General features: G+C 37.0%; 1 protein-coding gene across 5 annotated transcripts; it reads left to right on the top strand.

Annotated features, from left to right (window-relative positions):
* The first annotated feature begins 43,281 nt into the window (after positions 1–43,281).
* Positions 43,282–68,551, top strand: SLC35B3 (solute carrier family 35 member B3). 5 transcript variants are annotated; one of them, XR_010432533.1, is made up of 11 exons: positions 43,551–43,572; positions 47,767–48,045; positions 49,395–49,516; positions 51,395–51,549; positions 52,987–53,094; positions 55,318–55,415; positions 58,168–58,260; positions 58,653–58,764; positions 61,652–61,721; positions 62,817–63,098; positions 68,025–68,551. XR_010432533.1 is itself a non-coding variant. In XM_064664021.1 (10 exons), the coding sequence occupies exons 2-10, from the start codon at positions 47,845–47,847 to the stop codon at positions 62,965–62,967; spliced, it is 1,110 nt and encodes a 369-aa protein (XP_064520091.1). In that variant the 5' UTR covers positions 43,282–43,452; positions 47,767–47,844; the 3' UTR covers positions 62,968–68,551. The 5 variants fall into 5 exon arrangements, 3 of the variants coding, with proteins under 3 accessions (XP_064520091.1, XP_064520089.1, XP_064520081.1); XR_010432532.1 differs by having other exon boundaries at positions 62,817–67,729; XM_064664021.1 differs by lacking the exon at positions 43,551–43,572 and adding an exon at positions 43,282–43,452 and having other exon boundaries at positions 62,817–68,551.
* The last annotated feature ends 3,538 nt before the right edge of the window (positions 68,552–72,089 follow it).

Here is a 72,089-nt window from a genome sequence, read left to right as displayed (position 1 = left end):
AAGGGCTTCCATTAAACAAGGCTGCTAAAGTATTATTTGGAACAGTAATAGTGCTCTTCCCTTTCCATTGAAAGATACCTGCTTCTTTTACACACTCCAGGTCAAGTTTCAAAACATGAAAGATATGTGAAAACATTAGCCCTGCTTATGCAAGCCCGAAGTTATACTGACTCCTTGAGATTCGATTATGTTTTCATGCGTAATTTCAAATGAATCATTTTATCCTACCACCTGGTTTCCAGACTCTTAATCCTTCCCTTCATTTGCTCAAGGAGCTCTTCTTGTTCATCTGAATGTTTTGGGTACTAATAGGCAATGAATTTCCCTTCCACTGCTTTTCATTCTGTGTTTTCCTGGTGGTCCTTCATCTGAGTCCATTCAAAGACAGTTCTGCTTGCCAAGTACTGAATGCCCTTGAGCTGTGTTACATCACTCACAACCGCAAATAGTTTGCAGTGATCTCTCTTGGCCCAACTCTGATACGAATGCTGTAGAAGGGGCTGGTGATTCTGTTTTGGATTTTAGTGTTTGGGTTACTCACATTTCTATAAAACTGCATGAGGGTCACAAAACGACTGCTGAACTGGATTTATAACCTTTATATGGGAAGTTCATCTTTCCTGAGATATGATTCCTGCTATGTCTAAATTCAGCTGCAAAGCACTCTATCAAGGCCTCGAGCCCTTCAATGCTAAAAATTTATTTCAAAAAAGGTTTTCTTCTTTAGTAAATATCAATTATGCAATACGGTGTGCAGCAACATATCTTACCTTTCCAAACTTGTCCTCCAAAAACATAGCAAAGAGCTTTTTTCCTTCAAAAGTCTAGACCTAATTGCTGCTGAGAGCAGTACCTAACATCTCAGAGCAATATATAAAAAAAAGATGTCACAACAATGAATGCAAAAAGAGTTTGAGATAACTGGGATTAAAAAAAAAAAAAGGAAAAAACCAAAACAGACCACTTTTGAGTGCTCGTGGCAGACTCTCAGCCACATTTCATATAAGGAATTAACATGCTCAAGTAAGTCATCCACACGCTGAGCCAAAAGGATAAGACCTAGCTAACTGTGACAGGGCGGCAGAAATGAAATTAAGGCAAAACTTAGACAAATACCTCAAGCTTTAAAAAATTAAATTGGCTCTAGGAAACAATTTCTGATAATAGCAATGCTATACTTACTCATTTAAGCCTTTTAGCTGCCAGATGATGCAATGAAAATTTCTAAACAGAATGTGCCCAGTATGTTCTTTGAAATAAAAAAAATCACACCAGTAATGACTCTGGAAAACTTACATCAGTTATTCGGTCCTAGGATGAAAACAGCGTACTTTTTCAGATGGTCTTAACTTCCACAATAAGTTTGACCCTGCTTAAATTTCTGAGATGACTGTACTGCAAAATGATGAGAAAAGGAGAAATGGGGACTAGATATGACTGTTTGGGCAGTGCATTTACAGAAGACACTAAAAGGTTTAAACCTGTGATCAAGTCAATATTGTTTGTTGAAAATAAGGTAGCACATCAAGAACAACTGGGGTTTTACCTGCAAGATCGCAGTGTAGACCCTTTAAGCCAGTATTTCATATATTATGTCTTATAAAAATCACATACAGTTAGCTAATGCTACATATTGAAAGAAAAACAAATACAAAAACCTGGTTCCCCTTAGATTTTTATCTGTATTAAATAATGGACAAATGCTTTGCTGGTTTAATTCCATTAAGTGCAATGGAGTCATGCCAAGAAAGAATTTGGCCCTAAGCATTTAATGAGTTTGTTACTTGAAGGATTAGGGGCCAGATCTTCCTCTGGTTTAAGCTGGTATAATTTCATTGGCTTTCATGGAAGTATGCCAACTCACAAGAGCTGAGGATCTAGACTTAAAAGTAAGTAAAGTTACTTTAGCCCTAACAAGTATATGTGGCTCATATTCTCATGTATATTCAACTTGTCAAATAGTCTTGCAAAAATCAAGTCTGGCCTACAAAGTTTCCCTCCTCCCCTTCCTCTCCCAGGGAAAGTATTCTCTCCCAGCAAAAATGCCGAAGTCATAATTTCTCCAATTCTTAAGTATCAGTTTAACAACATGGGATTCTATTTCTCCTCTTCTAAGTTTTCAAGTAAGGATTCTGCTAAATGCATATCTCTTAAGTCATATGTACTTTGGCTCTGATTATCATGAAGTCACAGTAATGTGAAAATTATTTCATGTTAGATTCTCAATTATGTAAAAGTCGTAAGCCATTTTTACAATTTAAATCTATAAATCTTAGTCTTCTTTCTTTAAGGGAATATCATCCTGCCTCAAAACAATGCTGGAAAGCAAAATTAGTAATTCACAAAGCTCAATCACTCCTGTTCTCTGAAGGAAGGGTTATTATTCTTCGTGTAATGACATTCAAAACCAATCTACTGCTTCTTTTTCTTGTTCCTAAGTACAGAACAACTTAGGTATGTTTATAAATTTTTGCTCATGGCTATGAACATTCTAAATCATTAGGGCAAAAGCTCACTCCAGTCAAAGGCTTTAAATTAACAATTGTAAAACACAATAAGCGTCCTCTATACTTTATTCTATCTGAGTTGTCTGTTTTAATACAAGCATGATATTTCTAATCCTTTTGAATATGCTGGAAAGCAAAGAGCTGGACTGTCAGCTGATGTAAAATGGCTTAACTCCATTAAAGTTTATTTATAACACTAAAAATCTACCTCCTTAAAAAGGACTAAAATAATTCTTTGACTAAACAGTGTCAAAGGTTTTGGACAACATCATTTCAGAACATCCTTGAGGATTTTAATGGAACTGAAGTTACAAGTAGTTTGGAGTGGATTCTAGCCAAACAAGTGGGGTAGTTTCAACATAAGAACACAAATAGAACACCGCTACATTCAAATTCTTTAGAAAGACCTTAAGAAATTCTCAGTAATTGAAAGGAAGCACATTGACTTAACATATAACCACACTTAAAGGATTCACCACTTGGACAGTCCATAAAGCTCTAGGCACAATATACTGCCTTGATTGAGAATATCTCATATAATCATTTTAATCACTACAAAATATGCTGATGGATACTCTGGATAAGGATTGTCATATGGCCTTCACTTAGTTGAAGATTTTTCTGAACTCTATGAAGAAAGTATGCAAACAGTGCATTTATGTGATAGGAATGGTTAGCAATACAGCATTAGGGCACTCTAGGGCATGTTTTATTGGTTCATTAAATCTTGCCTCAGGTGTGTTCTACCACTCGAGGCAAGTATTAATGGACCAATAAAAAAGACCCTGGGGTGTTTTAATGCCATAATACTATGTCTGTCTACATTTAAATTAATTTTTAAAATAGCTTTTAAAAATAATTTTCCTTGGTATTTAATATACCCTTCCACTGTTTAAAAAATTGTATTAGAAAGGTGAAATGGCTAGAAAACAAAGACAGAAAAGTCTACTGTCTAATAAAAATATAAGTACTTTCTGAACAGTAAAAATATTAACCTCTTCTACTTCAAATGCCTTGCCCATTTTACAGAACCACTTTTCCTTGTTTTTTGATTCATTCTCATATCATAAACCCACTATGAAAGACAGTTAGAATCATAGAATCATAGAATCATAGAATCGATTGGGTTGGAAAAGACCTCCGAGATCATCGAGTCCAACCCTTGGTCCAAATCCAGTCCATTTATTAGATCATGGCACTCAGTGCCACATCCAATCTGCGTTTAAAAATCTCCAGGGATGGTGAATCCACCACCTCTCTGGGCAGCCCATTCCAATGCCTGATCACTCTCTCTGTAAAGAATTTTCTCCTGATATCCAACTTAAATTTCCCCTGGCGGAGCTTAAGCCCGTGCCCCCTTGTCCTATTGCTGGGTGCCTGAGAGAAGAGACCAACCCCCACCTGGCTAGAACTTCCCTTCAGGTAGTTATAGACGGTGATGAGGTCACCTCTGAGCCTCCTCTTCTCCAGGCTAAACAACCCCAGCTCCCTCAGCCTCTCCCCATAGGACTTATGCTCCAGTCCCTTCACCAGCCTTGTTGCTCTTCTCTGGACCCGCTCCAGCACCTCAATATCCTTTCTGAACTGAGGGGCCCAGAACTGAACACAATACTCAAGGTGTGGCCTCACCAACGCAGAGTACAGGGGAAGGATCACTTCCCTGCTCCTGCTGGCCACGCTATTTTTGATACAGGACAAGATCCCATTGGCCTTCTTGGCCACCTGGGCACACTGTTGGCTCATGTTGAGCTTCCTGTCAATTAGTACCCCCAGGTCCCTTTCTGCCTGGCTGCTCTTCAGCCACTCTTTGCCCAGCCTGTAGCACTGCATGGGGTTGTTGTGGCCAAAGTGCAGGAAAATTCAATTATTTCGTGGTCACTATGCCCCAGGCGGCCTCCAACCACTACATCATCCACCAGCCCCTCTCTGTTTGTAAACAGTAGGTCTAGTGGGGCCTTACCCCTGTAGACCTGTTTTTTTCCTTCTTTGAATCCACCAGAATCAAGCCATTCTTCAAAACAGCTGGATTTCAACAAACTTAAAATTTAGGCTGAATTCCCTAGACAGCTGCTAAGTGATGCAAGACTCTTGTCAGATGGACCAGCTGATAGTCTGTAATAAAAACTGCAAGACCAGTTTCAGCCAGCAGCAGACACAGAACAAGAAAGCATACATCTTTGAGATAGACTGCTTTGGGGAGGAAGAAAGTGAGGATCAGTAGCCTGCTTAATTTATGAAATATCCTTTTTCACAACTTCTGCAAGAAAGAGCATCTCCCCTCAGCTTTCATAACAGCAAAATAATTGAAATCTCCATAAATCTCCTTCAGATGCACTGGGGCTTTTACCAACACCCTAGTATCAGTCAGTATACACAGCCTTGTTACAAAATACCATCTAAGAAAGAATGGTTAACCTAAGGATAATAAACTAAAAATATAAGGCATGAAGATGGGTATAATTTTGAAATCTACATGCCTGTTTGATTAGAGCAAAGTGATATCATACACAAGTGTCTTTTGACACATCCTTCTACTGGGAAGTGTTTTTTATAAACCAGTGAGATTTCAGTTCAACTTTTTTTTTTTCCCCAAGCAATTACTATCATTTCTAGTGCTGCAAGTGAGATTTCAGAGTCGACAGTAGAGACTGGTTCCAGAAACTAGTGGTGACGGCCTTGTTTGGAATAAGAAATATCTGAATGGATTCAGCTGCAGTGTGAGTAAAACTTCCTGGGAAGTCAGTCTGACAAATTCTGCTCACACGGCAAGTTAGTATTTCTTTCACTAGATGGACTATCAAGGACTGAAAGTTGTTGAAAGGACATGTATATGTCCCACTCAGAGTATTGCCTTGTATCCTGAGATGTCACTTAGAAATGATTGCTGACAGGGTAAACTGTGCCTCAAATCAGCTTAACAGCATTTAAGAAACACTTAAATGGGTAAGTCCAGCAATAAAAAATGCTAGTTACTGATTCAGTGATCTCCTTTGAGATACGCAACACCAACTGCATATTCTTTCATTTACTAGACAATAATTTCACCATCATTTTGGGAACAGAATATGGCATTGTCTCACATATTGAGTGTTACCTTCCTAGAACTTTGTTTGAAATTTGTGGCATCATGCAAGCTAGTTCAATATGAAAAAACATACAAGGAGTTCCCTTTAACTGCAATGAGACTGGTCCTACAGGAAACCGTTATTTGTCTCCCCAAATTAGGTACAAATCCTGCTGTGTAAGTTATTTAAGTGAATTAGCTGAGAGAAGAGCTGATGATGCACTGTGCCCTTTCATTCTAATGAAACAGATAGTGCATATTTTTAATGATCTTTTCATGTATGCAAGATGTGTTCTAACAATGTACAGAAGCATAAACAACAAAATCCAAAATCTCCCAGAATTCTCCTGTGTCAACCACTGCCCACTCTGGCTCCAAAGTGGATATGCCGGTTTTCTTGCAAGAAGAGAAAAGTCCTTCTAAATTATTAGTAAGTAGCAAGACCTGCCTGCCAAGTCCCCTCAGTCTACAAAGAAATTGATTGTGTCACTATTCTAGTGCATGAAAATTAATGATTCTGGGACTGGATGAAACTCTGAGTTTATTTCCACATCCAGAGGCATAAATATTTTTCAAGTAGCGACCCAGGCACTTTGTGCAATCCATATGTAAATATCCAGCCATTATAGCTACATAGATATTAGAAAGCTCTGTAAGATATCAACATTGCTATTTGTACATGAAGTGTTCTCTAATTCTGCTAGCCAAATCCACCAAGAGATCATACCTAGAGCTGTATTTCTAGTGCAACCAATTGAATTCACATTAGATTTATCTCACCCTATAAAAGCACAATTCATTAAACAGACTGATAAAACTGGTCTGTTTAAACTAAGGCAATTTTATCACAGTCATTTTAATTATTTAACACTGCTTTCTTAAATCAGTACTTAAAGCTTTCCTTTGACAAGTATTCTTTTAAATAAATGAGCTGCAATTTAAACAATGAGAAAATAATGACCCAGAACAATATATACAATTAGGGAGATATTTTCCAAATATAAATGCTTGGTATTTTTTAAAAGTGATACACAATGTGTCAGGCAATGCACATATACACACTGAAGTGACTTTTACAGTTGATAGTGGGATCATCCAAAGAACTTCTAACCCAAAGGCTGACTCCTAATCCTTAATTCTACAAGGTTTTACTACAAGGACATTGCTTGACAATTTAAGACTGTCCAACTTAATCTGTCGAATTCTCATCATAGGACAAAAATTATGGAAACATTACACTGCTGTCATGAAGTAAATGACATATTTTAACAGAGCTCTTCATTCAGATATAGTGGACTATAGGAATTTGAACTAGGGTAGCACAGTTAAAGTTTATAAACCAACTGTGACAGAAGACAAGCAAAACTGATATGAGCTCTACAAACATTTTTGTGTGTTCTGGTAAACTTTTTTCTTTTTATCCTAGATAGAAGAGATTTCTTAAACAGAAGACCTGGCCAAGCAATGCATCATTCCATTTTTTATATCATGCAACTACTGAAATCACTGAAATCATGTAAGTTTGACTTTTTAAAGCCCTACTAATCAAAAGGACCACTACGGCAGCTTTGGAATGATCTGGATATACCTTCCCAATATTACCTTTATTCCAGCTACTATCTCCACCCTGATGACTTTTTAAAAAATCTAGATCACAGGATATAAACTGCATACCTAATTTGCCTAACTCTGCATCAATGACAACAAAGTGAATAATGCATTTCAGTTTTAAGACTACCTGCAATAAAGGTAGATAAGACCCCCAAGTCAATTCCTTATTGAAGCGATTTCCTATACTGACTTCACTGTCACACATACCAACAATGAAATCTTGAATCAAATTTTAGCCACAAGAGGAATACATTGCATAAACTCCATAATAAATAAGTTTACAGACTTTTAAAATGAAATAAAGTTTCATATCAGGTACCTCCTTTGACTTAGTCATGTATTGCTAAACATTCAGCATGCTGTAACAATTCAAATTTAAGCTTTCCTTGCTCAAAAACAGAGCAATTAGCCTCCAGGGTATTTCAAAGGCAGCAACAGCCCTCATCCAGTCCTGAGGAAAGGAAACGGTCCAGAGGGAAAGTGTTGTAGAACCAAGTATTGAAATTTTCCTACTTTGTCATTCTTATCAGCAGTACTCCTGCTCTTGAGAAACACTGATAAATAATACACAATGATACATGGGCCCCTCACTACAAGAAAGACATTGAGATGCAGGAGTCTGTCCAAAGAAGGGCAACAGAGCTGGTGAAAGGATAAGTCTATTGAGGAGAGGCTGAGGAAGCTGGGGTTGTTTAGCCTGGAGAAAAGGAGGCTCAGGGGAGACCTTATCTCTTGGTACAACTACCTTGAAGGAGGCTATAGTGAGGTGGAGGTCAGTCTCTTCTCCCATGTAACAAGTGATAGGATGAGAGGAAATGGCTCAAGTTGTGCCAGGGGAGGTTTAGATTGAATATTAGGAAAAATTTTTCCATTGAAAGGGTTGTCAGGCATTGGAACAGCTGCACAGGGAAGTGGTGGAGTCATCACCCCTAGAAGCATTCAAAACATGTGTGAATGTGGCGCTGGAGGACATGGTTTAGGAGTGAACATGAAAGTGCTAGGGTAATGTGTGAACTCAATGATCTTAGAGGTCTTTTCCAACCTTAACAATTCTATGATTATATATTCACACTACCACACTTATTACTTTCACCTGACCATACTCATTCACATATTCCCATACGTGGCTTGAAGTTGAACATCATGATACAACTTCATGTAGTCTAAAATTATGCCTAAATCTGAGAGACAGTAATCACTACTCAGCCATCAGGACATTATGTAGGTAAAACTCAAAATTCATAATACATTAACATCTCGTTTTAAAGCTGAGTCAAAATGGTGCCTTAATGCAAGTAGAGAAGCCTTCTTTCATGGAAGCAAATTATCAAAATAACCTCTACATTTGGTCATGTCACAGTATTATATAGACTCCAACTGCAACCATACTAGCATTTTACTACCCCAAGAGCTTGGTTGAAGTCAGTGGAGCTATTCCCCCAGTAATATACCGCTCAGTCTGGATGGGATTGGCAGAATCTGTCCTCACGAACATGCAGATCACCACTATCATTGCCATCGTCGCACAGGAAATTGGGCTGCTTCTATCATTGCATGACTTTTTTAAGCTTATGAGAACTAATGACCATTTGGCATAAATCAATTCCAAAATTGGCAGACTTTTCAGGTCTGACTATTCTGAACACAAATTTGTAATTCCTTTTCAAACCACAAAGTTTATAATATTGACAAGAGATGCATAAATAGTGCTGAGATTAAAAAGAAAGAATATTAGTGCATTTTAGCTTATACAGACCATTCCTATACTATCAGTTGCTGACATGTAGCCTTCGAAAAATAAACTGATTTATGCAATTGCTACATGATCTCCTGTGTGGTATAAATAGATATTGTGCTAAATATAAAAACAGCAGGCCTGCACAAAAATATACATGCAGTAAGGATCAGTTATATGGGAGCTAACAGAAAGACAATGCCTCCTGGGTTTACTGAGCAAATGTAATTTCTATAATGAACCTTTTTTTTAATCCCTGGTAATTTTAGACCCAGGCAATAAGGTAGAAGTTTTTGTAAGGAAATTAGTACAGTGGTGATACCATGGAAGAGAGAATTGATCCCAAACAAATGATTATTAAATAGCCAGGCTTCAAAAGAACAATTGTTTCTTTAGGAAGGAGGGGGGAAAAGCCACATCATTTTCAGTAGTCATCAGTAGCCAAAAAACAACACTTATCCACCATTAGTGTTTACTAATGATAACTAGATACGCTCCTGTTAGTATTCCAGAGCCAGCCCTGCCATACTGATGTTTATTATTACTGTTTGTAGCTGTAGGCAGCTAGAGGCTCACTGTGTCTATCCCTTTCTCATCATTTTAAAAAGATTAATCTTTAGACAATGATCTGCTGATATCATTAATCTTAGTCTTGAACTTCTTTGTTGTTCTTGCCCGGTAATGAACAGTAACACAAAAAATGCCTTGCCTTCAAAAACAACAGGGATCTGATTTGTTGGGACTCTGCACTTCAGGTAATTTTTCACTGCAGCACAATATAGATGTAAAATGGCAATCTAGGTGAGACAGCCTTATTCTCTACATCACTGCCCCATTTTCATACCAAGTCAACTCCATTTATGTTAACACAATTATAGCTGCTGCCCAAGAAAACTAGAAACTGTAGAAAACTAGAAACTGTAGAAAACTACAGTGCCAGGGTTTCACATGCACTCCATGACACAGATTACTGTGCAGTACAATACTGTACCAAAAATGTATTCATCTTTGTATTACAGAAAGAGAGAGAATCTTTCTCTGGCAAGGAGTAATAGGTTTTTCTAGAATCACTACCCTAATGTTCAGCTGCTCACATATTTCCCCCTCAAAAAAAACTCCAGAACTCACCTCTATGGAACTTGTCACTCATACACTTTCATTTCACTTGTTTTTAAATAATTTTTGCTAGAAATAAGAAAAAAAATATTCCCTGCTCCAGAAATATTGACAAGTAATTTTCATCTGCAACTTCCAAGAAAAACAATTAAACCCCCTAAAAATTGAAAATTTTCATTTTCAAGCACTTTTTTTGTTTGTTTGTTTCATAAAGAACATTTTTCATTAACACCAAAATTCACTGGAAAATCCAGTTCTCCAGACAGCAACATTGTTCCATTCCAGTTAACCCAGGTCTAGTAGGGGTCTATTCACTCATATCAAAGCCAACTGTATTTCTTCCAAATCCAAGCTTTTTCCATAAGTTAGTGTAATACTCCTCCTCGGAACTGTTGCTGAGACAGTGTTAATTCATTTAAGCTGGTGCATGGCTAAACTCTTACCTGTGCTTTTCTTTTATTCAGTATGTCTAGGCTCCTTAGAGTTCCAAGCAATGGAGAACTGAATTTAATAATATGCATGTCAGACAGGCACATATCATCTTCAGTACATTCAAAACAATACAATTTTTTTTTTTTTTAAAGATACTAAGACAATGAAACTTTAATGGAAGAAAACAAAACTTTCAAAACCTGTGGCTGGGGGAAGTATTTCCATTTTCACCCTTAAATTTCAGAGCACCCTTCACAAGCCCTCTCCCCAAACAGTGTCAATTTCTCTTTATAACCTCCTGGTTGGATCCACTCTTTTGCATACAGGTAAGTTCTCATACTGTGCCACCCATACAGATATTACACGTTTTTTTCTTGTGAGTAGAGTCAATTCCATTCAAATGCATGTATGCAGATGACTTTTTTTCCTTCTCTCCTCATCAGCAACCACACGGCTCCTGGGGAAAAGTGAAAAGGAAAGAGCAATGTGCTTAAGACAAAGTATTTATAGGAGTCACACTTGACTTTTTCTGTCAGCATTACAAATGAAATGTCCTGTCTCCCAGATTAGGTAGACTGGATAGAATCTTGTAGAAAGGTCTTCTCTTTGCCTCTCTTGTTGCACGTTTGATCACTAGAACATAGAAGAGTTGCCCAGAGTTATACAAGAGCAGAATCTGTACCAAATTTGCCCCACAATCTCCATCATGTAGAAAGCTAATTCAGTACTGTATAAGTAGCTCCGAGACAAGTCAATATTCTACCAGATATTAAGTTATGTCTGCCCTAATGAACACCAAAAAACAGTTCCCCATGCTAATCATCTATCTTTTAAGGTAAAAGTTTCCATCTTAAGTCTTCACCCAATACTGAAATACTTTAACATTTGATTAAATTCCCTTCAGATACTTATTATTTGTGGGAAGGTAAGATAAAAAGCATTCCAAATTGGTAAGAGAAAATCTACTCAGATTTTTGACCACAGCTAAAATGTTTAGAAGCTTAGAATGTTTAAACAAACTTCATGAAAGTACAATTTAAATATGCATAGATATTTCCACCTCATTTACAACAATTTCCAAGGAACACAAAGAATTCCAAGCCATAAGAAAGAGTGCAAAAGAAAAACAAACAAAACAAAGCAACAAAAATCAAAACTTGTCTAGTTCTCTAGTTAAATAATTAGAGAAAAATTTTGCATAGACACAAACGATAATAATGGGATCTTATTCTACTACCACTAAATTTTATGGCAAAATTCCTATTCACTTAACACGAGATAGCGTTAAGGAAGAAAAAGGAAGAGAAAACAGAATTTAGTCCTTCTAAATGCAGGTTCACTGCTGTCTCTGCAACAAATTATCTATGCAACTTGTAAGTAAAATACTCAGAGCCTGATTCAGCTCGGTGGTGCCTTATCTGGTCTATATTGAGGTCTACAAGGAATAGGTCTATTGAGGTCTATAAGGAATTCCCTTTTTATGCACATACACGTGAGGAGGAAGAGACTGGATGGCAGAAGGAACAGAGATACATATTTCTCTGGAAAGTGCAAAAGATCTGTGATTTCCCATGTTCCTCCCATCTCCATTCATTTGGAGATCCAACACAGCTGGACTTCATTTCCTACAAAGTACTTCCTGGTGCTTTTTGGGTTGTCCAAAAGAAGTAAAGGTAATTCCTGTGGCAGAATGAGCTTCTAACCTTCCTGCCTCTCTTTCCCATTTGTAAAGGGATAGTGAATTACCTTGCAATTGTACTGCAATGGATAATTCACAAAATTTAACTACAGATAAATAAAGCAATGGCCAAATTTTGAAAATCTGACATAGGAAACATAATAGACTCCAGAAGCAACAATAACTCAGCTGTTTAGTGGACATCTCGCCTCAATATGCTTGCTTTTTCTCTGTAAAACCTAATGCTACCTTACCATGTGATACAATGGCGTAATACCTGATCCGTAGTTCTTACCTTATTTTTTCCTTTCCTGACATTATAATTTTTAGAAGCAGAATATTTACATATTGTCTGAAGATAAAATCTCTTGAGAAGGTTATTTTCAAGGCTTTTAATCAAAATAATACAAATCCTAAAAACCTCACATATATATTTAGAGTTTCCATCAGTGGAGTTTCTTTGAAACATCAGGTTTGCACATGATTCTTTACAGTCTAGGAGTCTAGAAGAATTGAGATGGAAGATAAGAAGCAGCAAAAAGTTGGAGCATTAGACAAAGTACAAATAAAGCAGAAAAAACAACACAAATCAGAAAAAAAATCATCCACTCCATTGCAGCAAAGGAGCTATCCAGCAAAATCTGACTGAAGACCTTGTTTTCAGGTTTTGATTTTTATTTTTAGACCCTGTTAAAACATTTCTAAAGTATGCAAGCAATGACTTTGAAAAGCAATAATTGTGATATTAAATTTTACTTAAATTTCTTGGGCACTGATTTGTGTACAGGCTCTTATACCAAGTTCCCACGAAGCCATAAAACGTTTAAAATACTGTCTGTGCAAATGCAAAATTTATGAATTCACACATCTCTGGTTGATTTATGTGAAATAATAATGCACTATTTAATGCTTAAACATGGCTAGGAGCAATGCTAGGCTATCAAGATGTACAATGAAATAATAGATTTATAAGACGGATAACCTTCCTGCCTAGAGAAGCTTGTTTAAAGGTGTACAGATATATTAAACTATATGTAATTTTATACTAACTTAATGCTGTAGGCCTATACTGCAAGCAGTAAAAGATTACTGCCACAGTATTTTCAATAATAAAATGATCTGGCTATTCAACATAAGGTATCAGAGGAGTGCAAAAAAAATTCTTTATGATTTTAAACTTTTTTACTCCTCTCTTTTGATTTAATTTAAACATTGAACTGCTATCTTTGCTTTTCACTGGTCATTGTCATCAACTCTCATCTGATTTATCAAAAATACTTTCGTTTCACCCTTCAAGGTAGGAGATTCGGTCTTTCTCTGTGACACTAAAAAACAACATATTCAAAGATTTCTGCATTAAAATAAAAGGGACATATGTGGAATGTAGGTCCTCTTACAGGAACAGACTTTTGCTGAGGTAGAAAGTACCACTATGACGTGATTGTGAGCGGTATATTCCATCATTCCTGGCAAGGCATACGAAGGTAACAGGATCTGGCCCTTAAGTAGAACAGCAGGATGCAATATTGCATAGGGACTCACAATATTGACTGATGTTAGGTGGAATACTTGTAAAAGACAATGTGAAAAACAAAAACTTAATATCAAATATTTAAGAACTTGTACTATTAATTCAATGGCAGATATCCACTCAAATACATGCCGGAGCAGCACCCACAGACCCTACATAGAATAACGTCCCATGTTCACCTTTCTTTTGCTCAGAAGAGTTCATAGTTTATTTGATTGTTTGTATTTTAATTCAGTACTAAAGAAGAAGCTTTTAAATAAAAGACCCTCTCAGGCAACTTTTACAATACAAGGGTATTTCCACAGAAATTTTGAATAGGAGTCTATCCTTGGAAAGAAATTCACATTAGAATCCAACAATGGTTCTTCCAACGGTTTTCCTTTTCTTTTTTTTCCTTCTGCTGAGTTTTTAGTTATTCAAGTGAGTGGGTTTTCTTAAGTCAACCAATGAAAGAAAGATTAAATGGAGTTCAAATACACTTAATGGGCAATTTTTTGTTTTAGTAGACAAAAGGTTATCTCATTTTTCTTAGTGTACCTCTTATCAAGATACCATGGACCGAATCCTGTTCCTGTTTGCTACTCTCAAGCCATGAGAGAGCTCAGAACCCATGCTGAAAGGTTTGAAGCGACTCCAGGTTTTGATATGCAACTACTGGCTTATAAATATGAAGGAAAGGCAAAGTGGTCTAAAGCCAGTACAAGAGGTAGGCAGCTAGCACAAAATCCAGACAGACCAAAGATGCTCCTGTAAAAAAACTTAAGATGAAATAACTTCCCACTCAACCAGTGAATTAGCTAAACCCAGTAAAGTCATCCTGTTTGGCTTTGAAGTTCCTCAGACAACTGTAGTTCTCCTTCTGCAGATGGACAAGTTAATTTTAGCCAGGCAACATTCATGTGGTACCTGAGCATAGCTGAGATGTGTGAATCTAGCAGCTCTCCAGCTCCAGCCTCAGGGGATTTCCAGAAAGCAATGATAGGATGCATCTTTTTTAACTTTAAACATTCATAAGGTAGATGTCTGCTCATTAGCCAGGCAATGGTAGTTCTAGGTTCAGCCTATCTCTTACTTAAGATGTTTAGGATGAATCATATCCTAGAGGTGCCCCCATTTCTTAACATTGACTAATAGTAGAAACTACAGGATCAGGTTTAGAGTTCTACACCGTAGTCTAAAGAGAAGATGAATTCCACCTCAAGTTCTTAAACAGTTTAAACTGTGGTCAATACATTCTTTAATTCAATCCTAATGTAAATGCATACAGAATATAGAAGGTATATATATATATATATATATGTATGTATGTATGTATGTATGTATGTATGTATGTATGTATGTATGTATGTATACAGAATAACTGGAGATCACGGTGTCTCCTAGGAAGGGGAGAAGGAAACCAGAACTCATTGCAGAGGTTTCCGTTCATTCAGGGGCTATATTAAGTCGCCCTATTACACACTCCCATTCTCCTTGGAACTTGCAAAACTGCTACCTCTTACATGAAAAGAAAGAAGACCCTCGATTCTCTGTCACCAGCAAGCAGGACACAATTGATTCTGCCTTATATTAAATTGTTCGTTGATGATGCTTTGCGTTTTCCAAGTATCCTAGAGACTTTCAACTAAACCTTTTAACACCCTAATGAGACAGGGGAATTGCTGTTCTGCCTCCTTGCAAATGAAGGAAATAAAAGACAGATATCACAGTCTATGCCTTTAAAACCATTTGCTAAATTTCAGTAATTCAGTATCTGGATTCTCATTTTGGGACTCCCAAAGCATAATTTTGAAAGGTAATCAGTACCCAGTGCTCTGAGCTCTACAGGAACTAAGATCATTCTTTTCCTGTGAAAAATCACACTGAAGACTTTTCAATGCAGGTACACAAGCAGCAGAGCACAAAAAATAGTGGGCCCTTTTGAACATGTATTCCTGAATTACTGGCTTAAAATAATAATAAAAAAAATGTTATACACTCTAATTTACAGCAATGAAAGGGAAGCAAATACTACGCCTGAACATGTAAATCATACCCCTGCATATTACATAATAACTTATGTACGTTAGTTTTCAATTCCATTATTAATCACAGTTCCTCATTTTAAACAGAAAAGCAAAATTCACACAACCATAAACACTCTAGTTTACTAGCTGCATTTTTTTTCTCTGTGCATATAACAAACGTTCTATGACGGAAGTTGCTTTTGTGCTAATGACACTTTTAATAGCCATTTAAACCCAGATGAAGTAAGGTGTAGACAGCTTTATATACATCTAGGTGGTGAGTCTTCTTTTTAATCAGCAAAACCACTTTTGCAAAGTTCAGAAAAAAATAATCCCAACTATATAATATTTTACTTCCACAAATGCTAGCCACAGTTGAAGAATGTTTCCTGCATTTTCAGAACCTGAGCAAATATTATTTTAAGCCAGTGTGGTACTGAGTATTTATAGCTATATGTGCTACAAAGGCACAAACAGGATGGTCAAGGGAGGTGATGGTTACATAGGCTTCATGAATCACAGCATCTCATCAGATCAAAATTTATTCTACAGCCCCCCACTTGGGAAGAGTGTAACTCGAAAGACAGAGGCAAAATAACCCCCACTGGGAACATAGCTATTCTCTCCATGCTTTAAGTCTGTGCAAATCCAGCCACTTTTAACTTCTTCAATAAATACTGAGAACTCTGACTCTAAATCCTCCATTACCTAAACTCGCAAAAATGTCCAATTAAAGAGTTGCAACTACAGCTCTATAACCATGGAGGAGAAATACAAAACTAACTATATGTTATCATATGTGTATTTAACAACTACAGTTACAGGCATTTAGAGCAAAATTTTCTCTTCCATTAACTAGAGATTTACCACCAAGATTTGATGCAGGATACACAATGAAACTTGCCTTGGGTAACCACAGGAGGACCAAAAAAATCCACTAGCTTCATCCAAGGTCACTTTTAACTAAAATGTAGCAAAATTGCTGTGAAAACTTCCAAAGTAGGTAATAAAAATTATTCCATATGGGCACATTCTCTGGGGAAGAATTATATAATACCAAATAATATACTCTGATATAATACACCACAAATAGAGGGACTTTTACATACTATCATGCTCTCTAGTTTCATAATATCCAGCTAAGAAAAGATTAGTTCACCATTAAAAGTACACAGCTTTTCTAAAACTCTACTTCAGTGCACAACCAAAACCATTGTAAAGTGTTATAAATGTAATAGAAGACTAAAAATACTAATAAATATACCATTAGAAGATGAGAAACATTCCAATTTAGATGCTGAAAATGTCCTGAAAAATCCAAATATAAGATGCTTACACATACACCACAAATTGATCAGTTTTCTTACAATCACTCACACAATCTTAATGCTTTTTAGAAGATTGCATGGTTCTGTGAGAAAGAAATGCTAGAAATGAATATTTGTTAAGTGTGCAAATCTCCAGCAAAGGAAAATAACTACAAAATAAGATTAATCATGAAATAACCACAACACTAATTCCAAAGTGATATGAATTGAAAATGGAATCCAGGTCAGTGAAGGGACAGGCGGAGACCATACCTCAGCGCAAAGTCACCATCGGGGTATTCTCATAAACAAATACCATCATTTGAACAGTCCAGTGAGATACCTACTGTACACAAGGTGTGCTGGTCTAGCCAGTACTTTTATTAGAGCAAAGCTTCACAAGATTTTCTTAAATTAAGAAACATTTTGTGAATGCTACATGCTGATACTGCTTAGATATTCTAAATATTTTAAGTTGTTCTATGAGACATCAGTACATATTTCAGCATACAGATGAGCATATGTCATATTAATGCTGTAAGTACCTGTAGCTATAAACTGTTTTAGTACATACTATGTATTATAAATTTATTTAGACTAATAAATTTATTTTGTCTTTTTCCTCAAAAATGCATTAAAAGACATCAATTTATTAAAAACAAAATTAAAAAAAAAAACACAAAAAAGGCTTAATTTTATCTCTACTAGTCTCATGTAAATCTAAAGTTTTTATTGTCAGTTTGAGCCATTTTTAGCTTAGTCCCCCAAAATTGTTTTTATTCCCCTATGTATAACTAAAAACAATTAGCCGAACTTTCTAAGAAAATGCTCTGTTAGGCTATGACTGAGCACGTAAAAGTTTCAGAGCCCAGGAGGGAATTTTCTGCAAAATTACAAGCAATTGAACATTTCCACTACAATTAATCGTGTGCCCTAGGAAATGTACATCTCGGACAATTTAATTTTCTCCCATTTATGCTCAGTGACGCATTTTCAATTGGTCATAACCTTTCCTTGACTCCATTTTCTTAAAATGGATGGTCCTCCTAAGAGTGTTTCAGCGTCACTTTATAACGTTATGTCTATCAGTACGTTTAACATTTTTACAACTAGGTGCTTAAAGCTATACTTTTACAGTCATGTTTAAGAACCTAAGAGTAATTTTATTCCCCGGAATCTGAGGCATTACAGCTCCAGTTTACTTTAGTAAATCTACATGGGAAATCTAGTCACTACAACTAAAAAATTAAATTTCTCCTAAAATAAGTTCGATAATTCTGGCGTACAGTGAACAATATCTGACATCGAATGACAAAACCTCAGTACGAAGACTACAAAATTTTATCAGAAAACAGCCTGCTCTATCTGCATTCAGTTCAGAGCCATTGACCCTGAGAAACAGTAGATCAGTCAAATTATACATTTGAGTGTTGATCACCTCTCATCATTACCAGACGTTTTAAATTAACTGAGGCAAACTAGTAAACAGAAGACAAAAAAACAAAACTAAAACCAAAAGACACCTTGACATAACACACTAATGCATTCCAGTGTCATCCAATACATAAAGCCTTGCTGTCCTGAGGGCACAATGTACAAGGGCTTCTGCAACTCATCCCAGACCAAAGTGGCATCCTGACAAGTGAATAGTCTCAGGAACACAATGAAACTTAACAAGTAAAGACCAGTTCAAAGCTGATTGACTTTTTTTTTTTTAAGCAGTTACCTTGGTATTTGGGCACTAGCATTACTTATGTTGGGGATTAAAGCTAGAAAGCTTGAAAAATATTCTACCATGGCATGTTTTGCTTCCCAGGTGCCAGAAACACTTTGCAGAGAGTCTTTGCTCTATTGGGAAAAAGAGTAAGGAAACAATATTGTTCTCCTCTGCCTATCTGCAAGGGGGATCATCCTCCCTCAACATGGGGAAAACTGACTTGTGAATTCATTTTCCTTCCAATCATTTACTTGCATACCAATCTCGGGCAGCTGAAGGATGCCTGAGAATTATACTTGGTGTTGTTCTGCCTACCAATCTCATAACAACTTCAGGAACTGGACATAGGTCCCCTGTGCCAAAATCCAAGCAAAGTAAATGAGATTCCAATATATTTTTAAAATAACGTTTGTGTGCTGAGGGAAAACATAATTCTTGTCCCTTTCCAATCAATGAAATCCAGTATCTGCAATTATCTACAGGGAGATTTCTATGCAGTGAAGAGGAATTACTTGTTTCTGGCAGCAACATTCCCATGCTTAAAACCCCTAACTCCATCAGTCAGTCCTGAGTACTTTACATTCTCTGCAATCTGGAAATCTTCCAGATGTGTACACTAGTCATGTAACAAAAGCTGCACTAATATACACCATGAATGCCTCAAACTCTCATATTCACCTTTTTTTCTATTCACTGTACTTCTCAAACACCCTACTATTGAAAATTATATTGTTTAAGTGGTGCATAAACAACGTAGATGTAAGCTCTTAGCATGCAAAACAATCAAATTAACATGCTAAGCAATCAAATTGAGTGACTTTTTTTCCTTTTTTCCTCCCCCAGTAGGAAATGCAGAACATTATACACTCACTGTGATTATAAACTGATAATAAATCCCAAACTACATAAATATCTTCACTATTCTGAAGGAGGCCCAAGGTGGGACAGCTTTGGCAGCCTTGCATTTGTATGTAATTGCAATGCAGGAATAAAACCAAAAGCAAAAAAGTTTTTAAGTGCAGTCTGAGAAGTGGCTGATACAGTGAGATGGTTCCCTCTTCTGGCCAAAGTTGGAGGAAGCTAAACTCTGATTTTACTCTTTTAATTGAAATCAGATAATCTGCAGGATATAAAATTATAGTACCAGTCTAATTTTAGTTTACATCAAATTCATCCAAACATTTTTATAATATATTTTCATAAATTATTCCACAGATGAGATAATTTTCAGAAAACTCTTTAGTGAAGGTCATATATCCGCTCTCTTGAACTTTATGCATAGATTACCTTATTCATAACCAAATATTAGCACAGGTCTCAGAAACAGATGTCTAACTCACTGTTCTTGTAATGAATGTGTATTCTTCAAAAGAAAGAAACTGTAAAAAAACCCAAACAGGTAAAGCTAAACTGAAAGATTATTTAATAGCATATTAAAAAAAAAAAAAAAAAAGTCATTCCCCAGTTGCCCCTGGCTAACCTGGTAATTTCCAACAATGTTGCAATGTAATGCAAATACCTGCTGGTACCTATGGCAATGTAAGCTCAATAATGTTTTGGGGGGTTGTTTTTCTTTAAGAAAGGCCCCCAAACCACAATATCTCCTTTCTACGTATTACACCCAAGAACCAAACTACACCACTAACAGTGCCAGTGCTCAGTTAAGAGCATATATTATGTTTTTATCAAAAGCTAAATAAAAAATAATATATGGATTTGTACCAAGAAGTCAGGAAATACTAAGCTGAACTGAAAAAATGACTCCTTGGGCAATCAGTAAAACCTATTGTAATTGATAACATAATTTTAGAGTTGGATACATAACTGTCTGGTCTTATATGTTCAGAAGTTACTTTGGACCTCATCCAAGAAAATTAGATTGGCCAAATAAACAATAGAAAAAGAAGAGAAGATGCAAAAACTATTGATGGTCATTTTTTACAAAATTCCAAAGAAAGAAACTCATCCAAAGAATCACCATAATATTTTAACACAATGTTAAAAGATGCTTGAGAAATAACTGGTAACAGTTATCCACAGGAACATGATGTACAAGTATATCTACAAATATGTACAAGTATATCTACAAATATATAGCTAGACAAAGTAACAAAGAAACAATAAAGAAATGTCTGAAAAGCAGCCACAAAAACTTCCTTGTTAACTCCCATGAAAAGAAAGGAAAATAGAAATGATGGGACATCCACAGGGCCTGAAGTTTTATTCTATTTCTAAAGCTCTAAAAAATAATGAAGAATTTGGGGATGATACCAACAGTCAAGTTCTTCTATTGAAATACACACAGAATAAGGATTGACATAGAACTGTGTGTTTGCTGTTCCAAGTTAGTTTGTTAAAGCAGACCAAGTTCAGCCATTTGCCTAGTTTGATCACTTTCTGTTTTTCTCTGGGCACCATTTCTCCTACATTCATCTCTCTTTTTGAATTGTACCCTAGAGAAATTTAATGAAATCCACTTTTTTTTCACAATCCCAATTACTGTAATACATTCCTGACAAAAGCCAACATTAAGTTTTGTAGTTGAAACAACGTGCTTTCCAAAACGATACTTTTCTGGGACATTATACTGCCTCTCCTAGGAGACTTGTAGCTGCTCCTTTGCTGAAAATCCTGTCAACCCTAACTGCTACAATAAAAAACAACAGAGAGGTTTCACTGTGCAGCCCTAGTCACTCAAGCTGAAGAGTTCCCTGGTTAATGATGACAAACCAAGGAAGGACATGAAAAAATATTTTTCTGTTCTCTTGTGCTTTAAGATTTATGCTCTGTTAGATTTCGGTATGAACTCACAGCAACAAATTTCTTCACAAAAGAATCCTTTCCCCCGTCCACCAACTGGATATAGCCACATAGAATCCCTTTAATACCTCTCCTTTTTCTTTAACTTGCCTTCCTTCATTTATTATCCAGACACTGAGACTAACTCTGATTTGTATCCTAGTTGGGCTTTTTCAGGGGTTTTTTGGTGTTTCGGGTTTTTGAGTTTTTTTTGGCTAACAAACTAAAGAGCTAGTACAGTTAAGTTACTACACCAAGCATTAATACCATCATCATTCTTAGTAAAACACCTTAGTAATAATAAGTATTTTCCAGCTAGACAGGCATCAGCCTGGTGGGTCCCTCTTTCTCCTTGATGTTGTTGAGCTCTCACCTAACAACTACATTTTTTTTTATAACGAAAAGAAATAAAAATTATTCCTTCCAGAGAGGGATGTTGCCAGTATTCAAGTATCTTGTTTTTCAAAATAAGTTTTTATGAAAGATATGATTTCATGAAGCAGATTTATCTTAAAAGAGATTAATTTTCTAACATAAAAGTGTTCAGTTGCAATTTTTCTAACAGGTTCTGCCACAGCACTCACAGGGGTTCTATGAAATGATAATTTTTAAATCTTTGTATCAGCAAATTGTTTAAAAGATCCTTAGTTGAAATGGGTTCTGGAATATTAAACTACTGTGTCTCTTAATATGAACCGTAGCTTATACATCACTATTTTTTTCCTTAGGAAAAAAATCAAGTCAGGAGGAAAAAGTGAAAATCACTTGGCTTCCTCTAACAATATTGTCCTGGAAGTTCAAGGCAATCAGTAATTTGATAAAAACAAAACTATTTTTCATTGAAAAAGTTATGAAGTATTCAGAAACATCAGAAAGAAAAAAATATTTTGCACGTGGAATTTATGTTAAAGGTCAAAATGGGGCTTAAATGATTCTTTCATGTTTCTCTTGCTTTGAATTACAATGAATTTTATGAGTAGAATGATCTAATATTAAAAGGTTTTTCTTAAACGTATGTTTTGATATAGCACCAAAATTTCTTATAATGGCAGGCTCTTCAAAATATGACTTTTTAGAAAAAAAATCTATAAACAAAATGCTACTATAACTTTTGTGCAATCACACCTTCATCACTTGTTATTGTTATATGAAAGAATGACAGAGGATGTTCTTATAAAGCACAGGGAATCAGAATGTTTTGAATATTAAAACAAGCATTTGTAAACTTCCTTTGTCTCAGATAATTTTGTTATGGAATCTTCCCATTCCCAACAATGCTCACATTAGCAATGCTAACATCAGCAGGTAATAATCTTTCCCCACACACAAAGTCCAGCTCAACAAAGAGGAATTAAAGAAAATTTTTGCCAGCTTCAATGATTAGGCATTAATGACAGGCATTAAATAAAGTATTTACTTGACAGAAAATAAAGGCAAGAAGGTGATAATCAACAAGAGTAAGTATGGGCAAACTGAATCCCCAATTTCTAAATCTCTAAATGTATAAGGAACACAATATAAAGTATCAGGTGTTTTATACTGTTCTGTACCTAGTTTCTAGGATTTTCTTGGTGCAGGAAAAATAGTCATCCAGAATGTATTAAATTTGATACTGCCATTTGCCCAAATAAACACAGAATTTTATGACCATAACTGAAAGAAGATATAACATCCAAAAGATAAAATTTACACTTGTACAATCTGAAATTTTCACATGCTACCCTCCAGCACTATTTCCATTTTTTTGCTTTTATTTTTTTTAAACAAGTAGGAAGTTTTATTATGTGAGGATTTTAGCATTGTTTGAAGCAGATTTCATGAGCAGAAGGCTTAAGACAAATGTTCCATATGTCAATTTCTCATGGTTTTCAGAAAAAAAAATGAAATTATTAATTTAAAAAATAAACAAACCCCCAAAACAAACAAACAAATAAAAACAACACACAAAAAAAATAAAAAAGGACCTACAGATAGCATTAAGAGGTTTTTCCTGATTTTTAAATGACAGAAGTTCTCCTTTCTGTCAAATTCATGGATGTTTTAGTTTGGTATAATTCAACTTTTAATTCTCGATGATACGAATGTAGACTATAATTTAATTCCAGTAGTTTAATTTAGTTTTACTCAGATGTAAATTAAATATTACACATATTCTCATATTGCCTTTCAGTTTTGCTTTCTAAACTTAATGTTCTATAAAGTATTCTTAATTAGTAGCAACCATGGAGAAACATAAAAGAAAACAACTCAGAGTTGGGTAAGATGCAGACATGAACTCCCACACGTCTTAGGTGTTTTCCTTTTTCCAAAGCGGGTCTAATATAACCTTACATAACAGCAAATTAAGGTTGTATCTTAAACAAAGACCAGAAAAAAACAGTTCAGGTACATGTATCAAAACTCTAAAAAACTACAAAGAGGCAAACCTGAGCAAGGTGAAGATCTGTGTAGATAAGTATCTATAGGTTCAAAGATGATCCATTACAATTTGCCCAGCTTTAATTCCACACTTTTAGAAGGTGGTTTCTTAAAAGCCAACAGCAAATGACAGGCTGACCTTGAGTGTCATTCAGTTCTGTGGTCAGCTGGCATTCATGCACCACTACATGGAAGGCAGGTGCAGTGATCAAGCTGCAACAGAGTTGCTTTGAGTTCCCTCACAAACAAGACTCCACAATGATTGATGGATGTATTTCTACAGACAGCTTCTTAGACAGGCCTGCATTTACAAGGGATGATGCCAAGCACTTTCCTTTTGTATTTCGGAGGGTCTTTATGCTGAGAGGTGACTCTCAACATTTGGGCATATTGATGTGAAGAACACGGATATATTTTCCTGCAGTTTTGCATAAGACATATGGGAACCAGAATGCACCTGTCACAAGTTGCCAACCGTAATATGTAGCTTGTAAAAAAGCATAACCTTTGGGAATATCCAAATGATATTAATTCAGTATGGCTAAACAGACAGAGGCCATAGGCAGGCCTGGCATGTAAGGGCACAACTGCCATTGACTTTGGATGGTGTAACACTTCCTTACACCATGGTCCCAAATGACTTTCAATTTAAAGAAATGTCATGTTTGTGTTAATCACAGGCATAACAGTAAAGACATATACATACACATATATATATATAACCTTCATTACTTTCAGGGTTATTATGAAAGCATTAGAAGCAGAGTGAAGCAGAAATCACCTTTAAGCCATTAAATGTTTTTTTCCTGAATACACTCACTTAGAACATATATGCTGTTTCAATGCTTAAGTGATGAGTTCACTCACCTGCAACAGTTCTTACTACACTGTAATTTCTCTAAAGGTAAATAAAAATAAAAATGTCACATATAGAGACATATCTGGAAATAGAAACAGTAAATTTTCTGCAAAAATAGTTGGTTAGAAAATGATTCTTCAGTCCCAAGTTGAATAATGGATAGCAACTGCTGAAAATAATAGAAGAAATATAAACTCCTGAACTTATAAAGGATAATATTTTTAATCTGAGTAGGGAAAACAATAAAAAAAGTTCTGCATAAAACTGGAGAAGTATTTCCAGAAATATAAGCATCTATAAAACTGAAATAAATGGTCTCCTCCTAGAAACCACCATGAAACAGTAGTACATAAATCAGTACTTTCTAAGGAAGACAATATGTAGCTGCACAATTCTCACATCTACCCATGCAACAATCCTCTGTTCTGACTCCTCTCCTCTAGTCAAATCCTAGCACATTCCCAACAGCCAACTCATGTAACTTCTTCCACAAGCAATACTTTGCTATAGTTTGTTTCCAGTCATTTTGTTCATCATTTACACTGACAGTCAGTGTGTTTTAATTCATATATGAACTTACAGTAAAAATTAAATTCAGACATCCCTGAAAAGCTTGCAAACCCCAGTCCCATATTATTTAACATAATTAAAAATATGTGATACTAGACCTGATCTTGCATTCCAAAAAGGGTTTCAATGAACCAAAATTCCCACTATGATGAACGGAAAGCAGCAATGTATCTCATGACACCCAAAGTCTATCATATCCAATCAGTATGGTCAATCTCAATACAACTTAATTTGTGGCTAAAGAAGCACAGTTATTAAGTCATGTGCATCTTGCAATGCTGTGTCCTGAAATAATTTCTATATCAAGCCCATGTAATCTCTAGACTGCCCTGGGGAATGCTATTGACTAAGGAAACAACTGATAACTTAATATTCAAAATGCACATTCTCACTAGATACCCTAGGACCATGCTGGTATTTTTGTTATCACTAGAATTTCTGTCACTGAAGTCCTTGTTCCTGAGAACAGGGATTAAAAAATTAGGAAAAAAAATTTAAAAATTGTTTATTTATAACATTATACGATTGTGGGTTAACAGCCTGATCACGGTGCAAAGCAGCTTAATTCTGTGATCTTCCTACAATAGCTGACTTCAGATTGTTTAAAGCAACATGGCATAAAAAACCCATATTGTTTATTTTTAACACCTTGTGTTTGATACTAAGATATTAACGTCATGAATTATGAAACAGAATATGCATTCCCAAAAGTTGACATAAAATACACAATAAGTGAAATCTCATTAAAGAAAAAAGTGTGACCAAAAGGTTTAGACTTCCTAAGAATATTGTGCTATAGACAAAAATATAGAATGGCATTGGTCTTCTTTAGTTTCAAAAGGTTAGTTTTCTGCAGGTTTCAAGGGTTTTTTTTATTCATAAAACTAACAGAAAATTTATCAACCTCCATTTTTACCTATTTGTGTGTGTGTGTGTGTGTGATGATCTATGGTACTGCCCAGATGATTATACTTCACCATCTGGTTAACCTTATCAACAAGACACTAGAAAACAAATCCTGTGCAGTGTTGTTCTGATCAGAAGCAGTTACCCAAAACCATGAAAAATTGTTATGGAGACTTGAAATGTGCTGCATAAACCACTTGTGACTGAATTCAAGTAAGGGCTTCTACACTTTTCAAGGAAAAAGATTATCCTCCAAAACCCCACTCAAGATCATGGCTTTCATGAGTGAGAATATGTTATGTTCGATACTAGAGAAGTAGATAATATTGATTGGTACCAAAGCATTGGGATAATAGAGCATCCAGAAGCAGATTAAAGTTCTTCATAAACAAAAAACATAAACATTCCTGTCTTGGTAACTTATTTGGAATTTAGAAAAGATAAGCAGCAATTAAATTTTGCATTTGAATCTTCAGGGAAAAATACACATGTTTATCCTACAGAACAACAGTTGCATTGAAAGTCTCACACAGTGGTTATCCACATGTATTTGAAAGAGAAAACTCTTGAATTCACTGCATAAGAAATAAGCAGAACTAAACATCTCATACGCCACACAGCAGAGTCATGCTGATAATCATAAGTAATCTCTTAATTAGAAAACTACTTTATTAGAGGGATGTATTTCTGTGTTAATTCTTGAAAATTGATCTTTCTCAGTATTTGAGCCAGTAGGGTCTCCTAAACAGACCACTGAAAACTTCAAAACAAATTTAGGCCATGCTAGAAAGTGAAGTGCAAGTCATCAGGCATACTGACTGGTTCTTCTAATTCTAATTCTTCTAATTAGGGAAAAAAGATTTGCCAGAGCAGACTGTTTCTTGTAGGTATTCTCAAACAAAAGACAATGATCTGGTTTTCCTAAATGGCAGCCAGGAAAATGTTATGTAATAATTGCTCTGCTTTCTGAAACAAATGCAAAACTTCCAATTGGAGTCGGTAAAAGAATATATCTCCAAGAACAATCCAAAAGCCTTGCTCAGTTTTTCTCTTGCAAGTTTCTCTGGTAAAAATACTGCAGTCTCACTATCTACTGTAAGGCTACTTCTAGCTCTTATAATCAGAAAGAAATGAAGAAGAGAAGAGAAAGCATAAAGACAACTACCTCACAAAAGTAATTCAATATTTATCAGATTACATTCCAAGTAGAATGTCCATCCTTAACTTTTTGATGTAGTAGTTTTTCTAAAAGAGAATTAAAATTTATCACAGTTTTAGTCCTGTTTAGTACTATGTATCACACAAGGTCATAAACAAAGAAATTTGCTCTGCAAATGAATGCAAACTGTCCTACTTGTACACGACATTTCACTAGTTATGTAGAGCTGTTTGGATTAACTATTAATAACATGATAAACAAGACAAATGAGTAAACCACAAGGAGGTAGGGAGAAATTACCACAGGAATACAGTACAGAATAAACAAAACTGCCTTACAGTCCATGCCAGGCCCTAGTACAGAGCGTGGTTAGGTGTGTGGAAACCTTGGATCTCAGTGTACAGCAAATACATGGTATACTGCATCCCACTGCTAAAGAAAGTCTGCTATGAATTATGGCACTCCACATAAATTCTCTCATTTTTGCCAGAAGCTGTCATAATCCCTCCCTTGACAGAGTCTTCCCTATTTTACCTCTCAGGAGAGTTGCATCAAATAATCTGCCCCACTGAGTCATGCATATTATAGGAATGCACATCCTTTATGTCAGGATTTCAATACAGTGGGCAGCCCACACTGTTATTTCTAGAAAGAACAAAGCCAGTATCTTCTGATAAACACCTCACTTGAAAAGAATGGAAACAGTTTTGTTTACAAAATAAAATAGTCAAATACCCCTGTGTTTATTGTCACCCAAATGAAAGGCCAGTAACACAACTTAGGTTTACCCTAAGTATACAGATTTTAGAGAATGACTATAACCCTGTTACAGTTTATACTTCACCAATCTCAAAAATTACCTTAGAGGACCACCATATCCTGCTAACACGGAACTTGGTTTTCTGTATTCCAAAGGAATTCCATCACTCTTAACCCCTTTTACAATCGTTCTCTTCCTCATACCTACAGAATGCCAAGAGCTTTGAAATGCATTACTATGCAAATATCTTGGGTGCCTTTACTACACATTTATATTGCAGAGTAATCAATAAATTATTATTTCAATATTTATTGGAATCTCAGAATAAGAAAGAAGACAGATTACACAAATCCATCTTAGTTGATTAATGGGTACTAAAGCAAAAGGCATACACTGATGGAGTGGGTCAGTATGCAGACTATATTACTGAATATTTCAGCTCGGTTGTAAATATAGTATCTGTTTCTCTTAGGGACTGTCACACTGAGTGCAGTATAAAAGGCAATAAATTTCAACAGATTAATTAACTCTTTGGTTACTGGGGCTGTGTGTCACCTATCCTGGCACCTAATAAAAAATCCTTTAATGCCAAGACATAAAGAAGGGCCTCTTTGAAAATGAGTTATTAACAGCATTTCGTGAATAGATGGAGAAATTGTAGCCCAGCCATTTAAGTGTCATAAAGTGCAGCAAAGGCTGCTGGAGGCCTCTGAGGGACGCCAGGCAATACCATAACAATCAAATCTGAGATGGAAGAGGGATTGAGCTGTCCACTCAGAATTTTTATATTGTCAAAGAGCAGCGAGGAAATAATGTGATCAAGAAGTGAATTAACCTTGTGTGTGAAAGAAAGGGGATGATCTGATGGAAAAGTCAGTAAAGTAAAAATCACTCCATAATGCCTACATTGCAGGCTGGTCATGAGGGGCCCCTAATGTCTGCAGGCTGTCAGGGAACAGATTCAGCCCTCTAAGTACCATAAACCCATTACCTGCATTAGTCAGTAATTGCAACACGTTTATTCATACTTTCAAAGTTCTTAGGGTCCTGGTGCTGGCTAACCACACAACATTAATTTCTATAAATGTTCTCTGTTTCCATCCTTGTAATAGAACATGGACAGTCTTCTGGGGCAATTAATACCCAAAAAGGCATGGAAAACTTATATACCATGTTATATTTATATGTATGTCTATATCACACCATACTCTTTAATCTGGTTTCCTTGGTGTCAATTCCCTATGAAACTAGGCTGGCATTTCTAGTAAATTACAGGTTGCAGAAATTGGCACTGTTGGAATTGAAGCAACCATATGGGAGGACTATACCAAGGAGGAAATAATCCATACCGTCTAAACAAGGTTGCTTTGATTTAGATGTCTTTAGTAATCCACTAATCAAGAAAAAAGCAGTGAAAGTCATACAGCATACTTCTGTCATGTAGGAGGATGCAAAATTTTTTCTTCTTCTTACATAAGACAAAAATTTTCCTTGAACCACTCATTATAGAAATGATGGGCATAGTCTAGGAGTAGATGATGTCTACTTGGCCCAAACCTCTTGCATATACAAAATTCACAATCAGATGTGACACCAGTAAAGTCTAGTAAAAGAAAAATCTTGTATGAACACCCACAACCCTAGATAAATTACAAGCAGAGTGGGCTCACACCTGATGTTTTGCATGTTTAAAAGCATTTTCTATTATTAAGGTTGCCTTCCCCATAAAAAAACTGTTCACCATTATCTCAAAGGAGAACACATAAGAGCAATGAGGGCTAAAAACCATGTAGTTGCAGCATCACTATATAAACTGAGTACTAAAAAAGCATCCTTTAAAGAAGGTCTCACAAATCCTTACTCTGACTATTAGAAATAACCAGAATTAGAAAACCAATATGCAAGTTTAACAAAGATTTTTAAATGTACTGTGGTTTTCCAAGAATTCTTACTTTGTGATAAAAATTTAGTTATCATCCATTCCTGCATACTGTAGTCCATCTAGCAATCAAAATTAGTTTCAGAAATGCGAGAATGCAAAGTCTCCTTGCTGCTGCCAACAGAATTTGCCAAAAGGAGTTTGTTTCCTAGCCAGCCATTGCGCTGTGAAGAAAGACACAGGACTTCTGGTATAAGTCATCTCTCCTAATAGCTCATGTTCAACCACCATCCTGGGGTGGTGCTGCTTGTGATTGCTTTTGGCTTGCAGATCTCCCCAGTCCGGCCCATAGCACTTCTGACTCTGCAACTCTCAGACACAGTTTCAGTTTAACCAAGGTGGTTTATCGAGAAATACTGTGGTATCTAATTTTTATTGTATCCTAGAGTAAGTACTACTGCACTCTAACCTTTCCTCTTAAACATTGGCACAAAGAAAAAAAAATTGCAACTCACTTTTCTGGAAATATCACTTCTTAGACAAGCTTTTGTGAAACAGTGTATATATTTATGCGGAAGATTTACTAACATTAGAAAGGTATATAAAATATAAAATATTAATAAACAGAAAGTATTTTCTGCTCATGGTGAATGTGTTATCTTACTCAAATTCTATTCAGCAGGTCAAAGATAGCAGGAGTTGAATACGTTTGGAAAGCTTTGGACATGTTTATATAATAGATTACATTATGAATATCACCACTAGTTACTCTTCTCTGCTCCTTCAAGATTGTCCACACTCTTACATGTTCATGACAAACATATAGCAAAATACCTTGTTGTCTGCCTGTATTATATCCACTTCTAGTTATCACCAGAAACTATACAAAGGTTACCTCTAGGAGCATCCCTCCAGGGCATGGAAAAGTGCATCCTTAATATTTCTGTTCCTTTTATTCAAGCAGCCAAATATCCAAAGCAATTGTGGAGAATACATTCAAAGCTGAAATTAGGTTAGTCACTTCCGACTCTGAAGAACAACATCGAATGCACCTGAATCCATTACCCAGGAAAACACGGAATCAAACTGCAGCACTGAGCAGATTGAAAAGCACTTTCACTAAAAAAAAAAAAACAAAAAAACAACCAAACACAACTAACAGTATTTATAACAAAACAGCTGAATGAAATAGTCTTTCTCCAGGTCTACAGAGCAGCAGTGAGCACCAAGCAAGGCTCAAGAACAGCAAAATTAAATCTAGCAGAAGTCCAGGCATAGGCTGCCAAGTATTGTGTGCAGCAGGAAAACTATTCGTCCTTCTACCAGACTTCCAGTTCAGTATTAGGTGAAAACACCTCATCATTTTCAGTAACCTCACGCTGATAGTCCAATTGCTTAAAATGAAAAATAGTTTTGCCAAAGAATATTAAATTCAGGCAACATTTGCTGAGTCTAATAGCATGTGAGCACATGGCCACAAAAGTGGCAAGAACAAAGATCAATATTTCAGACTCTCAGTTTGGTGAGAAACAAACCCTTTACTCTCAAAAAAAAAAAATCACAGAAATTAAAATCTATATGAAAAGCTTGTTTAGTAATTCGATTGCATTTTTGTTCCTTCAGACTTATGACTTAATCCACAGGTTTCATCCTCCGGCAATGAAACGGGCACAAACTATTACAAGGAAAATTTACTTATCCCGTAATACTATTCATATACATGATGAGAGAAGCTTTCTTGATCCTGACTAACTCTTGAATTTCATCCAACTAAAATCAGTTCCAATGAAACTTTTTCTATGACTATCATACATGGAAAAATATTGCTAAAAAAAAATAAATCACTTAACGGAAACATATACATATGAGTAAATTTAAAAAAAAAAGTGACAAAAGCACTGAGCCAGCAAAATTTTGAGAACAAAGACAAATTTGCCTGTCTTCAACAACAAATTCAAAAAATTATAAGACTCAGACTATATTTTAGATGGCAAAGTAAAGTCAAACTCTCCTTAAAGCTGAAGCATTCTGGGACAATGATCACTGGGCTGTGAAAGGAATTAATGAGCTCTAACACTACAAGTACTACTGCCCACTGTGTTATAAATGCGTCTCTCACTTTTCTCACCTGCAAACAGGAGCTAGAATAAAAACAGCATGGTATTGGAAGACTACTTCTGAGAGCTTACATCAACTTCAGAAATTATCAGACACTGCACTAGATCAAAATATTACAGATAAATGATTAGATTAAAAGGCCACATTTCTATGCAGATGACTTTTCACTTCAGGAAACAAGCAAACAGAATGGTTTTCATTCTTTCATAATGGAAAATGTTATAAATGGACAGTGTATGTCATGAAACATCAGTGCTCCCTGCTTAAGGTCATGCCTGTCACTACACTCACTTTAAACTGAGCTGAGTAGATGTTTAGTTTTATAGTCATGCAATTTAAATACCTGCATGGACACTCCAGCATGTAAAAGACTGAACTTTATAGACTGAAGAAGCCCACGAAAAATTACACAAAGGAACTTGTGTATATACTAAAAAAGTATATATCTGTTGGGTTTGGAAGAGTCACTGAAAGATGTCCAGACACTTCAGAAAAAAGCAATGATCCTTGTTAGTGAACCCTGGAAGAACTGGCCTGGGGAGTGAACTATCAAAGAGCTCCTAATAGAGAGGTTCCAAACTAGCAGAGTTCTAGTTACTTCCCATAAGGAATGGCCTTTAAAATAGATGAAGTGCAATATCTTAGAAGCAAAGGAATATGCAATGAATATTTTCATAAAGCAGGTGTTCTTCTAATACAACTGTAGTATAGCACATTTTCAGAATGGCTGATTGCCATTATTGCTCACACAAACAAATAGAATAATTCTAACCATGCTTACCAGTCAAGGCATTTGCCACAGTCAGGACCATAAAAGAACAGTTCTTTATTTTAGTAAATCTACAAAATTTATTTTTCTCTTTCTTTAAAAGAATGGATTAATCTTCAAAATTTAAATGTAGTGGGTTCACTGGAACTAAAGGCCACTAGTTTCTATCTAAAAATTGCTTAACACTACCTTTAATCCTTTACAGCGAACCCTGCTGATTCTCGCTCATAGAAGGATTTTCTGCCACCAGCTTTTGTGCCCCAAGTAATTTTCATCTTTCTCACACACCATTAATAACGCTACTGCTCCAGGTATCACTAAACAACATAATTAATGGAGCCTAAGTACACTGCAACCTAGCCATGCTGCAATGTGATTTGGGTCTATAAAGAACATGCTGAAGGCCTTGGCAGAATTGGCAAGATCATCCCAAATAATAATGCTGTGTGGGTTCAAAATAAGGAAAGAGAAAAAAAAAAAGACAGAAACACCCTACCTTCAACATAACCAAGCAATCAGGATACAACTGTAATAAACTGAAAATAATAAGCATGTTATAGTGTTACTTAACTTATTTGTAAATATCAGTTTAAATTGCTTAGCAAAGGAAAAAAGCTTGCAATATGGACCACGGGGGAAAAAAAAGACTTTAGATTATTGGCCTAAGTTCAGCACCAGAGTTAGCAATTTATGGACTTGATTATACCTTCAAAATGAACAATAACCCAGTAACTACTGCAGTAGAAAGGTACTAAATTTTTATGATATGGGGTAATCAGGTTGGCTACCAACGACATAGTAGACATGCTGCAAAGAAGAAACAATTCACATTAAAACAGTCAAGTAACAAATTCCCTTCTTGAAAAGGATATTTTTCTTTATATGATGTCTTTAGCAGACTGTAGACTGTTTCTTTAAATGAATGCATATGACACACTTAATTTTAAGGCACCCTTGGTTACAGAAACAGGCACCGCACTGTACATCATGTTTAGAAATAAATAGAGCTGTCATACCAGGATTTATATTGACATTTACATCAGACTCTTAATCTGTGTAGATTTGACAGATAGGAAAAAGTCAGTCACCCCATATATAAATGACGCTTACATATTCATAATCAAAATATTCTCGGTTGTTTACTCAGTAAAGCAAAACTAGTTTCTTTATGCATCTATACTGTGGCAGTAAATAGTCTGACATTTCAGTGGAGATGGTGTGCTATTTTAGTGCAATTACTATTTCCAGCAAAAATTAAGGGGCAAAATTGTGGTCCTTTTTCTTTTTTTTAAAAAAAAAAGGTATTCTTTTTTGTAGCAGGTTGAAAAGAATTGTATTCTTTGCTTCATGGTGTAATGGGTACTCACAGTGTGTGGAATTAGCAATTTCATGCAAAATCAGTAAACTTTTCCTGCATTGAGTGCATGAATTGTTAATAAAAATGAAATAAAAAATGAAGTACTTATGATAACTCAATAAGCACTCAAAGAAATGTAGTGCTTTTTAAATAACTTAATGGCTACGTGAGTGACTCAGTTGCTATAAAAATTATGCAAATATAATCGTAAAATAGAACATTCAAAAAATAATAGAAATAATATCCAAACTATTTTGGACTCCACTTTTTTTTCCAATTTCTTGCTATCTTCTAGAACTTAAAACACTTTTTACACTGTCCTCTCCTAAATGTTTGTGTAATGAGTTGAGCACAAATTTGGGCATGATACCTGTAAATTCTCTTTTCACCCATGAAAGATATAATTTTATGTTGATTTAGGGCAGAGAGAAATAGACTTAGTTTTAAACAGTTTCAGTAGGTACTCTTAGCTGTCATATGGATCCATTCTCAGATAACTGCAGGGTAGAGATTAGGATAGTTAACAGAATTTACACTAAAAACGGTTCAGCACACAGAGAACAAGTCCTCAACCCTTCTAAAACATAAGGAAAAATTAATACAGGAGGGAGATCTGCATTCCCTTCTTACCTTAGACACTGCCCATTTGAAGTCCATATAAACATAAGCGTATCAGTTTTGATGCCCATAAAGCAGTGACAAAACTGCTTCACAGGAGTACTGCTTTAGTTTGAAAGATACTCACAAGACACTATAAAATATCATAAAAACACCCATGAGTACAAAACAAGTGATGTGAAAATTCATTTCAATACTTTCTTATGCATAACATGTTAGTTTCTTCAGATTACATTATGTTATGGAGGTTTTCACAGTCTTGCCTTCAGAAAAGTTGAAATTCGTATAAAATCCATTATTTATTATACCAGATCCTTAGTAATAAATACAGTATACTGCTTTTAACTGCAATTGTGGCTAATTCCCAGCTGGCTTTATTTTTCTAGCACATCAGCAAAGTACACAGAATTCTTTGACTCAAATTATTAACTAATATTATAAATTAATTGAGAAGAAGAAAATAATATAGTGTAAAAATTACTTCAACCTCCTTTTAGGAGGAATTAAATGTAATGATGAATGAAGTTCAGAAACTCAGAAATTTTGCTTCAAATTTATTTCAACACAATATAAAATATTTTGATGCTTACCTAAAAGTATCATTCTTCAGCCTGGCCTATCCAAACTTATTCTCTCCCCAAAGCTACCAAAAAGAAATATAAAACAGACCTTGTATTCTCCTTTCCTTCTTCCAAAAAACTATCAATTTTGCCTTTCCAATACCCACTTGACACCAAAAAACCTGTTTGTCTTCCAGAAACATGCCTTGCCTGTAAAACGCAACCTTCCAAGTTTATGTACTTCAAAGCATTATATCATGCATATGTATATCTATAATGGTGGAGGAAGTGGCTAAGCCACTATCCAACATATTTGAGGATTCATAGCAGTATGGTGAAGCTCCCACTTACTGGAAAAGGGGAAATATAATACCCATTTCTAAAAAGGGAAAAAAGGAAGACTTGGGGAAGTACAAGCTTGTCAGTATCACCTCTATGCCTGGCAAGATCATGGAGCAGATGCTCCTGGAAACTCTGCTAAGCCACATGGAAAACAAGGAGGCAACTTGTGACAGCCTGACAAATCTGGTGGCCTTCTATGATGGGGTTACAGTGGTGGTAAATGAGGGAAAAGCAATTGAAGAAATTTACCTGGATTTCTGCAAAGCATTTGACACTGTCCCACAATTATGTCATCATCTTTAAACTGGAGAGACAGGGATTTGATGGGTAGACTGCCTGGGGGATAAGGAATTGGCTGGATGGTTGCAGTCAAAGAGTTGTGGTCAATGGCCACTGTGGAGATCAGCAACGAGTGGCGTTCCTCAGGAGTCAGTATTGGGACTATCACTGTTTAATATTTTTGTTTGTGACATGAACAGTGGGACTGAGCACACCCTCAGCAAGCTGGCCAGAAAGCCAGTCATATCCTGGGCTATATCAAAAGTGTGACTAGCAGGTCAAGGGAGGTGATTCTCGCCCTCCACTCCACTCTTATGTGACCATACATGGAGTGTTGCATCCAGCTTTGGGGCCCTCAACATAAGAACATGGACCTGCTGGAGCAAGTCCAGAGGAGGGCCATGAAGATCGTCAGAGGGCTGGAGCACCTCTCCTGTGAAGACAGGCTGAGAGAGTTGGGGTTGTTCAGCCTGGAGAAGAGAAGACTCTGGAGAAACCTTAGAGCACCCTTGCAGTGCCTAAAGGCAGCCTGCAATGAAGTCAGAGAGGGACAGCACAAGGGGCAATGGCTTTACATGGAAGGAGGTTAGGTTTAGATTAGACACTAGGAAGAAATTATTTACTATGAGTATGATGGGGCATTAGAATCTGTTGCCCAGAAAAGCTGTGTATACCCCATCCTTGGAAGTGTTCAAGGCCGAACTGGATGGGGCTTTCAGCAGCCTGGTTTAATGGAAGGTGTGTGCCCCTGCCCATGGCAGGGGGGTTGCAACTAGGTGATCTTTAAGGTCTCTACCAACCCAAAGCATTCTATGGCATCTTCACTTACCAATTCCATGAGCTTTGCAGTACTCTTCAGTCCCAGATACATCCAGGTTGGTAATCTGTTAAAGGTCCCTAACTGAACATTATAAAGGCCAAAAACTTGAATGGCTTTCAAAGTAAGATAAACAGTGTTGGAGATGTCTACTAGAGGCCATTAAACAATCTATACACAACATCCACACAAGTTACTAGCACAAGCCAGGGGGCTACGCTAAGAGAAGAACTACTTAGCTATCCTCAGGTCCTTGGACTCTATCACAGAGAATGACTAAACAGACCTTTGATATGACCTAATACTTGTTCTTAGGTTAACTTTCAAGAGCAGAAATCTGTCAACATTTAGGGAGGGACCTGACTTCCATCCCTCAACAGTCAGGACCTGACTTCAAACTTTGCACAGCCACAACACACTCCATTATTTACAATCTAGGAGGCCCTAAACTATAACAAAAATCACGTAATAGGACAGTGAGAAATTTTTTTACATTCTATCAAGAAACCTTCCTCACTAGTACTTACTCTGCCATTGTCTCCAGCGGAGCAAATGACCTGCAGGCCCAAGTGAGACAGCTTTTACTCCCATGCTCTAGAGTGTCATCAGTGTAATGCCGTCAATTTCAAGTCATAAGCCTGTTCAGAACTGCGTATGAATAAAAGGACGTTATTCCAAAAAAGGCTGCTTGTGACCTAAACTGACTGGTAAAGTTACTTTAACCACCTCTGAACACAAAGTACAAAATAATTTGCATGCATCCCGGCTTAAGCACAATTTTTCTGATATCAACCAGTTATGACCGCAAAATTCCATACGTTGTTATTCAAAACAAGTTGTAGAATATACAACTGCACGTCCACTCTTTCTGAAAAACATTACTTACTGTTTGCATTTCTAAGTACTAGCATTTATATGCACCAGTGACGAGACAGAAATAATGAAGTTATATCTAGACTGTTATCAACACTTGATAGATTATATGCCTGGCCCTATGTTCCATGTTTTAAGTGTAATTTAAAAATTTAAAAATCAGTATTACAGTACTTTGTAATGTCAGAAGGCAGAACCTTAATTTAACTTTATAATTCTAGATACAATAGCTTTCCTTTGAATATGAAGTGATGTATCACACATTTCAAACACAGTATTCTATAATCATACAGCTCTTTGTTAATGTTAAAACCACAATTTAGTTTCTGAGGACATAAAATGCAGTAGTACAAGGAATACATTAGAAATGGTTTTTAAAATCAGGTTAAGAAAAATAATTGTAGCTGGAATTTAAGTACAGAAAATTAAAGGAAAGTATTCAGAAAACCTTTATTAGAGAAGCCTATAACATATACTTTTTAATAACATACACATTAAAATATATAGATTTTTAATTGCATTGATATTGTGATACTTAATTAGCCATCCCCATCTTGGATGGGCACTTATTCCTAATTTTAAAAATAATCCTAGCAAAAAGCCCATCAAGTCATTCTTCTGCATGTGTCTTATTTATTGTGTTCTCATTCCATCATGTCTCAGAGTAATAGCAATAAAAACCTGTACAAAACTGGCAGAAAAATCTTACTGTGGAACACACAGTATTAAATTATCAGTCACACAGTATTAAATTATCAGTTACACTATTATATTTTTCAACAGAGAACTATTGCTTTTCCTCTTCTTCCTTATGCTACAGAGGTAAACAGATGCTCTTCTTTTCTCAACCAAGTTTATAGGTTCACTTAACTCCCACTAACTCAGCGGATGACTGGATATGACAGCCAAAATGCACTTTCATCTAACCAAAATATTTACTTTTGTGTGATGCTTATTTGTCTCAAGTATAAATCCTAAAAAAAATTTCACAGAAAAAATTGGCCGCTTTGCATGTAATTCCCATTTTTGGTAAAGATATTAAACCAGTAAATGACATCGGGTTTAGCTGTTTCAAGACTCACAAAGTGCATCCTTATTTGCATATGTCATGATTTAATCAACACAGCAGATTCTAAAATTATTTGTGCCAATAACACACAGATCTGAGAGGGTGGCTTCAAGCATTTGAAAATGGTATTAATTTGCATTTCATGCTGAAATATAACAAAACCCCTCATTGTTCTGCTTCATTAACTTTATTTACTTATCACTCAGGTTGAATATTTGTGGATACTTGTGTCACTAATGGTATACCTATGCACGTGTTTCATGGGGAAACATACCTGTATTGGGTAATATTCTTAATAGGAATACACACTATGGCATAAAGATATTACTGTCCATAACTCATCAGCAAAATGTAAAATGTGCACCTGTTATAAATATTCCATATTTGTGAACCCTTCCACTAACAAGAAATGCCTAACCCCTTTGTTCTGGTTAATTCACAACCCGCTATACAGGGCATGGGAACACGGGTACCATTTCACTGCTGAAAATTAGAAATGCTCATAGTCAAAGAAGCAGGAAAACAATCTAAGTTAGACAAAAAAGGCAACAAAGCCTATTATGAAGTTGGCATTTCTAAATTGGACTGTAGTGAACAAAAGCTCTTGTCAATAAAACTTCAGCCAACAGTATTATTGTGTATCTTCACTTATGTATTCCAGAAGAAAAACATAGGATTAAGTCTGTGCACAGACTAAGCTTCCCCATTGATACCTTGACTTGGTCAAGAAGAAGTACAGACAAGCAGTGTGAGAACTTTAGATCTTTAATACTTCAACTGCCTCTGCTTGTGATGTACAATATCTATTTCCTGGATAAACAGAGAAGTTAAGTCCCCAGAGCCTGAATCCAGTACCTTTCATAAGCCCTAACTTCATTTTTACAAACGATAAAAGAAAATGTAATTTGCTTTCCAGCTTTACCAGTAATCCATATGTGTTCATATTGCAGACTGCAAAAGCATCTGTGAGATCAATAATAAACATCCTACTCGTCGTTTACTCTTCTGTTTTATTTAAAGAGAACATTCTCCAGCATACACCCCACTCTACACTTTCTCCAGTTTGAATGATGGAATATGGATAATAGAAATAGAAGAATACATAGCAAATAGCAAAATACATGTTCTATATTAATAAGCAGGAGAACTCCCGAGTCAAAATAAAGCGGTCTAATTTGTACATTTCTGAATTTAAAGAAAAATAACAATAAGATATCCACAAGTCTCAGATATCAGGGAATATCAGATCACATCTGCCAGTGTGTCTCTCCTCAATGCTCTTATTAGTCAAGAGCCTCACATACCTAGGTTCCTTCCATCCACTTAAAGGTTACTTAGTCAATACAATTTATTGGTGCAGTTTGCTTTTTCCTGCTTTCTGCCTGCTTCTGAGTCATTAAGGCACAATCACAGAGTCACAAAGTGGGTAAGATTGGAGGGAACCACTGGAGGTCATCTGGTCCAACCTCTCTGCTCAAGCAGAGTCCCCTAGAACACATTACTCAGGATTGTGCCCAAACAGCTTTTGAATATCTCTGGTGAGGGAGACTCCACAACCTCTCTGGGCAATCTGTTCCAGTGCTTGGTCACCTGCGCAGTAAAGTTCTTCTTCATGTCCAGGGGCAACTTCCTGTGTAATCACTCCACTTACATCCATAACAGCAAGGTTTATTACAGATGACGTATCTAGAGAACTTATAGGAAGCTAGAAAATGCCAGCTGGTCACGTGCAAGCTTGAATATATTTTCTTGAATCATTGGGGTCATTACTTCTATCACGGAGACAGAGAAAAGCACTATCTGTACTGTTGCAAAAAATCACAATATTTGCTTACTGTGAAGACCCTCAACCCAGGTAAAGGAAATCCAAACCAAGAACCTCTCAAGAAGATGGCTCCAAGTATTTTTCTCAACAATCACTAATCCTCTTTTTCAGAAACAGCTATTTTGCTGAAAAGTTAGAGGGGGTTCAAATTTTTATTTGGGTTTTTTTTGTTTTTTTTTCTTAAGTCAACCCAAACTACGCATTTTCTTTTTGATGTTTGTCACTTAACAATACCCTTAAAAATATGATTTTAAATGCTGGTGAACTTGTTGCTAATATCTATAATACATACTGATTTACTATGCTGGCACTGGAAAAGGTAAAGGAAAACTTTTAAAACAGTGTAAACATAAAAGCTTGAATTTCCTAAATACATATCTATTGTCCTGTAGTGTTTATGTACAACGTTAAATAGTTCTGCATATTGTTACAGAAAACACAGCACTGCCATTTTATAGCCTGATATGATTAATAATAACTAGACTTTATGTATCTTCAAGTTACATCTAATTTGCACATTTTCCAAAAAATGCCTTTAGCTACCTTTCTTCCCAGTTCTTTTCCTGATTCCTTTGGCCCTTATGCTCTCTATGCATTCTGCTGTTATTGCTCTCATTTACCTTTTTGCTTGTCATTATTAAATACCTTTATTATTTCCTACCTGCAGCCTCACACAGATAGGCACAAGAAGGCCTCCCTGGCAATACATTTTTGCCATTTTTTATGAAGGCAGCAGCTTTGCATGGGTGCTTCACTGCACACATCAGAATGGCAGAGCATCAACCAAACCCCAGAACAAAACTTGTCAAGGATTCTAAACAGTCTCAGTTTCACTGCAGCATGAAACAGTCACCTTCTCCTGGGGCTTCTAACAGAATCACAGCATCAGTCAGGTTGGAAGAGATCACAGTGGGTCATCTGGTCCAACCTCCCTGCTTAGGAAGGGTCATCCTAGAGCACATGGCACAGGATTGCATCCAGACGGTTCCTGAGTATTTCCAGTGAGGGAGACTCCACAACCCCTCTGGGTAATTGTTCCATTGTGTGGTCACCTGCACAGCAAAGAATTTCTTCTTTGTATTCCCGTGATTCAGTTTCTGCCCATTGCCTCTTGTCCTAGCGGTTAGCACCACCAAGAAGAGCCTGGTTCCATATTCTTGGCACCCACCCTTTAGATATTTACACATATTAATGAGGTCCCCTCTCAGTCGCCTCTTCTTAAGGCTGAACAGGCCCAACTCCTTCAGCCTTTCATCATGAGAGATGCTCCAGTCCCCCAATTACCCTCGTTGCTCTCCGCTGAACCTGCTCCATGTCTCTTTTACTAAGCAGCCCAGAACTGGACACAGCGCTCCAGATGGGGCCTCACCAGGGCTGAATAGAGGGGCAGTATCACCTCCCTTGTCCTGTTAGCAATGCTCTTCCTAACACATCCCAGGATTCCATTGGCCTTCTTGGCCACAAGGACACACTTGCTCATGGACAGTTTGTTGCCCACCAGGCAACAAGTTCTCCCAAGTCCTTTTCCGCAGAGCTACTTTCCACCAGGTGAGCCCCCATTTTCCAGAGCATCAAGGTGATCCTGCTCACTGAGGACCTAAAGCAGCGTTGAACAAACCATGCCTGGGCAGGGAGGTGACACCTTCGCACCTGCCCCTGTCACTGCGGTGCCCCCTCCAGGTGGCCACAGGGGGTGCAGTCAGGTGAGGAGTCCCTCAGGCCCTCCCAGGTTCCTGCTGCCCCAGGCTCCTTCTTCACGTCCTGTTGTGCTGTGGTGGGACAGGGCACATGGCAGAGTTATTGGCCAGGAGGGCCAGTGGTATCCTGGGAAGCATGACCAGCAGGTTGAGGGAGAAGATCCTCCCCCTCTGCTCAGCCCTGGTGAGGCCACATCTGGAGTGCTGCATCCAGTTCTGGGCTCCTCCGAACAAGAAGGACAAGGAGCTACTGGAGAGGATCCAGCGGAGAACACAAAGACAATGAGGGGTCTGGAGCATCTCTTTTGTGAGGAGAGACTGTGGGAGCTGGGCCTGGAGAAGACTGAGAGGATCTCATCAATGCATATAAATATCTCACAGGCAGGTGTCAAGAGGATGGTGCTAGACTCTTTTCAGTGATGCCCAGCAGTAGGATGAGGAGCAATGGCCATTCAGCAAACTGAACCACAAGAAGTTCCTCCTCAACACGAGGAAGAACTTCTTTATGCTGAGGGTGGCACAGCACTGGAACAGGCTGCCCAGGGAGGTCGTGAGTCTCCCTCTCCGGAGACATTCCAAACCCACCAGGACACGTTTCTGTGTCACTTGCTTTAGATGACCCTGCCTTGGTGGGGGGATTGAACAGGATGATTTCCAGAGGTCCCTTCCAACCCTAACCAGTCTGTGAGTCTATGATCCCCGCCGGCCCTGAGGGACACGCCAAGAATCCCGCCTTGAGCAGCCGCCGACAGTCGGGATCGGGAACCCCGCCGGCCCCGCCCCTCCCTTGCAGTGGGCGGTCTCTGCCTGGGCCCTCCCCCCGCGCGGGCGGGAGCGGAGGGGGCGCCACCGCCTCCCGCCCCAGGCCGGGTAGCAGAACGCCGAGCGAGCGAGCGGCGTTGTCTCGATGCGCTCGCCTCTCGCGCCGGCCCCTGGCGCATTCCCGTGGCCACTTCCGGCGGCGCGCGGGGCTGGAGCAGGGAGCGATCCCGGCGGGAGGGAGGGCGGCACGGGCTGGCAGCGGCGGGGGGCGGCTGGCCGGGGCCGCCCTGCCCCTCCTCGCCTGTCGGACAGGTACGGGGGCGGGACCGCTCCTCCCTCCCTGCCTCCCTCAGGGACGAGGGGCTAGCGGGAAGGAGGTGGGGTCGCTTCCTGGGAAGCGTCACCTGGCATCAGGGGGCCATGGGCGCGACGGTGAGGGGCGCCGGGAGTGGGGGCAGGAGCTGAAGGCTGTGGCCGACGGGAGGGATTTGGCCGGTCCGAGGCGGCGGCGTCCGCGGGCAGCGGGACGGTTCCTTTCCTGGGGGGAGGGCGGCCTGTGGCGGCTGGAGAGCCTCCGTGGCAGCCCTGTCCGGGACAGCTAGCAGATGCTCGGGCAGGGCTGCACCCGGCGTGGGACAGCCCCCGGCAGCTCGGTGGGCGGAGGGAGGAAGGTTCAGGGATCGTCGTGGACCTTGTCTCCCTTCCCTCTTCTGCCTCCGGGGCAGGAGGCGGATACCGTGGAGCAAAGTATCCCTTCAGGTTTCCTCACAGATGTGCGTTTCCGTCCCTGTTACCCGGAGCATCTCTCTTGCGGTGCCAGCTGCTGTCCTGCCACCAAGCATTTCTGGTAGTGTTTCCAGAGGAAATGGATCGTGGCCAGGGCCAACGTGGAACTTGCCTTGCGTGGCCCGGGCGGGCAGTTTTTCTGAGTGTGCTGAGATGCTAGGTTCTGCCAAAATTATGTTTTCAATTGATGTTCTTCAAGGTGGAAAAAAAAAAAGCTCCAGGCCCTCCATAATGTCTTTTCCATGTTTGGTAAAAGTTAACTTTTTGGAGGCCAGAGAAACCTTTCCTGTCTAGTCACTTGTTTATTTGTTTCTTTTTTGCTTAATAATTACTATTCTGTGTGCAAAGTTGCAAATATTGCTCTGTAGGGGAGTTTTTTTAGTGGACAAGAAACAAAGTCATTGATTTAAAGAATGTGTTGTTTACATTTTTAGACACAGGAGGAAGAAACAAAAGAGGGAATTTGGTATTTTACACACATCAGGACAGCTCTTAAGCCACTTGGCTCTTCATACAACAGATTTTTGCTGCAGCTTCATTCAAGAGGTGAATTAGTTGCTTGAGGGATTTTAGCGAGAGGAGGATGAATAACATTTTTCATACTTAGAATAGTAACAGTTTGAGAAGTCACAGTGAACTTCAGAAGAGTTCTGTCACTGTTGATAATGAAATTACTTGGTGGAGGGTGTTGCAAATGGATACATACATTTAGAGTTTTTTCAGCTGTTAAATAATGTTCCTTGAAATGTTTTTTGAAGGATGTAGAGAAAAACAATTACTATGTATCACTGTTTTATGGATGGCCATGGGCGTGACTAGAGCAATCAGTATTGTTTCTTACTACTTTGATAATAGACTCAGTCATCTGCAAGAAATTAAATGAACAGATTGTAAAATCTGATGGCATTCCTGAGGAAGTATGTTGAATATAAATAGTTGAAAATTGAAAAGATTGTGTTAATTGTGTGGTTTAATTCCAGTAGGCAGCTAAGCACTACACAGCCACTTGCTCACTTTCCCCACTGACCTCAGAGGGATGGGGGAAGAAGAAAGGAAGAGTAAAAAAGAAAATTTATGGGTTGAGAGAAAAATTGTTTAAGAAGTGGAGGAAAAATGGAAAAAGAGATGCAAAACAAAACAGGTGATGTAAAGGCAATCACTTCTTCCACAGGTAGATCAATACCCATTCAGTTCCTGAGCAAGAGCTGGCTAACCTCCCTGAACCCTCTCCTCTCGCTTTTCATTGCCAGGCATGAGGATTTATAGCCTGCAATATCTCTGGTTAGTTCAGGTCATATGTCTGGTTGCCAAAACATTACTGTGTTATCAGCATCATTTTGGTGACAAGTCTGAAACACAGCACCATGCAAGCTGTTCTGAAAAAAATTGTCTCCATCTCAGCCAGACACAATACATAAATACACTTGTTGTTTCTTCTTCCTTCTACTTCTACTTCTGATGGTAACTCAGGTAACACAAATAATATTTAGATGAGTAGCCAGAGTGAAAAATGTAGATATAAAAATATGCATTACACAATTCACTCAGTTTTTGGATTCATGAAGCACCCATGACAGTACATGGCTGTGTCTCGTCCTGGGCGTATGTCATACGCAGTTTTAATTTAGGTGAAAAATGAGGCTCATATTACTTCTGCAGCCCTTTTTGCTGCTGAGAAAGTGTGATTAGCAAGAGGAAGTGTACACTGGACAGAAAAGATCTGAACAGGCATCAAAAAAAATAAAAGTTGAGCTGAGATGCCAACAGTGGATAGGTTTTTAACTGTGTTAGTTTCCTTCATGGAAAACTGCTCTTTGGGCTTGAACTTGGAAGTTCTAACTTTGCCTGCAATTGTTTGGGGAGAGTACTATTTCATGTCCTGGGTTTAGTGATCAAGTAGGATCACCAAGTATCTTCTACAGGCACCTTTACTCTACTTTCCATAGTGGTGGGATGCCATAAACATGAGATTAAAGAGGGCTGCTCAGTCATCATGCCCAGTCTCAACAGCTATATATAATTGCTTTCTTAAGCTTCACCTTAACAAACAGTTCAGTTGTTCCTTCTTTCATTTTTAGGCTGCTCTAGAATGCAGATAGTCTAGAGATGGAAAGGTGGTTTTGGGTTTGTTCATGATCTGTATGCCCATTTGCTCTCATTCTTCTGTCCTTAAAATTAGAATTATTTTTTTCTTCTTCATGATAATCCCTTGATAATTTTATTGAAAGAAAGTCTGTTAAGTCTGTTTTCTTTTCATCAGGGTTTTGCTAGGCTAGACAAGTAACACTTTCATCTTATTTCAGTTCCTAAGACAGGCAATCTGCTCCTCCATCCTGATAACTTTTTTTTCAGTTGTTCTTTCAATCTATCTTTGAGGGTGATCAGAACTCTGTGATATTATACATGAAGGCTCATTCATGCCATATTGCCTGACATTGGTACTTTTCTGTTTTTACTAAAAATAACCTACTTAAACTTTTTCCTTTTTTTTTTTTAATGGCCACCTCATTTTAGTATAAGCTAACAATCCACAAGGGTAAACTTTCTACCTCTCACTTTTGGTCTTCCACTGAAGAGCTATGAATTTAAGCACAAATAATTATTGTGGTTCCTAAACACCTGTTATACTCCCCAAGCTATTCTTTCAGAACTCTAGTAGGAATCTTGTTCCAGCCTGATAGGAGGTTGTACGAAAAAAAAGGAAACATAAGCACATTGCAGGTTTTATACTAATCCTTAATTTTTCAGCTAAGATTGTAATTTCTTGTATAATATATTGTATAATAAATTGCCAACATTCCTTCAGACTACATTTATTGCATGATCTTGTGATAATATGCTAGCACAATTTCTGTTTAAAAACAATGGGAAAAGCATTGTTTATACATGTGTGATGAGAATTATTCTTGAGCTGAGACAAACAGAGTTTAATTACTGACTGCTCACTGAGCTAGATGCTGACCAACACTTAAAAGTCTTGGGACAATTGGCTGATTGCTGTGTTTTTCTTGAGGGTCAGAAGGAAAAAAAGCCTCAAACATCATACTGTCTGCTCATTTGGAGAACAGAATTATTTGCATCTCAGTCGAAATTCCTTGTATGGGATTCAGTCATCCAGTTTTGTTTTCTGTTACATATGGCAAGAGCTGTATGTGATAAATATTAAAGGGATTGCCATACCACAGACCTCATCAAATAAAAAGTTGCATTTCTGAGACTGGCTTTTCCGTCTGCTTGTTTTCATCTCCACGTTCTTTTCTGCAGAAGTTGCAAGAAACAGTGAATAAATGTGAGAATGGGGGGGTAACTTCTTCCACTTCAACACTTTTAAGTAGTCATAGGCTCAAATCTGTCATTTTTAGCAAGGCTTGCCATGTAATGGTCTAGTCTGGTATGTTTTGCTGTGAAAATGAATCATAGTAGACAGAACCACACTGCTTCAAACCAGTTCTTTCATTGTGAGTTCATCATGGGGATCACTTCTCTGCCAAGCAGTCACTCCTGTGAGTACTGGCATAAAAGGACTACTTAAAGCTACTGTGAAACTGAAGTTGGTTTTCTGTTGCTGATGTTTTGGAGTTGAGTCATTGGTTTGTTTGCTTTGTAGAGTGCAGGAATACTACTTACCCTTAAAGTGTTGTTGGCCTCTGGTGTTAACTTTGGTGTTAACAAAGTAACTGATGTTAACTTTGGACATCAGAAAAGATAAATAAAATTTATGAATAGAAACAATCCAGCAAAACTCTGAAACCTTTATATTTACTCTATAAATGTCACATTAATTTATTGTTGTTGAAGGGCTGTATGTTATGTCTTATCTGACTTTAGCATTTCTTTCAGCTTTCAGGCAGAAGACACACAGAAAGAGAAAAGCAGAAAGAGGATAACAATAGCACCGAATGCAGAGAGCCAGGAACCATGGATCTGAAATTCACTTCATCAAGAAAATACATTTCCATCAGTGTACCTTCCAAATCTCAAACTATGTCTCCTCATATCAAATCAGTAGATGATGTTGTCGTTCTTGGCATGAATCTCAGCAAATTTAGCAAACCTACTCAATTTTTCATCTGTGTTTCTGGAGTTTTTATGTTTTATCTGATCTATGGCTATTTACAGGTAAATGCTATGTACTCATGTCTTAGGTCAATTCCTCCTACCCCTATTTTTTTCAATACCATAATAATATAGTATGTATTTTAGTATCTATAGATGTTTAAACTAGATATTATTGCAAAGTCAAGCTTTCAGTATTCAAGAGCATGAAGTAACTATATAATGTGAGTTTCCATTATAATTCATGTGCCTAAAAGGTTTAGATCACTTGGACTTTCTTAACTTGATATTTTACTCCCATGTGCAAGATAGACCTAAGTCTTCATTGGTGTTGAAACCTTTAGAGCTCTCAAAGTTCCATGAGTGCTGTAGAGTTATAGTTCTCTTATTTTTCTCTCTGCTCTCAGGACAGAGCTGAAATATACTGTGGTAGTTTCTTTAGCGGAAGCATAATGTTTATGCAATTTTAGTTAAACATTTATCTTTCTGTTAACCTTTTCTCCTTTATCTTGAACAGCTACATTTCTGTTCCTTTTTTTTAATTATTATTGAGTTCATCGAGCATTCTCCATAAAGCAGTGATTTTAGAAGTTGATAATTAAAAATCGCCCTCTCTCCAATGCATTTTTCAAAAGCAGCTAAATATAAATATTTAAATATATAATACATAAAAATATAATATATATAAAATATATATATAAATATATACAAAGTTTATTTTTTTAATGTAAAGTTTCTTTAAGAGAGTTAGACAACGTTATCAGTAATTGAAAGCAGAATCTCAAAAAGGAAAATATTAGGTAGCCTTTTGTTTCTATAGCTGACACATCTACAAAAATCTTTATGCAGTGTGTGTATTTTTCCATAACAGATTGCTCTGGTTTAAAATGTTCCTACAGCCTGCAAATTTATAAACTCACAAGTGCTATTTGATATAGGCACTCAAAATATTAGGTGTGCGTTCCTAGGAGCTGAAAATTACATCAGTAAGTATGTTTGTTAGAGAAAGTTCGTGTTTAACTTATCACAAGATATTTATAAATTCTGAATAAAAACAGATAAAACCAAAGTCTTCTACTGATGTAAATGAACTGGAAAAAAAAAAAAAAAACAAGAGCAAAGCAGACAGGAAGCCATCTATAATTTTATATAAATATTAATGGATCAGATGTAATCCCCTGATGAATTGATCCATTAATTTCAGTGTATTTACACCAGCAGTAAATTATCTTCATGAATTTTGGAAACTTAAATTGTCTCTTCCACTACTTGCAAGTTACATGCGGCAGGTGAATTTGAGCAGCTGCAAAGGCTAGATTTGCATGTATGTGAAGGAAAAAGATCTGTTGATTATTTGTCAAGTCAATATTTTGGTGTATGTACATGACCTTGGTGGGTTTTTGTTTTTATAGGAATTGATATTTTCAGTGGAAGGTTTTAAACCTTTTGGTTGGTACCTCACTTTAGTGCAATTTGGATTTTATTCCATTTTTGGACTAATAGAATTGCAGTTGATTCAGGACAAAAGGAGAAGGTATGTGTTTTTCCAAGCATTTTACCCATTGTCCATCAAGTTAGAATCATTTTACATTTATACTAAATTTAGCTTCTGTTGTTTGAATGTGAGTAGTGTGAGGCATTGGTAGCAGTTCCATAAAAGTGAATTTGCTGGATAATGTTAGAAAATGTTTTATAAGCACCCACTTAGATTTCAGACCTGTAAGCAGTTTTGTTGACTCTACTGTCATTTTGTCCCACTTAAAGAACATGTTGTATCCTTAAGGTAGCTGATAGAGACTGACTCATGTATGTGTTGCTTCGGATCATCACACGTAGAATAGAGTCAATGCACTTGAAGCCATCTGTCATTGAATGTGTTTTCCTCAAATATTGGCACCTCCTCACCAAAAGGTTCCTCCAGCATGCTGTGCATCTTGGAGAGTGTCAGAGCTCCACTGTCTGTTTACCATGTGGCTGGGTAGGTTTGCTTCAAAGGATATGCTGAAGTTTTGTGGTTTTCATTTCAGACAGCACTCGTAACACCCTGCCACAAAACTCTTCTGTGTTTTCACTGCAGTTGACCAAGGAAGTTTCTGTTGATTTGAATCCTATGGGAATGGGATAGTTTGTTCTGCATCAATATGGCCATTCTGTGGCTCCCTATCCAGCTACAGCCTCTGCAAACTGTATATTGAGGCCCTCTGGAGAGTTGAACAGAGGCTGTCATGGTGTACATGAATTTTAAAATTGCCTTGTATCCTAGTTGAGCATAACTAGTTTTCCTTACCCATAGTCAACCTTGGATTATTTTGCAAAAACTGATTTTAGGTTATAGAATTCCATTGTATCCAAACAACATAACTTCGATAAACTATTCCTTTTATTTTAAACACTGACAGCTTATATTTCAGGTTATCTGACTTCTTGAGATACATCAGATAATACTGCACAGTTCCCTTTTGGGTGTTCTGTTACTAGTATTTAGGGTTTTTATTATCAAATAATTGATAATGCTTCAGAGTATGAGCCTTTACGTAAGTTGTGTTGGAAATATAGATCTTAAATATATTGTACATTTTATTTGCTAGCACCTAGCCATCTTCTTGTAGACATGCAGAAATCTGTTAAATTTTAAATTTTTCTTGCATGCCTCAGAGTATGTCTGCATCACATAATGAGTTATGGATAAGACAGGATTACAGCAATACAGCTCCTTATGCTGCTTAATGTGGCTCTGAGTATGCATAAGAAAAAGCTGAACATATGTACATCAATAACTGTAAAATATCACGAAGTGAGCACAGCGATTGCTAAAAATTCCTATTGGATCATCTGTTGTCAGGTGATAATTTCATAAAATTGTGAACAAAATATCTGAAAATGTTCAACGAGCCCCTCTGTTCACGGTAGCTGAATCACTGCTCTCTTAGTTTTGCTGAGTTTCGTAAAACAGTGGTACTTTTTTCAACTTTCGTCCTTTTAAAAGTGTCAAGGTTCATGTGAAAATGTCACCAAAGAAACTGGCACAGTGACCTGAAAGGACTAAGATTCAGGATATCTTGGTTTACCAATCTTGTGTGTTTCCCTTGACAAATAACCTGAAGCCTTTGTCTTGATTCATGTGTAAACAATATACCTTCTCCAAAGGAGGTTAAAGAATTACTGCTTGAATACTTCATGAGCCGTGAAGTTTTTATTGTTTTGTATTTGAGTGCTGTTTATTCACAGTAACTGTAAGAAATGAAATATGAAATCAGACATTTATGTACATTTTAAAATTTCTGTTATGGACTGAAATTCAGTGAGAAAGATGTTGAAGCTGTATTACAAACATATTTCTTTATCTAAATTTTCCAAGCTAAATCTCTAGATGAGTCTGCAATACCAAGATTCGTATGTTTATATTTTGTAGAATTCCTGGCAAAACCTACATGATAATAGCGTTTTTGACAGTGGGAACTATGGGTTTGTCAAATACCTCTTTAGGATATCTGAATTACCCTACTCAAGTCATCTTCAAGTGCTGTAAGCTCATTCCAGTTATGATAGGCGGGGTTTTTATACAAGGTAAGTGTTAGTCTTGCTTTTAGGTGAAATTTTTATTGTTTCTTTGGGAGGCAATTATATATGGAAACCTGTACTTTGTTAAATTCCACTGGTGCTATTTTTTCTATGGGAGAAAAATGAGAATTTCCGAAGCGTCTTCTCAGAAAATATAATTGGATGAACAGAAAATGTGGGGGGAAACTGTTCTACAGGTCACTTGCAAAACTTCATTTTTACACAAGCTTTCTTAATTTTTAAGAAATTTAAGTTTGTTTTATAAACCAAATCACATCATGTATGAAATAGCTTCAATACTGAAATGGAGAACCTGAAATGGAAAAAAAATCCAACCATGATTTGTGAAGAAATCCCTTACTCTTCTTGTTTGTAAATCTTAATCCCTAAATTCCTAATAAAAATTCCTAAATTTTGATTGAATGTTTATCAGAAATACACCTGCTTTTGTATGTCTTTTACTAGTCCTAAAGTCATAGTTCATATTCCAAGAAGAGAAAAAGTGATCTGGAGAAAAACAGATGAAGGTTATAGTTATGTGAATAAATATACTTCAGTATTTCTGGATTTAGAAGACAAATAAATTATAAAAGTTTGTTTGTTCAGTGCACAAAGATTCAGTGAGTAAAGCTCCACATGGGCAAGTATGATGGAACAATATCTAGAATGGTGTATTTCTGTTTCTGTAGTTAATTTTGGCCTTCTGGTTGCAAAGCTGAATTTTCAGAGAAGGTTGCAACTTTACATATGCATATGCACACACAGTATTTACATTTTATTAGGAAGAATTTTGTATCATTTTAATGCAAAATGACTGGTATTCCCTTAAAGCTTTTTGAAACTTTATATTGTGTTGTAGTAGTATTGTATTCTCAGAAGCTTTGATTTTATTTTTTTAATTTTATTGTGAAAAAAGAAATCAGTTCAAAAAGGTTCCCTTGGAAGCTCATACTGAAACTACAGCTTCTGGGAAAAGAATATAATATTTCAAACAAGATATACTAACTCCTGCCTTTTATTTGCTTACTCTCTTTTGCCATCTCCCTCCACATCTTGTCTTTCCCAAACTAAAAGACAGTGTAGGGTTCTAGAAGTACCAGAAAAGACAGCTGAAATGTCTTGCATGAGGGGAAAGTATGATGAAAACATCTAAGCTGTCCTGAAGTTGCTAAGAGAATGCTTTGTTGGGGAGGACATGCTTTAGGAGTCAAACCAAAACTGACCAAAGCATTGGATACTACCTGTTAGGATCCTCCTCCATATTAGGAACTGCTGTTGTAGAAGAAACTAATTCCATTCAAGAAAGACCAGAGCATTAAGTCCTCTATTTAAGTAAAAGAGTTGGAACAGTGTTTCCTTTGCCTTCTTGTCTGTTAAACAGGGTAAACGTGAAATTCCGAGAGTGCTAACAGTCCATTCATGCTGTTTGTATTGCTTTTGTAGGAAAACGTTATAACATTGTAGATGTGTCTGCTGCCCTATGTATGAGTCTTGGATTAATATGGTTTACTTTAGCTGACAGCACAGTTGCACCAAACTTCAACTTGACAGGTAAAGATATATTATATTTTACATTTTAGGAAAGTGCTTGTTTTTTTCCTACAATAAGCATTCCATGGAAGTTTGAGTTCTTGTTGGAGTGCCTTTGGGTATTGTACAGAAATTGCTAGTTTCATTGTAACTTTGCACTAGCAGAACTCCTGTCTGTTACAGAAGAGACCTTTATTCCAAGCGTTAAGTTTTTAGGTTCCTGAAATTTCTGGAAATCCCACCCTTTTGTTTGAAATGTCTCATGCATGTTCTCAAGAAATAATTACCCCAGTAAATATGTTAAAATGAATATGATAAAATTCAGTTGGACTATTTTAAAACTTCAAATGATTAGTTGTCTTTTCAAGTTAAACTTTTAAGTCTTTTTCCATTTCAGAACCATTTACTTTATATTAATTGATGATCTCACTCAATTTTGCTGTAGTTTTTAGGTGGAGTGCCCACATTCTGAGTTTTTTATGCTGTCTAAAAGAAGCAAAGGGAAGATTTTAACCTACTTGGATTTAAAAGCTTAGTTGAATTTCTTTCTCAAATGGCAATTCCTGAGTTCATTCCAGTGATTTATTTAGAACTGTTTCCATGTGGGTTTCTTTCAGAACTGATTTGGGACCAGGTTTTCCAATTACTTTTACTCATGCTTTACATACAGTATAACATTGCTGATCTCGTTTGTGGTTTTGCTGCTGCTGCTGCTCAGCAGGTGCAGCGCTACCACAATGAATAGAACAGTTCTCCTTACATTCCAAACTGTGTAAGGACATAAGATTAACATTTGTCTTGTCCCCACATTTCTCCTCCCTGTGCACACTTGCACTTCAGATTCCAGGTAACCTATTCATCTCAGTCCAGTCCTGAACCCATGCATTTGTCCACTGGTGTGCCTGGGCCCTTAAGCACTGCTGGAACAAGCATGATGGAGAACAGAGATGAGACATGCTCTATCACTTTACAGAAGTGACCTGCAGCAAGGCTGTTGCTGAGCTGGAGTCTTACCGTATCTTTGAACCAGAGCTGAATCCGTGGAGATGAGATATCTATATCTTTAGCATAAACAATGTTGTTCATGTTATCATGGGTTTTCCATTGAGTCACACCTTTTCCAAGGTCTGATAACTTTCAATGATGAGGAGACATAGAGAGTGTAGCATGGAAAGGAAATGGTTCCCAAAACAGAAATGCTGGTTTTAGAAGTACTCATATATTCAGATGTTTGCCAAGGAAATGCCACCTTAAACTTCATGTGTCTTAAAAATGTTAAATCTTACAATTCTGAAAATCCTAGGAACTAGGATTTTTATTTTTTTTTCTTTATTGGGAGCTTATACTTCATCTGATTGCCTATTTTGAGACCTCTGATTGTAAGAACATCATATTAAGAAAATATAACACTGCTTGTTTCTAGTCTTCCACTCCTGATTCATGCCTAAAAGACATGATCTTTTAAGGAACCAAGACTAGAGCAGACAGTAAATATGATTTTGATGATTAATATCTGCTGTAATGTATACTTAGAAAAAGTGGTATTTCAACGTGTGTGGATCATTAAATACAACAGTCATGAAAGAATCAGAGTTTGGAGGTTGGGCAATGAATTATGACTGACATGGATAAAGGGTTATTTTTGTTATTGGAAAGCTGATTACATTATTGACTGTGTAGTGACTTTGTTGTGAGCATATATGGTAACCTAAAACCATGGGGTTTGTAGCCAAAGACTGTTTTTTTTAAATGAATGTTTCAGTAATTAGAGATTTCCACTATGAATCCCCTTATATTTGTTTTAACATTACATATAAAGTTTCTATTTGCCTTTGTCAGGAAAAAAAATAATATGGGATTAACTACTGAAAAAGAGTATGTTTTCTGGTTATATATCTTCATTAAAGATACCTAACTAAATGCAATTGACACTCTTTCACTATTGTTACTATAAAAACTACAGCTCGCTTCTTTATAGCAGTGGCCAGATGTTCCCATGAAGCTTGGAGACACACTCTGCTCAGGAGTTAACTAGTGGAGGGAGTGGAGGTGGGCACTGCTTTATACTGGTGTAATGAAATATTTTTGCTGACATTTAGAATATGTTATAGACGGGAGTTATTATTATTTTTCTATTCCTGAGATATTTTTTTTTCAGGATAAGTACAGAGTGGTTTTTGCTGCTACTCTGCTGATAAATATTCTGAACAGGTTTTTGTTTGTTTGTTTGTTTTCTTATATTAGGTGTGGTCCTAATATCCCTTGCCCTCTGCGCAGATGCAGTTATAGGAAATGTACAGGAAAAAGCTATGAAGTTGCACAATGGTTCTAATTCAGAAATGGTAAATACCAGATTTGCAATTTTAAAAGAATATGATCTATCATAGACAAGGCCTACAATGACAAAATATGAAACTTAATATGCTTTTCTCTTGCTTATGAAAGAAAAAGCTCTTGGTGTACTATTCTTGGGGTTTTCTGCTTGTTTCTTTGGGGACTTTTGCTGGTTTTTTTGTTTTGTTTTTCAACCTTTCAAGGCTGCTGCTTTCCGTGCGCAGAAATGTATCTTGCAGCTACAGAAACACTCATTTCTGGCAACAATTCCTTTGTCTACCCTGCAGGCCTGAAATCAACGGAGTGTTTTCTCTATGATCATGTGCTTAATCATTGAAAAATATATACTGTCCTTCTGGTATAGTTGTGTTATATGGAACACATTGCTTTTCTCACTTACTAGACTTCCAATTCTAGAGTGTGCTAGCACTTGAGAGGCAGCCTTTTTTGAATCTTTTGAAATCTGTAAAACTCTGACTTTCAGAATGGATGAATATATGTGTTCCTGGTTCAGTGAAGTAAATAATTTTGCAAAAGTCTTGCTCAGCATTTTTTATATACTTACTTGGAATATGGATTATCTGTTCATGTGATCTAAGGTTATTTTTCTTTTTAGACAAAACTTATGTTTGAATTTGGCATATTTTTCTGTGAAGTTGAGTAAATACAAGTAAGTCTTTTATTATAACAGGCATGATTTGAATATGCCACAAGTAAAAAGTTACTGGAATTTATTTTCCATATTTGGCACATTATTTGACATTTAACTAGAAGATCTAGTTTGTCATTATGAATGTAGCTTGAAAAATGGAGAAAAAGATAAAAGGAATCTTAGTTTAGGGCTGAAAGTGATTTAGGATGGCTCAAGACATTTGAGCTACAAGTGTCTGAAAAGTGGAAGAATATACACCTAAAAGTGTCACTGTATTCTTGTTTTTATTTTTATACTTTTTCTTAGTATTCACTGTTGACTGCTTCTGAAGGCAGAGATTTTAGCTACATGAACCTTACATGACCCAGTGCAGCTTTCTATAGCTGTCATCTCCAAAATCCAAACTAAAGTACAATCTGTAACTTTTCTTGCCTACTTTGCATCTTCCCAGCAGTCATCTGACAGTTGTTGCTGCCTTACCTATGAAACTCCAGTTATCTCCAGGACTTTGCTTTTATTCTGCATCAGTCTGACAGATGTTGATCCTTGTATTGTATACTCATACTACTAATAGAGGATGAGTGTAATGATTAAGGATATAAAAGTTTTATTTGTTTGAGGCTTAGAGTTACACTCCAGGATTTTGTTTAGAGAATTCAATGCAGAAGTACAAGCAGAATTTTAGAAGTCATTTACTTGAGACTGAGGGTAAAAATTGCATCTGAATCACAGATTATATTTAATGGACAGTGATCTGTAAATAAAATCGAATAGTAAAGGAACCTGTCATCTACAGCATCTCTGTTTCATTGTCAGATTTGGAAATTGCCCTGGATTTAAGCAATTATGAAAAGAGAAAAGATGTCTTGTGGCTGGAATAGTAACTGCTGCTCTTGAAGATTATACCTGACTTTTGTCTTGTTTGTCTTACATGACACTGTCTAACAAGGAAATAGCAATGTGGTGCTCACTCCTGGTTGTGAAAAGGGAGGTCTTATGGCAGTTTGGGAGAAAAGCTGGATGCAGAGGCAAGTGAAGAACTAGGGACTGACTTCTGTGTATATGAACAGTGTCAAATAAAAGCAGATCTGCTCTTTTAGACGTGTATTCATCCTCCTTTATTGTAAAGCAATGATAAGCATTCTGTTATCTCATGGCAATGCTAACAATTGTTAATAGATTTATTTTTCCAAATAGTTGAGATTACTCTAACAAGAAAACAATTGATGAAACCTATGTCAAAAGAAGTAGGCCTGTTGTTGACAATGAGTTTTGAAAGCATAATCAGCATGCTCTAGGCAGTACTGTGTAGAACAGTTCTGTTTACTGTCTCCCTTTTTCATAAGAAAAGGCTATTAAATGTCACACAAACAGCTGACTGCCTCCTGCTTCATGGCAGGATGTGTGGATGGGTTCCAGCTTCTAATTCTGTTGACTCAATGTGGGAAAGGATAGGGTGAAGATTCTTCTGTTGGTCTATGAAACTATGAATTAAATAAGGATGCAGACAAAGTAAAGAGCCTACCTGTTTGCTAAGTATTCTGAGTGCTGAACTGGGCCAGAGCTGGTCATATTTGAAAATCTTATGCCCTGTAGCCATGATACATATGTGCTATGTATGCGAACGGAAGTGACACAGCTGAAACTAATATGACACTTCTGGCAGTTCATGGTGATTCTGTGCTACCCTTTGCACTTTTAAGGTAATACAGATCTTTACTGTGCTGAAAAAGTAGTGGAAAATGAAATAAGTTTAACGTGTTATTCAGACTATTAAACTAAATAGTTGTGTGAATTTTTATTTAGGCTGTGAAATCCTGAACTTGAAGGATTTACCGCTGTTGACACTGACCTCAGGATATTATTAACTGACTAGCTTTCCAAACTTCTTTTATGTTGTTGTGGGTAGGAAGAATGTGTCTAACACTTATTATTGACTTTTCACTGTACATCAACTATTATAGAAATCCTAGTTAAAATATCTTCAAAGGCTGCAAATTCAGCTCTGAGAAGCTGAGCATATTAGCAGGGCCAAGCATTTGAAAACATTTAATTTTATCCTTTTGTATAGTATCACCTGGTAATTATTTTCTCTTACACTATTCTAGGTTTTGTATTCCTATTCAATAGGTTTTGTGTATATTTTATTTGGATTAACATGCACTAGTGGATTAAGCCCTGCAGTAACATTTTGCTCAAAGGTAGGTGTAAAGATTTCTTTTTCTCTATGAAAACCTTCTTCTGTATGGTTTAGAAAATCCCACCACTTCTCTCTCTAATGTCCTATTTTCATCGTGTAAACTGGTTAACTTGTATAATTCATATATTAAGGAAGTTTTTCCAGTCTTTGATGTATAAGATAGGGGAAATTTTTAAAAAGCAACAAAATCACAGGACTAGACTTATGAGCTTATAATTTCATTATTATTTTTCCATTATTTAACTAAAATTAAATAAGGATTTTTGCATGAATGCATTGTTAAACAGCTTATTATTGCTCAAGCAGTTGATTAAAGTCTGTACTTTTATGTCATTTTGCAATACCTCAGGGTTTGTTTTACATTTTCCTAACCAGCTTTTTTTATTGTTGCAGCATCTAGTTCAGACTTACGGTTATGCATTCCTTTTCTCCCTGACTGGGTATTTTGGCATATCCTTTGTTCTAGCTTTGATTAAAATCTTTGGTGCCCTTCTTGCTGTAACAGGTACGAACAAATGATATCTTTTCTGCTTTTGTATAAAAACAAAGTAATCCTATTCTATTATTTAGGACAGAGCTTTTGAGAATTGTTCTTGCTCTGGCTTTTTTTCTGTTCTTTGTGCTGGCTGATTTCTGTAGCACTAGTAGAATGTGTTTGAGAGCTCCCTGGTTCTTTTTGTGCCACAGTCTCAACCTTGAAGAGCCTGTTAAGTAGACTTGTGCATATAGCCCACACTATGTTTTAGTGCAGAAACAAAAAACACTGTTCTAAACCAAAACATTGAAATAGAATCACGGAATGGCTTATGCTGGAAGGAACTTCAAAGGACATGTAGGTCCAAAACCCCTGCCAAATCTTCCACTAGACCAGTTTGCTCAAAAGGCCCATCCAGCCTGGCCTTTAACACTTTCAGGGATGAGGCAGACACAGTTTCTGTGGGCAATCTGTGTCTTGCTACCATGGCAGTAAAGAATTTCTTCCTAATATTTAGTCTAAACCTCTTTCTGTTTAAAGCCATTCCTCCTTGTCCTGTCACTACATGGCCTTGTAAAAAGTCCTTCTCCAGCTCTCCTGCAGGCCCCCCTTAGGTATTGGAAGGCTGCTATAAGGTCTTCCCAGAGCCTTCTCCAGGCTGAACAACCCCAACTCTTTCAGCCTGCCTTCATGGGAAAATGTAGCAAAGTGTAAGGAACGTGTATCATTTGAAACCTGGAAGGAAAAGTAAGGGTGTTCCAGAACAGCGTAGTAGGCAGTGACATTGTTTCTAAGTGCATGAAACTACAAACATTAATCACAAGAGCCTGGTGGGTGGAAGGTGTAGCAAGATGCCATGTAGCTACTTTCCTTTCTTACTTCTACCACTAAAGGAAACCCCTGGTTTTGGTCGGGTGATGCTCTAATTCGCTCACAGTAGTGGAGTTAAAAACATTGTTTTCTGACCTGAGGATTGCATGCTCTGATTTCCTGTCACTTATTTCCTCTGCAGCATGTCTGTTTTGCATTTGTTTTTAACAATGTTCAGTAGGTCTCCTGACTGGAAATTGACCCAGATGAGAGGGTTGGTCCATGTATTAAAATAGCTCTTAAAAAAAAAAATGGTCTCACTGTACTAAAAAATGTTAAAAATGCCGTGGAATAGCAAACCTCTCCCAGGTTTTCCTATGCCTGACCTTGACAATTCTAACATTTGAGCCCTTTCTGTCTTGCCTGTAGCAATGTGAAAATGTTTATTGTGCCACAATGAACACCACATTCATTACTGTCCCTCCCACCTCCCCCCATCCGCTCTCCCCCTTCATGGGGGGAGTGGGGTGAAAGAGTTTAATGAAAATTGTATTTCTATTAGCAGAATGAGAAATTATCAGACTTAATTGGGAAAAAGAAGAAAAGGCACTTAAATTAGAAGGAAATGGTTACATAAATATTTTAATTAATAACTGATTTGAAAGAACAGAAATAATTGTAATTAGTAAAACTGAAGTAATTTAACCATTTTTTAAATTATTCATCTGTAAACTGTTTTCTAATTAAAACTCAATTTTCTTTTTCGTTCTCCTTTAATTTTTCATGTAATAGGAAATCATTTTATTTGATGTGCATAAATTTCTTAAAATGTAAAGAAAATCAGTAAATATTACTAAAATTATTAAAAAGTTGAGGTTGGGGCAGATGAAGCAGTGGTGAAGTCTGTTTCTTCCCCTACAAAACATACTTTTAAGTAAATATTTGTCTGTGGGGGAGAGTTGGTTAAAATAAAACTTGCTGGACTAACCATAGCAGCATGAAATATACCTCAGTAGTCATTGGTAACTTTTGCCAGTATGTTGCAGTACAACTAATTTGGATGTTATACAAATCTTGCTTAAGCAAGTAAGACTTTCCAGTATGTTATGGTAAAAAGTATCTCATGGTAAGCACAATATTTTCTGTTAATAAAAATCATATTCTTTAGGTGCAGACCTACTGCACCCTGTACTGGGGGTCTTTCTCAAGTAAGAATCCTGTGCTTTCATATAGAATAACACCTTCTCAGGCCCTTTGGCTCCACAGCTAAACTTGTGTGCCTGGCTGCATTGCTACTTTGTTTTAAAACATTTTCTACAACTTCTTTGATAAACTATATAAGCTACCCAGCACTCAATTTGGTGTATCCTTGTTCATAGCAGTTTGCATTGAAATTGTTCAAATAATTGTTGGAGCTGTAGTTAATTTGAGAGTAACCAAAGAGGTTACTGCTATTTTGGAAACAGGATTATGTTCTTCACTCTTCTTACTACTTTAATTTTTTTTTTTTAGTGATCAAATTACATGTAGAAGAGGATCTCTTAATGGTTTTAAGGAAAATTTCCTAATGCAGTCATTGAAGTCAGAAGAGAACATCATTGTTCTCTTAGGTTTCTAACTAAAATTGTATTTCCCTGCACTGTTAGGTAAATTTGTAGCAATTTCAAAAGAATGATGAGATGATAATCCCATTCCACTTAAAAACAGAGCCCAAAACACCACTGAACTCTAATAACATGAGGTGGAAATGGCAAGAGATTTGTTGTATCCAAGCTTTAACAGATTAGTTTAGACCATCAGATAATTGCAAGAGTTGTTTGTTGCTTTCAGAGGCTGTGAATTGATTAGCATGAAGTTATTAAAGAGCAAATTTTGTTCTGGAAGTTTTTTTGCTGCAGATAGTGTGACTGGGGTGATACTGCTGTCACAAATGTAGTGCTAGGGTTCTAGCACTACATTTCCAGTGTGTGTTTGCACCAAGGGTGATCATTGTTTTAGCCAGACACTTAATTATGTAATGAGGTTACCTGCTAATACTGAAGCCTATTTTATGTTCTTTTGCTGCAACTGAATTCTTAAAGAGGTAAATATTTGTTTTCCTCTGCAGTAACAACAGGAAGAAAAGCAATGACCATTGTGCTTTCTTTTTTGTTCTTTGCAAAACCATTTACATTACAGTAAGTATTTACAGTTTTAAATGCTTTATTAAATATTTTATAAGAAATCGTGTCTTGATCATGGAAATATAACAACAGTAATTAATCAGGGTTTAATGCTTGTCATTTCATATCTTCTATGAATGTTGGCAATTTGCTGTAAATATTGACGAGCTTGTTGATACTAATCATACTAGAGAAAATAGTTTCCATTTTTCTAAAGGTCTGAAAGACAAGCTATTCCATGTGTTGGCCTTTTTGTTGTGTTTTTTTTTTAAAGAAAAACCTTACATAATTTCTAATTCTTACAATACTTAATAAATTGTTTGGGTACTTTCTCTGTGGAGGAAGATTTGGCTAAAGAAAGGGATTTTCTCCATTACGGTATTGTTTCTGCTTTTATAAGCTCAGATTTGAGTTCTTAACTAGCCTTTTTAAATAACTGCAAGCTTCTATTATCTTGAGATATTAAATGACAAGATTTTTGAGCTTGGGTTTGTTCCCTTTTTTAGTTTCAGGGAAGAGCTTATATTGAAAAATGCAGCTAAGTTGCTACTTTGATCCTAATTGTTTCTGGTTTGAAACAAAATAATATTCCATTTTATTTCTATATATAATTTTATTTGAGATTTAAGAACAAAGTTTACGCCCAAACACCCAAATGGAATTTACTCCAGCTAAAAGTCTTGAGGCTTAAAATAATGGAGAGCTGAAAGAAAAATGTACCTACATTGGGAAGTATGGATATAAGGCACTAAGAACACATTTTGGGTCAGTAATAGAGAGTATAGCTCTCATAACCATAGGAAGGAAAAACATACTAAAATCTTCAGGATTATTTTATTCATGGGAGAAATAACAGATACTGTTTAGTTGTTATTTAACTATAAATGCACCTTAATAAGCTCTCCAGCCAGGACAGGAAAAAAGAGGGGTGCAAGGATAGTAATAATAAAGATTCAAGGATATTCAGAGCCCACTGATTTGTAGGGGTTTTTTTCTTCAACTCCTCTCTCCTTAATGTAGGGGCTTTATTTAATCCACATATATAGGTATGTAATTGCTACAGATAAGTGCTAATGGTAACTTTTTTTCCCTCCTCTCCCTCCCCTTTAGGTACGTGTGGTCAGGCTTACTTGTTGTCCTTGGTATATTTCTTAATGTTTACAGTAAGAATATGGATAAAATCAAACTGCCTTCAGTGCATGGTCTTTGGAAAAAAACTGTGGAAGAGAGAAAAACAAGGACGTTGTCACAAACTGTATAGACAGTGGTTTATGCCTTGTCTAGACTTTGACTTCCAATTTTGTTGGAACAGTCTTCAACTGATTCACTTTCCAAAGGGAACATTATTAAAACCAAAGGAGCTGAAGGCATATTATCTGCTTGCAGATTGCTGTAAGTGCACACTTTTGTGAGTCCTTTCTTCAGAGCACTTGAATTCATCGTAAAAGATGGTCTAGGCCGTTGTCAGATGGCTTTATCAGGCAATGAAGGACAGCAGCTCCTGGCAAACTGCTGAGAAGCTGCACTCAAGTGGGACACTGTAGAAGACTAGTTTGGGCATTTTAATAATATTGGCCATGTGGCTGATCTGAGATTAGTGGTTCTTTGTTAATTGTCTAGGTGGAGTAATTTAAATGTAATACTGTATGAATTTTTAATGGAACCTGATCACCAACTGGTCAACCAAATTGTGATTTTAAAGGTGGAAGGTTTAGAATGTGGTATGTTGTCACTCTTTTACATTTTAAATAAAAATGTTGGGGGTTTTTTAAGTTATTTAGATCATCACAGAATTTGGTATTTATTGTAATAATTGAAATTTTTATGGAAATCTTAGTGTCACTCTTTTTGACTATTGCTTCTGAGTAACAAAACTGAGACTGAGTTTGTTTAGTCAACACTCATACTTTAGTAAGGGGGGAATGGGCTTTTAGGCCTGAACAGGGTGAGAACACGGAGTGAAAAAAATCATGATTGAAGCAGTGGTGTAAGAAACTGTTATTTGCTTATTCTGTGGTGAAATACAAAAATTTTAGTGGCCTATGGCCCTCTGTATCATAGTGGTGTAAAGAGACATGGAAGTTCTCTTTAAATTAGTGTCATCAAATTGAAATTCTTCAATTTCGATATTGGAGTAAAAAGTAACAGCATCTGCTAATGTGTTTGGAATATGTATCGTGTTTGTGTGGTCTTCTGATGAAGTCAAGAGGATTAGAGTACAGATTACAATTTTCTTTATTTAATGACAGGAGGAGACAATGTGCTACCAGTCTGTCTTTCATCATGAATTTAGGAAGACTAAGTCCATTTATCTCTCTTACTTTCATATTCAACTCTCTTTTGAATCACTTGCCATCTCTTTCATTTTATATAGTTAACAAAGCACTTTAAAAATACCAATCACCTTGCAAATCACTGTTCATATGTGGTCATGTTTTTTCTTTTTGTTGTGTTCCTTAGATGCACCTCGGTGTGTGTTCTTTCAACTTAGACAAAAGTAAATTGGATAATAGAAACATACAGTCAGAAAAAACGTACAAAGAATTGAAATATCTCACAGGATTGCCCTCTGTCAAACTACTAGTTGATGAAAGTATTCACAATGTGCAAAATGTTTTTCAGACACTTAGGTAGAATATCTGTTCCAAGGAGCTTGTAATCAAAGCACAGACACAAAATGTGCCTTAAATTTTGCTTATTAAATTGGTAGCTAGCATGTGCTATATTAAGTATGTTATGGAATAGAACACAGAATAGCATAGCCATCTTAGCACATGGAATGAATAAGTGAAGAGCTGTGCTAACATAACTGCATTGTCTCCAGCACTCAAGCTACTCTGGTGTGTCTGCAAAGCCTTTCAACCCATACAAACCCACTGTTGCCAAGTTGGAAGAATTTATTGCATGTGACAATTTTGTTTCTTAAAATCCCAGCTGCTGCATGATTGATTGTGCTGGATAAGGTAGAGAGGTGTGAATTTGATGAACAGATACACCTTGAAAGAGAAGGATTGCCTGCCATGACCTTCCATTTTCATGTTACAGCCAAAGTTTTATGGTAAGGTATGATAAAGTGTTACAATTTCAGATTTGGTGTAAGAGTGCATTTGACCAAGTGGATTGATACACTTCTTTCCCCATAATATTTATGATTTCTTACATTCCCTTGTATTCTTTTCGCTATATGAAGTTGCTCTTTTCAGTGAGGGTAAGATAATTCTATAGTCTCAGTTCTACCATCTGTAAACTCTGTTGCTAAACTTTATTGAACTTCAGGAAAACAAACTGTGTGAAAGCTACCATACATGCAGAAAGTCATACTAAATATAATTCATTTGGCATCTGTTTTATTTAAATAGATGAGAAGTCACTCACAGAGTTTCCAACTGGAATTCAAATGTCATATGTAGGTTTCCAAGCTGTTTATCTAATCCAGTTTTGTCTCCATTTTCTCTCTTTGGAGAGCGTAGCATTCACAATAATTCACCTTTTAACTTATTCTCTATTTTATACAAGACCGAGTTAATGAAGCTCACATTGGGGGAAGTTTTGATTTATTTTTTTATTAATTTTTTTAACTGTAGAAATGTATGTTTTGTTTTACAGGTGTACTTTAAAATTATTTTTATACACAAATGAATATTATAGGTTTACTGTTAATAGCATAAATTTAAGAGTCAGCTCTTTATTTTCGTAGGTGTGAGTCTAGTACTTGCAAATCAACAATATGTGTGGTAAAGAAAATGCACACACAAGTTAGAGTAGTTCATAATTTGCCACCCATCATGGTCTGTGCAGTGTCATGCTTTCATTAAGAAAACCATATCAGTGAAATGCTGTTTGTGGGGTTGTGTTTTTTTTTAAATAAGCTTCATAGTGCATGCAAGGAAGAGAACCTTACAAAACTACAAGTGTTCTTATCACAAAATTTTGTTTTAGAGTCTTCTGTACTGTATACGTATGTTGGTTTTGAAATATGAATAAGGGCTTGTCCACAAAGTAACTGTAAATTCTTTTTTTGTTTTTGTGTAAGAGCACTTATATTGAGGTGTTGTTTAATCCTTTCTGGTCATGATAACTATTGCATTTTCTACTCATTGCTTCCTGTGCTCTTTATAGTAGGCATGATGAAACCACAGAAAAAAACATGCAGGTCTCTCACCAGAAGATTTATTATCTAAATATAATGTGAAATAGTTGCTTCTTATTCTTATACTACACAACTTTCTCCTCTCTACAAAAAATCTACGATGTAAAAATTAGTTATGGCACTGAAGTTCACAGTAAAATTTAAGTCTGACCAAGGTCTCCACTGATGTCAGCAATCTACCTCTGTGACACCCTCTACTTCTGCCTCCTTTGGAAAACTGAGGGAGCTCTGTTTTCCTAAATTAGCATGCATTTGCAGTTGCTTTCACATTACATTTTTGCATTTATTTAGCACACTTCAGTAACGAAGTAATTGCCTGTGCAGTGGATTTCTTCATTATTTCTTCATTCAGTATGTCAGTATCACCAGAACTGCTAATTATTCAGATACCTATGTGTGAATGCAAGTATGGGAGAACTAATGCCCTGAGCCTGCACCCCTGCCCCCCAAACCTACAGTGTTTTCTGATACTACATTAAACTGGTTTTTGCGATCTTGTTTTACCACTCCTGTGCTTTAAACTTACAAAACATTTCAAGTTAAACTTATGCATACATCATTACTACTTGTCTTCCTTACTTATCTTTCTTAATTTTGGATGGTAACTCCGTTTTTAGCGTGCTCTGTTGATGCACTGTGCATTTTTTCAGGTTTATATTTCTGCATTTAAGGGCTTACATCATACTATTGCAGGTTGGTCACATTCCATATTTTGTGTTTCATATCAGTCATAGCCATCTGGATGATTCTTTTAAATCCTCTTTTCTCCATGAAAAAAATCTTTCCTTTCATACATTCCGTTATTTTTGGAAAGGTCTTGATGAGTACACGTATGAGTTAACTCCTTGACCTCATTCTATCTTCCAAGAAAATCTCTCTTCTCCCTTGCTTGCCTTTGAGAACTAAAGGAAGAGGAAATAAATTATTGCAAGTGCTATTTTTTTCTTTAATAAGTGCCTTCCATACTAACCTGGTGTGTCTTAATTGTTTCTTTTTTTTCCTGCCTCCCATGCTCCCAGGCAGAAACAAGCCCTTGTCTCATGTTTGACCACTGCTTGTTCAGTCATGGAAACTTTTTGAGTTGTTTACTGTTCTGAAAAGAGGTATAAAATTGCATGTATACTCTGGAGGGCAGGAAATAATAAGTATACTTCACAAGTTAAGGAAGTAATTAAATGGATTAATACTTTTTTCTGGAGGGATTTTATATATGGTTTAGGTAATAGCTCAGAATTTGTTAGTGGAAGGGGTTTTTTTCCTTTTACATTTTACCTGCTTAAAAATCTTTATATTAATTTTAATATTTAATATAAAACTCCTGACTGTTCAGGCAGTTTATAGAGATTAATTTCAGTCTTGCCTATGAGGCAGAGAAGTCTTGTCTCCATTTCACTGACATAGAAATGGTAACTTGCCCAAAGTTGCCTTAGTAAATCTGCAGGGAGCAAGGAATAGATGTTAACACCCTCAATTGTTCTATGCCCCAAGTCCAGCAGAGCCCTTCTGTACCTTAAACAAAGCAGTACCAACGTAAGCTCAGTTTTCTTTTACTCCAGTTGTAGAGATGTTAAATTGTTTCTGTTCCTTGTTCTATACTAGCGTAATTTAAAGGGAAATTAAGACAGCCATAAAATAGATTTCCTGCATTTTATTTGAAGCTTCTTTGTATTGTTATGTTCTTGTTGATTTGTTCTATTTTCTGTGAACACTGCTATGGAAGCAAACCAGAGAGATTAGCAGTTGTACAAGAAGCATAATATCCTTCACTTTAAGGTGACTGGTGCATCTTGCTGCTGGTCAAAAGCTGCTGCCGTTGGAAAACTGTGAGGAACTATCATCACATGAGGAATTGAGCATAATGGTGTCATGCCAGGTCTGTATCTTTTCACCATTCACTTGTAGAGAAGCAAAGACTAATGCAATAAAGAACATTCATGCACAAATACTCAGCTTAGAATATAATGCTGACTTAACACTTTTCTACACCTGGATTCTGCTAGTTTGCTGGGGTTTTGAGGTTTAATAATAATGTATTGCTTCTCTACACTTTTGGTTATTTAGATGCTTTCTTTCCTAGATTTCTTGGTTTTGTGCTTCCTTGGGTTTTTTTTCCCTTACTTGTATTTTAAGTGTAAAGTTTTACCTTGTAATTTTCATTACGCCTGTAGTATTGTGTCCACTTCTGGGCTCCCCACCACAAGAGAGAGATGGGGCTACAGGAAAGAGTCCAGCAAAGGGACATGAAGATGATGAACTGGAGCATCTGGGTCTGTTCATCCTTGAGAAGAGACAGCTCAGAGGAGTCTCATCAATGTGTATCAACACTGAAGAGAGCGTGCAAAGAAGATGGAGCCAGGCTCTTTTCAGCGATGCCTAGTGACAGGACGAAGGCAGTGGACACAAACAGAAATACAGAAGGTTTCCTCTGAACAGCAGGAATCACTTTCTTACTATCAGGACGACTGGCAGAGGTTAGCCAGAGAGCTTGTGGAGTCTCCACCATTGGATATATTCAAAAACTCTGGACGTGGTCCTGGGCAACTGGCTTTGCTTGAGCAGGGGAGGTTGTACCATATGGCCTCCAGAGGTGCCTTCCAACCTCAGCCATTCTGTGATCGTAAATCTTAATATCTCTGTGTATCCTTCACTTTTTCTCCTGTTTACAAAGTGTTAATAAATGTATTTAAAACATAAACCAAGCATCTCTGATGTTGCTTAAAAATTGGGAGCAAATAAACAGGCTAATTTAGTAGAGATAAGATAGAGAACAAGTCTTTAATGAAGGCCTTCTGGTCCAAGGAGTATGAAAAGGCATGTGCCTCCGTGTCCAGGGGTTCCACAATTTATGGTCTGATCCGAGAACTAACCCCTCCCCAGATGTGCCTCCCTGGCACGCCTACCCGGAAATTAAGTCAGAGGTCCCAAGACCCCTTTCTTCCTCACCTTCCTGTTCTTCACAGTACATACTGTCTTTGGAGCTTCTCCAAGATTCCAAAAAATCCTAAGGCATCGCGTGGTTGGCTACAGTGACTCTGCTGAAGCTGGCAAAGCCATGCTGACACCACCTGATAGTGTGATTCTTGCTGAACTATGACTATCAGAGCACATTCCCTTGGAGAGAGAGAGACCTTCATTTGGTAACTGCTGCTCAATGCAAAACAAGCATATGTGAACCTCTAAGAGCAAATGCAAGACACTTGTACATGAAATTGATACTGTCAATACAGAACTATTTGAAGGTATTCATGAAGGAGTTCAAAGTTGCTTTTTATTTTCTGCATATAGATCTTGCAGTGCTGCTTGGTGTTTTAGTGCACCATCTGCAGGTATCTGCCAGAAATGTTGCTACACTGCTTTCTGCTTGTTGTCAGCATTTTGCATGAACATGGACAATTGTGGTAGATGCCTTCGTACTTGTTCAGAACCCCAGTATAAATTCCATTTAAGTACAGTTCTGTAGTAACAGACATTAATAAGAGCATATCTATGCAAAAATCTTTTATAATGGAAAACTGAAGTAAGATGCTGTGTCAGATTTGAATCCCAACAGCACTGGAACTCATGCGTGCACACACGCACACAAAATGAATACCACTGTTATCCATGGATAACAGCCTGCCTCGTGGTAATCTGTGGTTTACCTGTGACTGCAGCAGTAAAGGGGAAGTTCATTAAATAGATCTGCCCTGCACGTCTGTTAGTGCAGTACCTTTGAATACAGAATGTCATAAGTTTGGCTTCTGCTGGAAACTGTCCTGAAATAGACTTGGTGATGACATGTTCTGGGTGACACCCAGTCAGACATGGGAGAGGGATGCATTACAGCAGGCTTTGGGCATGCACAGTCTGGTTGATTCCATGCTGACAGTATGTCAGCTTTGCTCTATGTTAATAGAGCAAGTCTCTCTGTCCTCAGCTTATCACTGAATTTTCTAGGTAGCACTAGCGGTAACCTGGATTTACCAAGCCAAGCCATGCACATGTTTTAAGAAGAGCATCTGTGTTTAAGTCCTATGCAATCTACATCTTGAGGGAACATAGACATCCCAAAAGTCTCTAGTATTCATAAGAAAATGGAAGGTGTATTTTTGATCTAGTTGGAAGAGAGTGTTCTCCCTGTGAAGGACAAACACAGTGCTATTACATGAGAAAGGTTATAGGTTTGGTTATAGCCTATGAAACAATTGGTGAGTGGATCAGTAGGCCACTAGAATCATCTTTGGGAATTTAGGCACATTTATAGGTTCCATTTACTGGTACCATTTGTAGAAGAATAAACCTTTCCTGACAGGCTACAGTTCCTGTTTTTTCAGGAACTACAGTAACTACTGGTACTCAGTGCTAACATAAATATGGATATAATCAAACCTCTGAAAAGTCCTTGTCCACAGCAGGGGAACAGGAATGACGCAGCAGTGGTATCTCGGTGATGAAGCATTGTGAAAACTCCATGGCCCCGTTTCACACATAATATGGTGTTGCTTACTGCACACTACAGAGGCTCTTCCTCCTTGTGTGCTTCTCTGTGACTTCAAAAACTCCAAGCCCTTGTGGTAGCTTCATTACATGAGACCTATCACAGTCTTTTGCAGGACTATGCATTCTAGGTAAAGAGCCCTCTGCATAGAAAATTAAGGGCACCACACACTATGCTTAGTAAGTGGGTTACCTTATGGAAAGTATAGGTGCTCAAATTTGTAGGTAGGTGAATTGCTCAAACCCATCTGAGCTTTACTTTGAATGTCAGGGTCCAGCTTAATGTCCCTCATGAGAAGAACAGTGATAGTACTAAGAACTGGAAGTGCCCCACTTGACTTTAAGAATGACCTATGGTTTAAAAGTACCCCTTCAGAAGAGAGCTGAGGGGGAAATGGGTCTCTGACATCTATGGCTGAGGACAGAAAAGCCACAACACCCAATGATGAATGGTTCTGTTTAAAGATCAGTATGGCTTCTCTGCTCATTGTGTCTTTAAATGTAGCTTCTATATTAAATACTCCTTTCCTGATCCAGTAATGCTTATTCTTACAAATTGGTAAAGGTATAGCGATTTGTTTTGAACTTGATGGATGTTTCATTTTGAGATAGACATTGCAGCCACAGGATTTGGACAGTCGTGAACATGGAGTACTGCATTCAGCTTGGGATGCTCCCAGCACAGGAAGGACATGGACTTGCTGGGAGCAAGTCCAGAGGAGGGCTACAAAGATGATCAGAGGACTGGAGCACCTCTCCTATAAGGGAAAGCTGAGTGAGTTAGGATTGTTCAGCCTGGAGAAGAGAAGGCTTCAGGGAGCCTTCTTAGGAGAAGGCTCCTGATTGCAGCCTGTCAGTACCTAAAGGGGGTCCACAGGAAACATGGGGAAAAACTGTTTACCGGGGACTGTTGCGGTAGGAAAAGGGGTAGTGGTTTTAAAGTAAAAGAGAGTAGATTTAGATTAGGTATAAGGAAGAAATTTTTTACAATGAGAGTGGCAAAAGACTGTAACAGGTTGCTCAGTGAGGTGGTAGATGCCTCATCCCTAGAAACTTTCAAGGTCATGTTCAACTGGGATCAATTAGATCAATCTGATCTAATTGAAGATGTTCCTGCACATTGCAGGGGATGTTGGAGTAGGTGACCTTTAAAGGCCCCTTCTAAACCAAACTATTCTATGATTCTATGTCCTCAAAGAGGATTTGAGGCTCCTGGAAGGCTTTAATGCATTAAAGAGGAGTTCATACAGGCTTCAGGCAGTGACAAGCAGAATTTAAGCTCCTTAGGCTTTAACATGTCTTTAATCTTTTATTGATGTAGCCTAAAGTTAGGATTATTTATTTTATGTACTATCCAAATTTTGGTACTGGAAAATCATTTTAGTGAAATATACACTAAAAATTGCTCTTAATAAGCAGTTCAACTTAACAGCTGATAGTATTGTATACCTAGTTTACACTATCCTGTGTAGTGCAGCTAATATACTAAATCTGAGTATGAGTGCTTGGCCTCTTCAAATGGAGACTATTCTTGCTGTTAGGAAATTTATATAAAAGAAAACAAATTGTGTGAAACTATGTAGATAAGAACTGATTTAAAAGTAGTTCATCCTTACTGTGAGTCACACCTGATTTCCCTGGACTTCTTATCCTTAATAAATAAGTCATGCCTGTCTCTGCAAGCTTGGTTTTCAGACTTCATCTTTCCTGGGATTAAAGCAGCCTGAGATCAAGTAGTCATGCTTGCTTGCATGCTT

Source organism: Pseudopipra pipra, chromosome 1, assembly GCF_036250125.1.
Source record: "Pseudopipra pipra isolate bDixPip1 chromosome 1, bDixPip1.hap1, whole genome shotgun sequence".
Taxonomy (NCBI): Eukaryota; Metazoa; Chordata; class Aves; order Passeriformes; family Pipridae; genus Pseudopipra; species Pseudopipra pipra.
The sequence above is the reverse complement of the archived record's forward strand: the minus strand, read 5'-3'. Positions and strand labels throughout refer to the sequence as shown.

Excerpts from the sequence above, each read along its gene's own strand:
- SLC35B3 (XM_064664011.1), top strand. Across the intron at positions 53,095-55,317 it reads ACCAAACTTCAACTTGACAG|GTGTGGTCCTAATATCCCTT; the intron begins GTAAAGATATAT and ends TTCTTATATTAG. Across the intron at positions 58,261-58,652 it reads CAGTAACATTTTGCTCAAAG|CATCTAGTTCAGACTTACGG; the intron begins GTAGGTGTAAAG and ends TTATTGTTGCAG.